Source organism: Trachurus trachurus, assembly GCF_905171665.1.
Source record: "Trachurus trachurus genome assembly, chromosome: 3".
Lineage (NCBI taxonomy): Eukaryota > Metazoa > Chordata > Actinopteri > Carangiformes > Carangidae > Trachurus > Trachurus trachurus.
Genome location: NC_139893.1, coordinates 13,145,639 through 13,203,808, shown reverse-complemented (window position 1 = coordinate 13,203,808; position 58,170 = coordinate 13,145,639). Strand labels below are relative to the sequence as shown.

The following is a 58,170-nucleotide window of genomic DNA, read 5'->3' as shown; positions in this document are numbered from 1 at the left end:
GTAGTTGGAGTCCACTTTGTCCTTATCTGCATGTGATGATTTCAGATTTCAAGAAAGTTTATATTGCAATGTGTACCATAGTTAGGGGTTTATTTTAGTTTACCAAAAAAATGTAGGTCTGTGAAAATTGTTTTGTAAAACTCGAAGAAGATATTTGTGCTTTTTTTTTTTTTTTTTGCAGTTGTGCACATGCAGTAAAGAATAATATATAGATAAAGTAGACTGTTTTGTGTAACTAATTGCATGTAATATACTGTACATATGTGTGTTGCCTGTCTGAGTACCTTGTACTTCAGGGTATGTTTTGTACCAGCATTGTAAGTATTGTTAGAAATGTTGCAGTTTATTTTTGTATTTATTTGAGATAACTGTGTGGATGTGCAGTGCCATGTGGTTTGTTTTGCTCTGGAGGCACCCCGTCTATCCTAATCAGCCTTTCTAAATTATCCCATAGCAGCTCTGATGAATGAAATGGGTCAGGAGCAGATAATTTATACACTTTTTTTTTTCAGAACCAAAGTGTTTAAACACTGCTGTCACTTGAATGTTTACATTCTCATTTGACATTATCAGATTATGTACATTGTTGTAAATTGTGAAAAGCCTGTCAGGTAATTTAACATCTAATGTTGGTTTACTGAGCTATATAAGTATAAGATGATTGATTGAAAATTACTTTTATTGTCATGCAGCTTTGTCAGTTTCATGCATAATGGGGTCTATGAGGTTTTTTGGTGATTTTCAGTTTTAGTTCTGGCCGTCGCAATTTGATTTCAAGGAATAATCAATGGCTTGATAAAGCATTTGTTGACATTTTCAAGCCATTCAACATTCACTCCAACTCTTTCCATTTATCCCATCTTACCAGATGTATAATCATCTGCAGTGATTCAGCTCTCAGAATCAAAGCTGTCATACTCTCACAGACAGCTTGGCAGGTTTATAACCAAAATCTCCGTTAAGAAACATTTGATTTTTTTTTTCTAATAAAAGGGGTCCCTACATTAACTTCGACAAATTCCTTGTCTGTCGGTAAATAACATTTAACATACCCATGCTTGCTTGGCTCTAGGCTCCCAAGAAGAGATGAGAGGGACCTGTGTGATGTGGCTACTGGATTATGAAAACAAATACTCAGGTTCGCTGAGTGTTAATCACGCTGATCCTTAAAGACAGGGATCATTATGTATTTATTCATTTATTTATTGTAATGGTAAGACGCTGTAAAAAAAATTTAAGTGCATCAGCTGAGATAACCAACACATTTTCGGTTTCTCTCTAAGGCACCAAATCTAAATTTCCACCTCAATGTATATGTAACTTGTTCTTTATCATAAAATTTGATGTCAGTCAGTTATTACTTAAACACATAAAACCTACTATTTGCTTCATTATTTATTACAAATGACAACATTTTTGACAGGTTTATATGTTTTTGTCTTTTATAACCACAACATCTCACATTGTCTCAAAGCACATCTTGGGGTGCCTTACAATCTAAATATCTGTCAAATATCGATCCATACTTTGTGATGGGTAGAGTGAGCTGCTTCAAATAAAGAAACAGTACTTTCACGTTGTCTTTGGCTGAGTGTTACTGGTGTTACAGATCTGCTAAATCAGTTTTTGGTGTAGTGGCCTTTCATAAATTAAAAAAAAATTAAAATTAAAGAACAAGGATGACCTTTGGAAATGATAATGACTGGAGAAGATAATCCTGCCCTGAAGGTTCACGTTGTGATAATTCAGAGCTCAGTCTTCAGTAAGCAAAAGGAACACAAAGTTATCAACCGAGAGCTAAAGTGTATCCTTCTATGACCTCCAGTTAAAATTAACACTTTTGAACCCCTCATAGAACAGAATGAAATAAAGGTTTAATTTTTTCTTACTTCCAATTTCATACTGTATCAACCAAAGAATGAAGAGGGGACTTTGCAGGACTTAAAAGACTAGCAGATACCCTCTGTGATTCTTAGTTGTGTTTCACATTTACTACATGTCAACTTAACTGATTATTTCACTTTATTTGGAATCAAACGTTTCAAGAACCAATAATTATTAATTAAAAAAAAACAAAAAAACATTCAAACAACAATGTTCAGTGTACATGTACTGTGTACTGACACTGGATCTCCTGCTGGGTCTTTTTTTTATATGCATCTCTTACACCATGAAATGAATTCTCTGTGTTTTTATGAATCACTTTCCAGGTACGATAACATTCCTGAGGTGTCCTGTCAACTAAAAAAAATGTTTGGATGAAAGGGTTCTGCCACCAGCTACACTGATCTCTTCAATGTGAGAGCAAATTGCTAATACAGGGGGGAAAAGTTGAGGATAAGCTCTCAGCAATTTTTGATCTGACGGTAGTGGATGTTATTGTTTTAATGATGACCTAAAATGTTTTGGCAGCACTTCAAGCTTTAGTTGAGGGGGTTCATTACACAGTACACCATGTGACAAGCCAGTACAGCTTAAACAGGTTTGTCATTGCTGGTATACGACCCTGTCCTTTAAATTGCCTGTGGTTGTGCGTGTGTCTCTCAAGTGATATCAAAACAATAGTATAGCAATAATAACAGCATCTCCAAATAGTTGATGCACATTATCTCATCTCCTTAGACCTGTCAATGCTGAAATGATCGACACTCCTCAGAATTCACAAAGAGTTACTACTTTTCCTCTGCCTTCACACAAAAGCAGCAGGGGAGGCCTGTTACACAGTGCCATGCTTCAAGAAATGTCCCAAAACCTGAAAACTTCTAAATTACAGTGCCAGTGGCAAAGTTGCTGTAAAAAGTCTTTCAGATTTGCTCCTTGGACTTTTCTTTCAGCCTCCGTTTCATCTCTTGTGCATGCTGCTTGCTGCGCTCCCGTTTTTCCAGTCTCTGTTGAATGGTAAGAAAAGAAAGACATCATCATCATCATTATCACATATACACATAATAACGGTCAGTAGTCATGGTGCTCATTGTGTCTTTTTCATAAAAAATAATTGACAGACCTCTTTCTTCAGGCACTGACGCATAGCACGGTCCACGTCGTTACACGTACCAAAGAACTTCAGGACGTTGTGCTGAGGATGACATGAAACGAGAATAGTTTTGTTTTCTGTGCATGTGAAGCACCCAGCAGTAGCCTAGTCGAATTCAGGGAATAACCTACCTCTGTGTGGCACTGCTTCAGCTGATTTATTAGTTCATTGCACTCATCCGTGTGCAGGTGAGGTGACAGATCAGGGTGCATTCTGAGTTAAGGTTTTACTGCACTGCCGCAATACTGAAAAGTCACAAACAAGAGGACCACTGAGTTGACAATAATTAGACTATTACAATACATATGACATATTGGGGATAGATCAGCTATGTTTGCCTTTAAAGACAGTTTTGCCTGGCTTACAATGTGGTAAAAGGAAGAAAAAAATTATATCTTAACATCTGAGAATCTTGAGCTGGTACTATTTTTGTTTTAGCTTTAGCAAATGATCAGTTTAAACATCACAGACTTATGCTGATAAATGCTACATTAAAACCCACTAAAACTCCACAGGTTGTTTAAACACATTGTTCTACACACTGTCAACTCAGCACTGTAGCATAATTAGTTAGATCCAAAGGCCAATCACACCCCAAGGATACTCATGCCTCCCCATCCCTCTCCTTCCTGAGCTGTCATTGTGATGCTGGAGTTTATTCTTCCAGTGGACACTTACCTGCAGACACACAGAAGCAGAGAGAGACGACAATGAGACCACAATGGTATTGTTACAACACAATACCATTGTGGCTTTGTAAATGACCTGCATTCACTGAATCTAGTAGATTCATGTAAACAGTAAAGCCCCCTGACCAGAGGACTCTGGATGAGGGTATACATGGCGACTTCAATAACATTTAGCACAGAGCTCAGGTTTGACATAGAATTGGGGAACAGGATAGCTTGGTTTATACATAGAGTATATCTAATAATAATAACAGCATGTTACCGTTCTCAGTTGAAAGGCTGCGTCACCTGAGAAGTTTCCCTGAACGACTCAGTGTAATGTCACACCAGCTGACCGCTAGCAACTTGCAGCTAGCAATAACTACATAAATCCATTGAACCACGGGAGACACATGAAGGAAGTCGTCTTCTTTCTAACCTTTCCTAACCTTTCTAACATTCAACGAAGGTTACTGTAATGTCATCACAGTGTTGAATAAATCTGTTGTACTTCTACTAACAGCAATACAAGCTACAAATACAACAAGGTCTCGTAGGACATGCTGCCTGTTACATTACTGCCGCTTTCGTAACTAGTTTCAGCTTCAAGTGACAGTATTCGTCAACGAATCAGCGGAGGCTATTTTTCTCAACCCACCAATGGCGTGCGTTGTTCTCACAAAAGGCGGGACTTCTGGTGGCGGAAGTTTACAGGCGCTACAAGAGGTTTCCGGGTAACGCACTTCCGTGTTTGTTTCTAGCTGCAGCCTTGATTTTTCTTTCCTTTCATCTCTTTTCATTTCTTTTAGATTAAGATTGTCCAGAAATTGTTTCCCTTTCTGGTCTCCCCTTTCTTAAAATTTCACTGCAGCTCATTCAACCTCTGCCATGGAAGTTATGTTTTCAATCAAATTGCTTGTCTTTCACCAGGATTGAGGGGAAAATACTTTGCACTTCACTCTTTGTATGAATGGAATTTTATTTTAAATCAATTTTCTAAACACTGCAATAGTTACCCAGGAAAAATCGATCTCGGTGTAATCAGGCCTCTTTTATACAGTCTATGAATCAGACATATAGTGTAAAACATTGCAATATAAGTCAGACAATAAGGATCTGCCACTACAAATATTTGGCCCTCACAAGGGTACTGTGCACTCTTCTGAATGCCATACTTTCTATCAGAGTCTCTCTTTATCAGTGTAGTGGGGCGGATTAGCTAAACAATCGTTCACTTTGTGATAAAAGCATGAAATTTGGTGGATGTGTTGGTGAATATGTTTCAAACAAATCTGGATATTGGGCCACCTCAAAAGCGCCCCCTAGTGGCCGTGGCAGCCATTTGTTATGCGAATAAATGAATGATTAATATAAACTGCCCTTTTAATAATACCAACTGGTGATGTATTGTATATTGTTGGAAAGCCTGATTAGTTACCTTTACAACGAGGTACAGCTTGTAAGGATCGTGCATTCATGGAATGAGTAACGGGGCTAAACGTGTGGGTAGCGCACCCCAAAAATGTGCATCCCCTGTGGGGCAGATTAGCTCAATAAATCACAAGAATTGTTTATTTTGTGGTAGAAGCACAACATTTGGTGGATGTGTTGGTGGATATGTTTCAAACAATTTTGGTTTTTAAGGACCCTTAAGATGTCTACTTAAGATTTTTGCTTGTTGCCTGGGTCAACTGATGTTCCATGGGGGTTTTTTGCCGGCCATTTTGAATTTATGTCCGCACGAATGGCGAAAACGCCAATTTTCATAACCCCTAAACCAGACATCATACAAAGACAAGTGAACACACTTTTCCCGATAATTATGACACCAGGAATCAAATGGAAAGGTCGCTGAGATGGTAAAACCATTCTTTATCAGAGAAAAACGAACTCTCGTGTAGTATTTTAGTATAAATTAGTCAAAAAAAAGTTCGGAAATGTTTTTTCAGTCCATAATTTCTCCCTTTTAATAATTCCGGTTGGTGCTGTCTTTTAGACCGATGGAAAGCCTGATTAGTCACCTTTCCAACGAGGTACAACTTGTAAGGGTTGTGCATTCATGGAATGAGCAACAAAACTATATGGGTCATTCCATGAAATTTTTGGTAATATTAATTATTATAAATATTTACCAATTTATCGGTGTCCCCTGATTTTATGTCAACCCTGTTACCCTAACCAAAAAACCCTCGAAAAACAATGGTACATCCCAGATTTGACATGATTGACAGGAGTTTGCATCATCTCTTACCCAGGATGCTAACATCTCAGTAATAAGTAGCTTTCTCTCATCTCTTATGTGCTATTTTTGATGTTTTTTCAAGGTTGGACCGGGGGGGACAAGCATACAACGTCAACCCTGTTACCACTTTTTAACATATAAATCTAAACAATTTTCTATTTCTCATAATATAATCGATATCTACAGGTAATTACCTTTCAAAGTACACAGTTTGCCCTTTAGCTAGCATTTATTTCAGCTAGCAATGGGCAAATTAGCTTGAAATAGTCAACCCTGTTACTGTCAACCCTGTTGCCTTTGCAGTGTAGATAATAGAATGTGTGTCCTGTCATCTATTACTCTTGTCAACCCTGTTACCATAACTTCAACCCTGTTGTTGTCATTGATTTGATAAAAATGTTTAAAAGAAAAATTGAATTTCAACTGTTACCATTATAATTAAAACTATATAGACTATATATAGAAAATATTCTCAATAATCTCTAATTAGAAATACTGTATATTGTAAAGTTTATGTCGGTAACAGGGTTGACAAGATTAGGAAAACATTAAAACTATAATAAAATATTAAATTCCACAGCCTGAGATGGCACAACATAATTTATTGTCATTTTAAACTTTCTTTGATGGCTACTTAAAAAATAGCAATTAAATATAGTTTAAATTTTAACTTTTCAAAGTTGAAAAGTCACCAATTTCATGGAATGACCCATATGTGTTTGAGCGACCAATTGATTTATACAAAAACAGTACTGGAGAGTTCATTTTTCTCTGATAAAGAATGTCTTAAGTAGACATCTTAAGGGTCCTTAAAAACCAAAATTGTTTGAAACATATCCACCAACACATCCACCAAATGTTGTGCTTCTACCACAAAATAAACAATTCTTGTGATTTATTGAGCTAATCTGCCCCACAGGGGATGCACATTTTTGGGGTGCGCTACCCACACGTTTAGCCCCGTTACTCATTCCATGAATGCACGATCCTTACAAGCTGTACCTCGTTGTAAAGGTAACTAATCAGGCTTTCCAACAATATACAATACATCACCAGTTGGTATTATTAAAAGGGCAGTTTATATTAATCATTCATTTATTCGCATAACAAATGGCTGCCACGGCCACTAGGGGGCGCTTTTGAGGTGGCCCAATATCCAGATTTGTTTGAAACATATTCACCAACACATCCACCAAATTTCATGCTTTTATCACAAAGTGAACGATTGGTGTAAAATATTGAGCTAATCCGCCCCACTAGTGTAGGACTAGTAAGCAAAACAAATGAATAGAATATTATCCTTTTTTTTTCTTCTTTTTTTTAAATCATGTTGTATAATTGTTCTATCAATCGCTCTGACTGTAACTATCAGCAGCTGCAGTACTGAAACACTACCACTCCGGCTCAGCGGGGGGCGCTAGAGGACGAGCGTCAGGACTTCATGTTGGTATCTGATTGGTCGATTCGTGTGCTCTTTTGTTGGCGGTTTGTTTGGATCTCCCAAAATCTTTGGATCTCCTCAACTGTTACGAGCGTGTTGGACGGAGCAAATTGTTTTTAAATAACCAACCAAAAACATCACAGCATACAATTAGCTTTCGATTACGGTCTGAGTAAGAATGGACGACTCTGCTAAACGCTTACTGCAGCGACTTATGAGACGGATACCGACTCAACTGTTACAAACAACGCTCGACAAATGGAGTCGTTTGACGGTGGCTCAGCGGCAGTCCATGGACTTTACTGAGCCAAAATGGGCGTTAACGGAGAGACTGCTCGCCATCTGTGAGGTACGTGGCCTGTCTGAAATGTTGTGTGAACTGTACAGTGACAAAAATATCGACCTGCTAGTTATCTATCTGATGGTGTTTCTTTAGCAAACTGTTTTCTGAAGTGGGTCTGTCTACTGACAGTCAACGTTGAGCACAACCAACAATTTGAATAAGTTATACAGTTTCTTCTGGATCAACCACTGAGTTCCTTAACTCTAAAATCACCTATTTCACATTTTGTCTACACAGGAAAGTGGCCTGACAGCCAAACACATAGCAGAACTCGACATGATATGTAAGTCAAGTGAAATTACTTCGACATTTGGACTCAAGACCGGTGTCACTAACCCACTAACGCTGAATGTGTGACTTTGTTTCATTGTCTTAGATATGATTGACAATCCAAACCAGGGGATGTGGTATGCTTTCCAACTCACGGACCCTGAAGGTATGTTGAAACAAAAAATATGCATCTCGTACAATGGAGGCCCTAGATTCATACTTGCACCTGGTGAATCAGTAGTTTTCCCTTGTAGTTTGCACACTTTAATCAGTTTAAATACCAGACAGAGCTGGACCATCATGTATTTTACAGTAATGAAGCATATTTTTCCCAGGGAATTTACAGTTACCTTATGATTTGAGTTGATTTTACTATTCAAACCCATATTGCTACATTGTAATGTCTGACAGGTGCTTGGCATGTGGACCAGGTGGAGTTCAGCATAAATAAAGATATTTTTATATGGGTTGTCAATGCAAGTATCAAATACTATAATCCCATATGCAGAATGGGTGTGGAATAGATTTAACCTCTGTTTCTTTTGATTTGCATTTAATATTTTCAATTTTTTTCCAGATGATGCACACTCTGTTGAGCTGATGCAGTTCAAGGAGCAATTTAAATCTCACCTCACTGAGCTCGTTAGACATGTAAGCCACAAAATCCTAAAGTTGATACCATAAGTATATATTTAATGGGTTCTTCTGTGTTTAAATTCCCAAATTAATCTTTTGACATTGCATTCAAGGTCTCTCTCAAAATAAAGAAGCACACAGATGAAGCTGTATGGATTCGGATTGCGTGGGGAGACGGCTTCTCTCAGCCCAACCACATGAAACCAACATATGTTGTCCACCACCTTCAAACCCCTTATGTCTTTGTGACAAACTTGACTTCAAAGCAAAAGCCACTTCTGTCCCAGGTGAGGAGCAACTTTTAGACGTTGTCTCTCCAGTTTTTCCTGTCTTTTATTGTATTCCCCTCTAAAAGAGTGATGTACATTGCAGGCACTGGTTCTGTCCACCAGACACCATGCTATTAAGGATGCTAACCTCAGTGGGAGGAAGCTTACAGCTGTCAGGGATCTGCTGATGAGACAGTATCAACAGGTAAGCTTGCTGTGAGGAAGGATGGCTGCCCAAAACTGAGCCTGAACATTTCAGTACTCCACTTTGCCACTGAATTGTCTTCATGTTCAAATTCAAGTAAAGCTTTGTTGTGTAACTATCTGAAAAAAGGCATTGATCACGATGACCACATGTTGAGGACAATTATTAGCAGTGTCTACACATAATTTTATGCAATATTGAATGTTAAATCCACACAGTGCTTACATATTTGTAATTATGGCAAAATGTAGAGTGCTGTATAATCAATTTGAAACGTCGGTGGTGTTGCAGAAATACTTACTGGTTCAAGTTCGACATTTGCTTAATCGGTCGGGCCCTACTTGGTATAACATTATAAAACATAAGAATTTTTGACATCAAGTCATAGTTAATGTCAACTGGGGTATTGTACATTGGACAACTCTTTGCTAATTGTTTAATAATTGATGAAGGATTTTTTTAATGGAAAGATCATCTGAGAAATCTGGATGCTTACATTTAGAAAACACTTAGCTGATCTATATTTTGCGGACTCCTGCTGCCCACCAGCACCTGAGGAACTGTGGCTGTGCAGGGAGATTCGTCTCACTTCAATTCACTTAGCTGATCTACAGTATATTCTGAATTTTGATTTTGAGTTGATTCTCACTTTTTCCTTGTTTGTTTCTAGGTGTTTCCCACTAAGTATCCCAGCCCTCTTAAAGAGAGGAATCAAACTGTCTCAAGTATGTTTATCAAATCATTCGACCAAGACAAAACTACTTTAATATTTTTGTAGGAAATTGCTTTTCCATTTAATTTATTTATTTGTCTTATTAATTTTATTTTATCTGTATTTATAGATCCACACATAAATAGAGAACAAGCTGGGTCTGAAGCAAACAGACTTCAGAAGGCCTGTGAAGCCTTTGGTGATGGGATGTTACCTCAACTACAGTCTGCTGTTTACAAGGTACCCTTGAGCATTCTTGTGTTTAAAGTATAAACATTATAATGTGTTAAGTAAAAGTAGGATAGTATTGAAATATCAGAACCAAAAAAAGAACTCGCTGTCTCAGTGCAAACATGTATTGCTCTGTCGTTTAATCTTCTAACATTTTTGTTTCCTCAGCTGGAGACTAAATTCAAAGACCACACTAACAGAACCATGATGGAGCGGGAGGAGCCTTTCAAATGTGTCGTCAAATTTGCAAGCACCAACCTCCTGGAGTCACTCAAACATTGTGCATCTTCAGGTACAGGCCATGTGCTAGTTTGGCTGGTTTTACACTGCTTGTAATTCCAAATTTCACCACATGAGGGTGCATACACAAGGGAAAGTATCTGCTGTGTACTGTGGTGCTCTTAAAATATTCCTTATAAATATGTCATGGTCAGTTATTATTTATTTGTGTTATTTTCATGAAAAAATGTTTCCTACATTTGTCCATTCACCAGTGAAGGTGGAAACCGGTAGTAACAGTAGAGACTGGGATATTGTGTCAAAGGTTTTGGATCCAAATTTCCTTAAATACCCCAAAACATTTTTCAGTGGCTTACTGTTTCTCAAGTGATATTTTTTCACATCCAGGAAAGATATATGACATTTTGTATATGATGCTCTTTTGCTTCTGTCACTAGTAACTATCTTTGGCAAGAGAGACCTCTGCCCTTCATGCTAAGGATTTCTCCCTGTATTATTGTTGTCCATACAAAAAGTCAAACAAACAGTCAGTTTGACTAATTGAATGTGCTTTCATATTTTACAGGGATTGCCTCCACTCCTGTTACCCCCCTTCTCTCATCTATTCCTCTAAAGGGAAGGAATTATTTTGTCATCACAGACAATGGCCCTGCTCCCCCCTCACAAAGACATGCATCGCCAAACTGATGGGTGACTGGCCCTCAGTGTAAAGGACTCACAGTATTGCATGAATTTTCTTCTGTTATGTACAGTCCACCATCCATCCATGATTTACATATACTGTTGTATCATTGATCTTTTTTAACACAGCTCTTGAAACATTGTGGCTCCCCGGATGTAAAAATGTGCGTCCTTTTTTTTTTGTCTTTATGTACCTGTATTTGTAAATATATGAAGTTTAGTAATAGATCATTTCCATTTGACTATCTTTTTTTGCTGTTCAAGTGGTAGAATGTTTCTCTTACACCAAACATTACATACAGTATGTTCAAACTGAATAGAAGTAGGACTTTAAACCCCTCTGACACTTTGTAACTTGTCTCTTCTAAAAGTAATTTCACCCCACACCCTACTTATCAGTCCATCTCTAGTATTTTCCCTCTCCTATTGACCAATGTAATGTCAATTTGGAGTGAGTGTTCTTGAGCAACATATAGAACCTCAAATTTCTCAAGATGTAAAATTGGTTTGTGGACATGTATGGGATCAGAACCTGATTGCTTTGGTCAAACCCCAGTGAAAATACTTTTTGTCAGAGCTAGACAACAGGATTGCTGAACTATTTTACTATAACCAGTATTGGGCAAGTTACTATGGAAAAGTAATTAAATTACTGATTACTTACTTACCTTTTTAAAGTAATCATGTTATTGTTCTAATTACTTTGTTTCATTCCGTTACTAGTTACTCCATTCCCTCTTTAGTAACGTGTTAGTACTAAATAATGCGTTACTGCCCAACACTGACTATAACATATTAAATCCGTTTAGGTCAGACACAGCAATATTTTTTCAAGTACAGTCAACCCTTGCATACACATGCATACTAAACAGACAGTGCTTTACAAAAGTGTTCATACCCCTTTAACTTTTTGTGTCATGTTACAACCACAAACCTAAATGTATTTTATGGGGATAGAACAACACAAAGTAGCACATAATTGTGAAGTGGAAGGAAAATGATACGTGGTGTTCCAAGATTTTTTACAAATCAAAGACCAAATTTGAACTTTTGACCTACATGCAAAATGCTATGTGTGACGGAAACCTAACACTGCACATGAACCTGAACACACCATCCCCATCGTGAATCGTGGTAGTAAGATCATGCTGTGGGGGTGCTTTTCTTTAGCAGGGACAGGGAAGCCTGTCAGAGTTGATGGGAAGATGGATGGAGCTAAATACAGGGCAATCCTGGAGGAAAACCTGTTAGGCTGGGACGGAAGTTCACCTTCCAGCAGGACAGCACCCTAAACATAAAGCCAGAGCTACGACTGGTTTAGATCAAAGCATATCCATGTGTAAGAATGGCGCAGTCAAGGTCCAGACCTAGATTCTGTGGTAAACTAACTTTAAAATTGCTATTCACAGACGCTCTCCTTCCAATCTGACTGAACTGAAGCTATTTTGCAAAGAAGAATGGGCAAAAATTGCAGTCTGTAGATGTGCAAAGCTGCTAGAGACAACCCAAAAGACTTGGTTCAACAAAGTATTGACTCAGTGGGGCTGAATCCTATGCACACCACACTTCTCAGATTTTTATTTGTAAAAAACAAACAAAGAAAACAAACACCATGTATCATTTTCCTTCCACCTTACAATTATGTGCTACTTTGTGTTGGTCTACCACATAAAATCCCAATAAAATACATTTTAAGTTTGTGGTTGTAACGTGACAAAATGTGGAAATGTCTAAGGGATATGAAGAATACTTTGCAAAGCACTAAAATGAATGTTACAATAAACTGCGGGTCTCTTATTTTGTAAAACGGAAGTATAGCACTTATACCGGATGTGCCTCAGTTGCCCTCTCGAGAGGAAGGTGGCAAAACAGCCTTTCAGACAAAACTGAGGGACGGACGGCATGCTGCCGTTCATTCAATGCTGCTGCTGCTGCTGCTGCTGGGGCGATCATCATCCAAACACAGGATGGACTGTCAACACAGAAACATGGCTGCCTCTGCAACGGGCAAAGCGAATAACAACAGGGACAACAACGTCACAACAGACAGCACGAAATGCCACGAAGAGTCTCTGTCGCAGCAGTCACGGGAAATCATAAAACCCACCATCACGGAGCTGACCAAAGAAGTGAGGACGAACATCCTGTGCACCGTGGAGGGATGTGGCAAGATCCTCCCCAACACACCTGCCCTCAACATGCACCTGGTGAAGTCGCACAGAGTGAAGGTAAAGGCTGACAAACAAAAAGCTGCTCACTGACCAAACGGTCCACGAGTGTGTGCGTAACTGCAATGCTAACTTGGCTAACTCACTGTCGAGTAAACACTGGAAAACGCAAGTCATCCGTGACAACTTCGTCTAAGCTAACTATTAACACCGTGGTGGGGGGGGGGGATGCGTATCTAACATTACAACCAACGTTAGCTAAAAGTTTGTTTAGCTACTGTAAATGGGCGATGATGCGCCACCATTAGCGAGCTAGCTGCTGCAGTGGGACTAACGTTAACTAGCTATGTTATCAGTTATTGATTCGAATCACACGTGGAAATCGATGATTTTGCGTTTTTTTTGCTTTTGTTCTTTTTGTTTGATATCAGATCTCCACCTCCTCTGTAGAGATTTTTGTGTGGTGGACTATTTGTGAGGACAGGAATCTGGCGAGTATCTGATTTGGCTCTGATAGTGTGTTTGTGTGTGAAAGAAGGGATCTGTTTATCATTGTGTGGTAAGAGTCTCTTCACCTTTCAGATACTGTGCGACCACAGGGGCATTATTGAGTGTACTACTACTACTTCTAATAATAATATTATTATTATTATTATTATAGTCAAAATGGGAGCTGTCCAGCCATTTGGACCAAAGTTTACCTCTGACCTCAGTTCAGATATCCACACTGGACTGGGCTTTCTCGTGGGAGGCAGTAACTCACTGTTTCCTCTCCATGAATGAAGTTCTTTGCTGGGAAAGGCTGCCTTTTGTCCCGCAATAGACTAAGCTCTTTGTCTAAAATAGGTGAATGTGAGAATTTGAATGAGTTCTTAGACGTAGTCCATTTAGTGCAGCCAGAACTGTGTTTAAAGGCCCAGTCTGTGGTCTGAACATCCTGTTTCAAAGCTTATATCTATTACTGAAGCGGTCCCAATTCAAATATACATCTGTACTAAACATTTTTGGATTACAAACAAACCACTGAAAGATATAGGGAGCTTTTAAATGCCAATATTTATTTGCTGTTCAGTGTTAAAACATCATTTAAACGTTTGAGTGTGAGTTTTGCAACAGTCCAGCTCTGTTACTGATGTGCATTTGGTGTACAGTGGGGAAAGAAAGCTAGTGACAGTCCCTCAGTGATGGTATTTGATTTTGTGTCTTTGATTGCAAGTCATTTTTAATGCACACACAGTTTTGTGAACAGTGTTAACAGTGGCGATGATGCTCTCGCAGACATGATTACAACATGCTTAAATGCTATACTTTGCTCACTCTCTGCGCTTCCTTTATGCATTATGCATGAGGACAGACTGCAGGACTGAGGCATGATGTGAAACACTGTATTAGTTTGTATTATGTCCACTTAAACACCGCTGTGCTGCATCATTGCGCAGCAGTTATGTTTTTGCTGATCAGTGACTGTTCATGTATCTTAACAGAGTAGCTGTTTCCCTTGTGAATACTGATGCATTTCATTTAAGCTTGTGCACTCATCCCAAATCAGACTCCCTTCCTAAGCCTATTGTGACTGTGTTTGCTATTTAGCAGCAAGAAAAGAACAGCGATAATAAAACTAGTACTTTGATTTATCATGTTTTCATACAGTCTCCTCAGCAAGAGCTGATTAAAAGGCTGTGGACAGGCTGGTGTAGCGAAAACCGCAAATCCTTGACCCCCTCTGTCTTTTGAGCTGCAGCCAAATACAGAAAGATGACAAATAATGTCATGACATGAGTCAGGATTCAGCCCACAGCAATATGATGTAGCTGAAGCAAACAGCAAGAGCATTTATTGTTTGCAGAAAGTGTCTCTTTATGCTAATTTGTTATCATAAACCAGGAGGGTATTTGTCAGCGTCAGTTGTTCAGCTGCCTCCAGTGCTACAGCAGATGGAGGTGACCTTGACCACTGGAAGACTGTAAGCATTAATGACTGTTATGGAGGCCGATGGTTTTTTTTTTCGTCATCTGCTTTCACCATGTACCGTACATTTAGTGATGCATCATGCTATTCATTTAATGATATAGTGTGCTGACAGCTGTTTTAGCAAGTCTGGCACGGGACAGTGAAGGGAGGGGTTGTACAGCAAACTGTTAAATTCCAATAGCTGCCAAGAACATTTGTTTCTTTTTCAGTTTTGTAAAGTAGAGCCTCCTGTTCGTTTCTGTTGTATCTTCTTCAATATACACACATTTGCTTTCACAGGGGAAAGACAGTTAGACAGCCTGAAAGCATCACATTTATTTTTTTGTAGTCCTGAATAAAATAGTATAAAGAGATAGGCTAATGTTTTTGATGTGCGGCACCGAAGCCATCTAGTGACAGCGCTACATGTCTTTGTAATGGCTGCTCGTACTGTATTTGTGGTAATACCAGAATTTGTGTTCGCCTTTAACACTCACAGTAAGCTATGCTGAAAAAAATATCTTAACATCTAAAGCTTCTCTTTGTCCTCTCTCTCCTTGTCTTTTTCTGTCATTGTCACCCTCAGGATGGTATCGTCAATCCCACGGTCAGAAAGGACATGAAGGGCTCTCAGAAGCTTTACTGCTGTCCCATTGAGGGCTGTCCCAGGGGGCCGAACAGACCCTTCTCTCAGTTCTCCCTGGTCAAACAAGTAAGCCTGTCCTCCAGTGTAAGCCTATGCATGCAATCAGTGGATACAAATGATGAGATGTCAGCTCTGTTAAAAAGACAAACTCAGCACCAACAACATTGTCAGGAAAGATGGTAGTTTATTGATGATTACTTGACTTGAATCCTGAAATAAATCAGAAGAAAACATACACTGTGTATAAACATGTGTGTATATGTTTGTTCTTTCCAACATACCTGTTTACCCTCTGATGCTTTGACATCAAATGCTTTTTATGTTAAATACTATGTACTTTTTCTGATAAAAGTAATAGCAAAGGTTGCTGTTGCGAGGTTGCATGTAATCATTGATGTAGGCCAGGATTTCTTTACTAGGAGATAGATTATTTCTTCCTGTCTACTCCCTAAGAGAAATTGACTAGGTGATTAAAACTGATAAACAAGCAAGCCAAGCTGCTGCTCAGATTGTTTCTCTGATAACTTATGATCCTGGAGTACAGGATGCTTCACAGGGGAGCTGAATTACCCTCAGAGGTCTCCTCTCCCTGAAAACAAATGGGCCGATGATTTAATTTGGTAACATCACAAAATGACACAGTTTGGTGGATGCAAGCTAATTCATGTAGAAAATGTATACATTATAGCTTTAAAAAAGTTTATAAAAATAAATTTCATATGCAATATTGCTCTTTGTTCTTTTTTTATTGTAGCACTTTATGAAGATGCATGCAGAGAAGAAACACAAATGCTCCAAGTGCAACAATGGTTACAGCACAGAGTGGGACCTAAAGAGGCACATAGAGGACTGTGGGAAGACCTACCACTGCACTTGTGGCTGCCCTTATGCCAGCAGGGCTGCTCTACTCTCACACATCTACAGGACTGGACATGAGATTCCCACAGAACACAGGCATGTACATTCATCGCAACTGCTTTTATTAAAACTTTGTGTTAGATTTGGCAAAAAATGTAGATGCTGACTTTTTCTGTACCTGTTTTTTTTTTCTTCACAGAATTCCTCCTGTAAAAAAGCGAAAGATGGAGAAACTGTTGATTGGTTCTGAAAAGGTCAAGAGCATTGAGTCAACCTGTCAGATCATTCCTACGACTAAAGAGCTGACAGAGTCTGCTCTCCCTTCTCAGACAACTGTTCACATCCCAGACTCACTGAGTCAGAACTCCTACCCCAGTAAGAGCCTCCAGAAGCTGCTTCTACCAAAGCCCAAGATGGCATTAGTCAGTGTTCCTGTGATGCAGCTAGCGCACCTACCCATCCTCCTTTCATCCACAGAGGGCGGGGCTTTGAGGTCTGTAGTGCTGGCAGTCGACAGCCAAGGCTCTGTCAGCACTCTGCAGCTCCTGCCACAAGCCACAGGCGCAGTGGTGCCCCAACTGGATGCAAAGAGTTTAGGTTTCAAGGACAGCATGCCCACTTCCCGTTCTAGCCTGGGACTGATAAGCACGGGGGTCCAGGTCAGTCTGGAGGCAGAAGACCCGTCTAGCAACCTGGCAGGACAGCCAACATTCACCTCCACCAACATTCAGACAGACAAGTCATACTTGTCTAAAATGCCCACAGGGTTGGGTGTTGGGGAGGGAATGGGCTTGTGCTCTGTGGGTGAGTCCTCAGTATCATCCTGCTCCCAAACAGACATCAGCGTGAGTGCCCAAGTCCTCCTCCCTGTCAGTGTTGAAACTCAGACATTCTCCTCCCGAGCCAAAGCCACATCTTCTATTGGAGCTCAGACGGACAGCCAGTGCCTGAGCCAAATTCCTTGCTCCTCCTCCTCCTCCTCCTCCTCCTCCTCCTCCTCCTCATCCATAGCACCGTACAAAACAAGGCAGACGCAGACACACTTTGTCATGCCACAATCGGAGGAGAAGGCTCAGGACCAGGCTATCATGTGCACTGACATATTTGGCAATGACTCGCTGAGTGTCTCCACCCAGACAGCTCTGGACCTGGATGACACCCTCGCTGCTGCTGCAGGAAGCCACATATACGAGGACTCAAAGTCAGCGAGTGGCATGTGCTTTGGGGTGCAGACAGATGAGCTCAACTCGAACAACGTGGCAGACAACCAGACCCAAACGATGACCCTGTTAAACGACTTGGAGAACATTCTGTCGGACAGCATGTCAGGCCACCAGGTGCTCACTGGGGCGTCCGCAGGCTGCGAGGCAGGTCTGGGCTCTGTTCAGGAGCAACACAACGGCATAGACTTTGACTTTGAGGAGTTCCTCAACGCTGTGCACATCCAAACCCAGACAGAGGAGAGCGAGTTGGGAGGACTGGGTACAGACACACCTTTGGAGTCTCTGGACATCCAGACCCAGACAGACTTCCTACTTATTGATGAACTGGACCAAAGCGAAGGACCGAGTCGAACCCAAGCCAGCGACCTGGAGCTATTTGATACTCAAACTCAAACTGACCTCAATTTCCTACTGAACGCTGGAAGCCACATGCCCCTGAGCAGCATCCTGAGACATTCAAGCTTTTCTATGAGCACCGAGTCCTCGGATACAGAAACGCAGACTGATCTTCCTTCATTTCCCACCGGCCTCTCTGCTCAGACCCCCGTGAGTCAGGGCGAGCAGGCAAGGCTGCTGAACAGCACAGAGACCCAGACTGTGACCAGCCACGCCGAAGGCCTGGGACACCTCTTCCTGACCAGCAACGAAACACAAACCGTCATGGATGATTTCTTGTCGGCAGATCTCGCGTGGAACATGGAGTCCCATTTCAGCTCTGTGGAAACGCAGACATGTGAGGAGCTTTGTGCCCTCTTTCAGCACCCTGAGAAACCCAACAGCTGAAGCTGTCTCAGTGAAGCTGCCCAAGCTTTCACAGTACAGGTTTCTGATATCTTCCTCTTCCCATAAGAGGAGGTCCATGGGTCCATGCTGTATTCTGGTGGACCATAGTCTTCGCAGTAAGAAGTCTGACAATGTCTTTGAACATTCCCCTGAGGTTGTCATGTCCACAGCCTTCCCCAGGTGTAGATCCTGACTGCTGTGCTGCACTTTATTAGCTCAGTGGGCGTGGTTTATCAGCTCCTCTGACCGTTTACATATTTATTTGCACATAAAGTAACATATTATACATGTCTTGTCTTAAATGCCAGTTTACGTCTATACTTCAGTGTATAACCACCATAGTCTCCGCTGTTCAGTCTTACTAGCAACGACTTAACATTTCATCAATGTTAGATCTGCATTTAAAAGGGATGAGATCTTCTGCTTCATGTGGCTGTCAAGAAAAGGCTTATAGAATTGTTACCCTGTATTACAGCTTTCAGATATGCATATACAGCATGAACACAATTTCATCTCAATTGTACAGTATACAATATTGTACGTTTAGTTTACGTATGTTCAAAATGTGCATGGAACCTGCACTTGGTCAGCAGCACAAATATAAAGAACAGTTCTCTGCTTTTGTTATCTGATGGATGCCGCTTCGATGTTGCCTCATCAGCAGCGCCACAATGTACTCTCTCAATCCCACAAGCTTTGCAGTCAGTGGAAAACTTGAGCAGTGATAATCAGTTTTAAGTTCTACAGAATTAAATCCCATACAACCTTCAACAACAAGCAAGGCGTTGATCAAAGCTGTTAAGATGTGGCACAAGTATAAATTAAATGTTTGTCTTGTCGGTTGTTGCACACCTTTCACTGAAATGTGATTGTGAAGTTTGATGTTTTGTAAAACACGTTCTTTTGTGTCTGGGTCTCTGTAGCGAAGCAGTCGGCTGGAAGTCAGTTAGCAAAATAAGCTGTCATCGTCTGTGACTTATTCATTAGCTGGGTGTAAGTGTATACAGTAGCAGCGCTCTGAGCTGGAGTGATCCAGTGATGTTAACTGTACAGAAACACATGGTGGATTAGAGCTAGGATTAGCACAGAGTTATTGTGTGTTTTCACTATCTGATTTTGACTGACAGGAGTCCTGTTAATGTTAATATCCTTGTTGAAAATCATTAGACTTTTTCCACAGTTTGGACACAGTATTTTAATTTATTTAAACTGATTTTACTCCATTCTTCAAGCAACTAAACTTAATGTTTTGTTCTTCTGTTGCACTGAGTTACCTCACTATCCCCAGGCACCACATACAGACTGTCTTCTACTAAGGAACTGTACGCCTTCTTCATTTGTTCATTTTGTTATATCGGTGCCTTAACCCAAGTATTAACTTAAGTTCTGTTACAGACCATTGCTTTTGCTGCTTTTGAGGTAAAATATTTATCTGAATTATACAAGAATATGTTTTGGAAAATGATGTTGAATAATCGTCAGAATCCTTTAAGTCTTTGCTTTGCATGTTTAATAACACTCTGTGTTGGTATTTTCATCATGGTTGCATGAAATATTGGAATGTCCCTTATCCTCCATAGTTTCTATGGAAAGATTTGCATTGGATCACATGAATATAATGCTATGCAGCATTTCACTGAGGAGAAATTGTTTGATTGACATTTATATGGAGGGGCAGTTAATGCATAAAGTTAATTTAAAGACATGTTTAGGAATTTAAGAATGTACAGAACTTGACACTGTGCCCAAGTTTAACATGTTCTATTTCTTTTTGCGCCATATACCAACAGTTTAAAGACGATTATTCCATATTAATAAGGATTTTTGACATATCAAATTTCAACATGTCTTGTATTTAGATTTGTATTTCTAGTTTGTGGTTCTTTAATGCAAATACAGCATAGCTGCTCCCTGTCTGGTTTAGTGGCATGGGGAAAATGCCTTGCTTAAAACAGAAATTTGTGTAGAAGCCTTGTCAGTCTTAAGTGTCAGTTACAGTGCTTTATTTTCTCTTCTGTAAGGAGTGCATGCAGATATTTTCCCAGCACAAAATATTGGTTTGAACTATATTTGAGTTTTCTTGCCTGTATGTGTAGAGTTAATGGTTGCCTTGATTCATTGTTGAAGCTACACTACAGATGTTATTAATAAACTGCTGGAAAGTATTCACTGTATTCTTTGTCATTCAGTAGAGAAACTCAAACAAGGAGACGGGGGTGAATGTTTCCAAAATTGGTGTGCAAAAAATGCAAACAAGGGATATTTAATTTGTTAGACTTTATTGTCCCTGAGAGGAAATTATTTTTCACAGCACTGGACATCACACAGAAAATCAGTGTTACACTGTACACACAGCATCACTCAATAATGACCGGAAGAAATGTGTAAAGTAGAGCACAACAGCGACAGGCCAAACAGCATGAGAACAAGAAATGTTGCACCAAACCCATTCTGAATGCAACAGTTTAAAAGCTGCTATAGCTGCAGGCAGCAGGCTTTTATCTCAGTGAGGCCTTCTGCACCTCAGGGGCCTGCACGTTTGCCCAGAGGGCAGTACAGTGATGTGGTGGTTGAGTAGGAGTGCATGATGTGCTGTTGTATTTTCAATGCCTCAGAGTTGAGCTCTGCAAGGTGGGATGTGGGAAGACCTATTGTGTTGGCAGCAGTGATGGTTATGTGAGAGAGTTTGGCCCAGTTTGCAAGAGAGAGCATGTTGTAGAAATAGTTGGAGCAGTAGATCAGGATGGAATGAACAGTGGGAGATGGGGGGCAACACTTGAATTCCACACATCTGAAGTCAGATTTCTGCTTTATTCAGCTCTGAGTTTTTGAAGTTTGGCATTGTGGCTATAAAATCTACAGATTTTGATGATTCCCACTGCAGCCTGCAACGTCTTTTGTTCCTCTGTGCAAATTGCAGGCTTAAAGGAGAGCAACCTGATAGATTTGAGTGAGTGGATCCTTTTTCATACTTATTATAGAACATCTTTTTTTACTTTGATACAGTTAGATAAACACATACCCTTGTGCCAAATGGGTTTTACATAACCATTTTATTTTACATGCACACTCAGAAAAGACAAAAGTTTGGTAGGACTAGGTTAACACTGCAGCTCTTTTGATAATAGAACAATCTTGTGCAATTATTATTTTTAAATTTTTACAATGTACAGTATTATAATGCCAAAGAGGTAGTGTACGTGACAAAATCATCCTAGTTTAAGTAGTATTGCAGTCAGTGGCTAGTCTTTGGAGACCAATATGACAGAGTATACTCGGGGGATCTTGGCATATTAGTGCACAGATAACCCTTCCACACTGTGTAACCCAGACTCCATTCCCAGCCACCAGGAAACACTGATACTAAATGCTGTAAGGCTGAAGGTGCATACTGAGCAGATGCAGTAGTTTGGCCACAGATTATATCATGCATAAACAGAAACTACAGTATGATACTAAAGTTCAGACAAAGCTTTAGTGTAGGTTGTAGTTAAAAAAAAAAAAGCAGATCATGCACCCAGCAGGCACATAGCCAGGCTTCTTATGAGGTAGTTGCGCCGTTGCTAGGTAACTAGGACGGCTCAGAAAGCACTTGTGGGAACTGGTCAGAACCAATTAAAGGCCCAAATGACGTAGGCTATACAGCTTAACATTGCCGACTATACTTACCATAACAATAGTTATGGTAAATTACAAACACCTCTCGTACATCAAATTCGTTCTCCCAACTGACTATTGTAATGGAAATATTGTATGATGGTCAGAGCAGGTTTTACTCGGTTGATCCTGGGGGATAACTGCTGTAAAATACTTCAATATTGTCTTTTCAAGTTTTATTTCACAGGCCTCATACAGCATGAAAGGATACAATCTTGTTCCTTAGGAGAAGAGGCAGCTGGGGTGCATACGGGCTTGTGCACCTGTTGCAGTGCTGCTGTGGAGGACCTTACCCATCAGGTATCTCCTGTGGTGAACTGTGTCAGGTTTGGGGGTGACAGGTATCTGATACCTCTTGGAGATTGAAACACTCAGAGGAGAGTACAAGTGGGGGTTGTGCTGACATGTCCTGTGCTTGGAGGTCAGGGTGGCAGTGTTACTGGGAGGCTCTGTGTTACCAGCAGGGTCCGCCCTTGTTCCTCTTGTCTCACTCTTCTTCTCAAACCTGAAACAGTTTTCCTCAAAGGTTTCTCCCTCTGAAGCCTTCATCCCACCGCTGAGCTGGCCGTAAACCTTGAGATTCAGGTGTGGTGCCTTGATCGGTGGTAAAAATGTGAAGTTTTTAATGGGAACCGCTGCATTACTGGGCCGGTGGCTGTCTCTCTGAGGTTTAGTGGGCTTACTCTCTGACTGTTTTGAGGACAGGTGGTGAGGCTGCAAAGGAGTCCCTCTGACAATGTGTTCCTCCATTTTTCCTTCAAGTAAGAGGTGTGACGTAGTTTTCTGGGCCGGCCATTCTGCGGCATCTGTCTGAAGTGCAGCCACAGCTGTGTTACTCCAGGATCCAACCTGCTGATTTAATGGCGTAGATTTCTTTAAGTTGTTGCGTGGGCCTGCATTTGACTCAGTGCTGTCCGCAGTGGGGAGTGTTGGGTCAACAAACGTGAGCGTGAAGGTCGGATTGTCGGCCTCTTTTTGCTTTGGTTTCTTGTATCTATTCTGAGTCAAAAGTATGCAACTCAGTGGAGCAACTCTGGCCCAGCCTCGAACCTACAATGAAATACATTGTTCAGTGTGAGAACAAGAAACACTTATTGTGCAAAGTTCAAATTAAAACTTAGAAGCTAAAATAGTCCTAACGTTGACATGTGATCAGTTTGATACCAATATCAGACAAATAACAGGTAAGAGTTACAGTATATAAACAGTTGTGAATGTAATTATTACTAGTAGGCCTACACCTACACCTACATTAACAATATAATCATTCACTTACAGCTTCTTCTGCACCAGAGTAACAGTGATACTCATATGGCTCCTGTTCTCTCAGGGAGTCCTCCTCACTAATATCTAGCAGGACATCAACATGTCTCCTCTCTGGTGTCCTGTGAGACTCTTCTTCCCAGACAGCGTCCTCCTGTGTCGGAGCCTCCCCGTCCTCTGCACCACCGACAGCTGTGTGAGCCACTTCTTTTACAGTCGCCATTGCTTTTGCACTAAGTGGTGATACCTAGAAAATCGCACAAACAACAGATAAACAGATAGTTAGCTGTTAAATGTAGCTTTTACGCTTTGTTTAGCCCAGTTTTTACAAACCTGTTTAAACCATACACCTGTTTGTCACTGCCTGTGTGTTAACTCACCATATTGAAGCAGCTTCACTCCCTGTTGCATGTTGAATATGTTTGTATCACCACCTCAGTCTATAAAGAGGCGCTGAGCCGCAGTTTTCTCTCTGGTCGACAGTTTCCCCCAGCAGACAGCAGCAGCAGAGGCGGTGAATGCCTTTAGAGACGACGAGCCGCAACGCCGTCGTCCTGACAACCGGTAAATGCAGCGCAGCGGAAACGTGTGACGTAGAGAAAAGGGGGCGGGGCTAGATGAGCTCGCTCTGCAGCTCTGACAGGACCGTGAGTTATTACGTCTCTGTTATGTAATAGGAGTTTGTACATCACGAAATGCCCCTGAGTTCAGCTGTGTTTTAATTCACTTCCTTTATTGGAGCTATCGAGGTCGTTGTTGATGCTGCTGTGTGAAAAAGGGGGAAGTTCAGCGGTTGAATGGGAGGAAACCATCTTGATTAGCTGCAACGTTCAGTTCTGCACGTAGACGTGAAACTGTCACACACAGGTTCACACCAGCTGTGAGTGACAGGAGCATGATTTTACCACATGGAAACAGAGAGCGAGCGAGCGAGCGATAGGCTTTAGTTGTGGTGCAGACAGACAGAGGTGTTTCTTCGCTGTGAGCGCACGGTGAGATATTTCTTCTCACGCACGCCAAAATTCAAAAGTGACCGATCAGCTGGAGCAAACGCGCACGTTGCACAACAACAGCCGGGATTATTGGTCCAGCCCTGCAGAGTGTCAGCCTCTGACGCAGCCGGAGCACCTATCCGCGGGGGGGACACTGACACCTGACGGCTCCATCTCTGAGCTCCCCGGTCTTTTTCCTCACGACCACTTCGGCTCTGCAGTGCGGGGACTGCTGCGTCTTATGGAAGCGGAGTCTGTGCGTTCAGTCGTGGTCATGCTGCCCCCAAAGAACTGCCTGCCCAGGAACTACAGCTGCATCGCCGGACTGTTCGGAAGCCTGGCAGAGGCAAACCCTCGACTTGAAGACGGGGAAGACTTTGACTTGGTGAACGGCACGACATGTGAGCCCGCCGAGAGCCCCGTGGTGGATGAGAGACCACGGGGTAGAGAGGTTTCCCTGAAGCCACAGCAAAGTCCAAGCCTGCGTCGGAGATGCAAGTCGCTGCCCACACCCACAGAGAGAGCAAAGTTGGAGATCTCCCGCGTCAGGAGTCCAACCAGTCAAAAGAAAGTCCGCTTCGCAGACAGTCTGGGTCTGGAGCTCATTTCAGTGAAGCATTTCGATGATACAGATGAGCCAGAGGTGCCACAGCGCATACTGGCAAAACTACCCAAAGGACCCATTAACCATATGGACACTAAATTCCCACGCCCCCCCACTCAGTCTGTGTTCATGGAGTTGCAGTTCACCAGCCCCGGCACTCTACCCGGCTTTGAGGAGAAAGTGAGGGAGGTGAATGTCATGTTGGAGAGTATTGAGGCAGACGAATTCAGCCTCTCCGGTTTTGTCAGGGTGTTGAATCTGGCCTTTGAAAAGAGCGTCTATTTGCGGTACTCCTTAAACAACTGGATAACGTTTATGGACAGTTTGGCGTCTTATGTTCCGCACTCAAGCGACGGGGACACCGATAGATTCTGCTTTAAGATCGTGGTGCCTACCTACCTCGAAAACGGAGGCACTTTGCAGTTTGCAATTAAATACTGTGTGGGCGGGCAGGAGTTCTGGGACAATAATAATGGCAACAACTACAAAGTGCGGCGTCACCAGTTCAAGATGTCTCCACCGCGGGAGTGGGAGAACGGATGGATTCACTTCATCTGAGCTTTGTTGTCTGCAGTGGCACACTGCGTGCGTAATTTGCGCGTAATTTGATCCCCACGGGTACCTTAAATACGACAGTAGCCTGTTATAATGATTTTTTTTTCTGCCATTCAGATAGCCAACATACATTCTGTGACACAAAACGATTTCATATTTGAAATACTTGCCCAGACTGAGTGTTAAAGACCTCTGTGTAAGCCCTTGGCGAGTGTCAGGTGTGGGATGCTGTTAGATAATTTGCCTTGATGTCAGGGCTCTGTACCGCTTGGTGCCCTTTGGGAGGGCATGTCCACGTTATGTAATGTAGAAACACGTGCCACGGAAAACGTGCCGGCAATGCTGACTTCAGGCATCACTGTTCATTTCAGGAGATGCCGTAAATTTATTAGATGGCATGGTGTTATCAGAAATATCTTTTTTGGTTTGCATGTGTGCAAAAATATTGACATAATGCGAAGCAGAGAATTGACAGGCAGAAATATGCTAAGTGTATTCTATTTTATTCAAATAATAATTTAATGTATAATTTCCCTCTGTCATGCCATTGGAAATGCCTTATTTTGAGCCATGATGTGGGAGGTTGTGCATTGAATGTCATTCAGTATTTTCCTAAAGGCTCGAATACTCCCGATGTATTAGGCATTGGGAAACAGCCATTACCATTACATTTGTATATTTCAATCCAGGGACACCATACCTAGAGTCACAAACCTGCCTTTTAAACATTTCCTCTGATTCAACAGCCATTGTATAAAAAATAATTAATGTTATGCCGAATTTAGGAATCATGGAGGGAGGCCTAATGAAAGATAAACTGAAAAAAGTTTTTCCCTATACTGAACAGCATCATGCATATTTCACCAAATCACAAAGGTTATGTTTTTTTTTTTAATGGGCTTCAACATTCCTGTCTTATACTTCGGGGGTTTTTTCCCCTGAATGAAACCCCTGAACACAGCTGTTGTTCTTCCAAGGAAAATCTATTTAGTAGCAGTATCAAAGATGAAAATTTACAAATTTACCTCAGATAACGCGTGAACTTTTTCTCTTCTTCTTCAGGTTGATCAATTCAAAGCAGATGTTATTTTCACAGTAATAATTTTCTAATAGATATGTTCAAACACAAAAGTATTGTTGTACAATTTTGCAGATTCCAAACACAATGCATATTCATTTCTAATGTTATCGATCACACTGTGTAACTTTTTCATAGCGCAGTGTGTGTCTGTAGACAAAGTAGCTTCACACTGACGTCTGTGTTGAACCAGCTTCTGCTCCTGTAAAGGTCCACGGTAGCAATCACTGTGCAAGAATAGTGCTGCTCCTTCATCCATCACACATGAGCAAACTGTTATTGATCACCAATGGCCGATAGTTTCACCCATAGATTGCAAACTGTCTGACTGCTTCAGTTTCATAGAACATGTTTGCATGATGTTGTAGTCTTCCGAACCTACTCCCACTTATGCACACAGTCTCTAAGACAAACAAACTTGCTTTGTTTACTTAAATGCAGTTTTCCATTATGGTTTTTTCTTTGTTTGTATCATAATCTCAGTGTTTGTGAGTGTGCAGAGAGTTGAGACTCCAGTTCTGTAAGTAGAGGAACAGGCAGTGTGTTTTTTTTTTAATTTCCATGCTCTGACAGTAATCTCAACATCACTTTGGGCTTTGTTTACATCATCATGGCCTCAGAGGAATGCTCTCCAGTGAATGAGGCCATCAGGTCGGGATACGGATAAAAGACTATTCCTGTAACCACTTAGTTTTTGGAGCAGCTCCACTGTGAATCCATCGGCAATGTTTGTCTGGAAATTTGTCATGGTTTTTGTCATTGCAGCGCCACACTTGATATTGTTAGAATAGCTTTGCTAGAAATAAGAGACAGCCTGTGACTAAGTCATATTTACTACCACTCAGCAAATAGCTTTATCATGTACAGTGTACAGCACTGTACTGCATTTATGTCATCTGTTCATATAAATACACTGGATATAAAAGGTCTAGGCCATAGCAGAGCTTACTGTGTGTTATATTGTTAGATCAGTGTATTTACATATTGTCTGCTTTGGTGTATGTAAATGTTGTTCAAGCATCCATGCAGTGCAAAGCCAAAACGCATTAATTATCCAACATGAGATTGCTGATTAAGGGACAGAAGAGATGCATCAATACCAATGAATCACTCCCAACAGAGGCTGTGATTTCTGATTTGAACGTTTGACTGACATCTGATCAGATTTGCTCTGTTAGTCAACAATATTGGAGCTGACTGAGTATGATTTCTTTTCTAATTTCCACAACATGTAACCATTTAGTTTAAGAAACTGGGAAAACTGTGAGCTATCAGCGCTATCTTCCACTCTGCTCTTGTTATTGGTGCATCCCTATCATCAAGCAAAAGAAGGGCTTCTGGTTTGATTAGATTTTCACTTTTAATGTATACGTAACATTTTGCATCAGAATTCACTGATATATAGATACATAGTAAATGTGTTAATGTTTCATATTGAATGTCTTCCTATTACTGTTCTATGTGGTGTGTATTTTTGAAGCATTGTAAAAGCGGCAGCAGATTGAGAGACATGAATGGTAAAGGTTTGTAACTTGATGATCCTTTGAGGATGGATAAATTATGAAACTAAAGTTAACAAATTACTAAAAGCACACTTACTAATCAAATCTGTCTTCATAGCCTCTTAAATTAAGGCTGGTGATAGAATTGGAGGAACCATGAACTATGATATTGTGTGTGTCAAAATGATGTTTTATATGATGGTAAGATATTGCGAAATCTGCCCTGAAATGTGGACCAAGATGTGAGCAGTGTATATGAATGAAATGAAATATTGGGAACCACATGTGCACAACTCCAGGTGTACATTGCCTTACTAAACCCTAAGTTTACTTAGAGACAGTTCAAAGAGGTGAGAGATGGCAAGTGCTGGTTTGTTCAGGAATAATGTGAGTGCAGAACGTGTGAGCGGTGGACAATGATGAGGACCATATCTGGGAAATGAAGGATAACATGACACACGATGTGGTGTTTGAAGTGTTTGGCTTGAGTGACTTATGATTGTAGCTGATACTGAGCCGACTCAGTCAAAGCAGGTATAATGCACTTTGAGAGAGAACAAGGAAAGGGGCATGGTAGATCAATGAAAGCTTCTCCTGTGAATAGCTACTAACCAAGGTGTTTCCCTTTCTTTCTCATATTTTATTGCACATTTCTCTCACTGTGGAAAACCTAAGAGGTTTTTATTGTTTTCTGTAAATCCTATGCAGACCTTTTTTGTGTTGTAACATCAGCAGTCACCTGGCTGTTTTAATCTGTACTATAAACTGTCCATTTATTTCTTATTTTGCAGTGAATGTTAACCATGTTTGCACGTTCAGCTGAAACATACCTTCATTTTTATGTTCTGTTTTTAATGTAACCTATATTTTGTTAAAACAGTGGTTAATAAAGCATTTGTGATGATAACCACACACTCTGCCAGCGATTTAAGCTCACAATCCCCAATGTAACCTTTATACCATGGCCTTTACTCAGTTTCTCCCAGCTTATGATGGGAACATTAAATGCAGTCTGTTGCATAATAGTGTAATCGTAGCTATTATTCCAAAATCTCATCTCTTAGACTCAGGTAAACCGCCACAGTTTACTGTTAATATAACATAAACTCAGATGTTATGTGATTTATATGCAATGTCTGACTGCAGAGCTGGGTCTGGCTGCTATACAGCAGCTGAGCAATTCATTAGCAAAAGGGGCTGTTGCTAGTTTCCATTCATAAAGTGACACAGTCAGACCACAGTGGGCTACTGCCATCGCCATTGTAGACATGGCTGCGGACATGTCCTTGAATTGATTACAGCCTCACGTCACGCCCCCCTGTGTTTATGAGAGGGAGGGGTCGGAGCCGGAGCTTGGAGCATTAAAAGATGCAGCAGGAGCTGGGCAGAGGCACAATGAGCAGAAGGAGCATGTAACAAGATAATGATATTGTATTATATGGGACTTTGCTTTTGGTTACACCTACGTTGAAATCAGGGATAAGCTTTGCACACTATAAAGCATCCTCATGACTCCATGCTCCACACATTACACCAACTACTCAAAGATTTCCTGATGGCATAGTTCTAGTAGTTGATAGTCTGACTTTCTCTGGACTGACTCTTTTGTGTTTTGGTTTTGATATATTTTTGTTTACCTCCAACAGTCATACCAGGGGCCCGTTGTTCGAAACCTAGATAAGGGATTAAGCCGGGATATGTTGGTTATCCAGGCTGAATTTAGCCTCAAGTCGGTTGTTCAAAAGCTGGATACCTTTATCCTGGTCAAGTTACTATGGTGATTTATTCTCTGCAGCTAGCCTGCTCCAGACCAGGCTAACAGCCAGGCTAAGTTGATTCTGTTGTCTTTATCTGTGAAGTCAGCAGTCACTCTGATCAGAAATCAATGTGTTTAATACAGTTATTCCATGTTCTTATGTACATATTGGCCTAATGTCTAAACAAACAAAATACATTTACAATAATTAAAAAACATGAAACATTTACAATATTTATTAGGCTATTTTTCTTTTCTTTTTTTCATAATTAGGCCTATTCATGTGCTTCACACACTGAATCTTTGCATCTGCCAGCACTGCCTGCTTCTTCAGATGCAGGGCTACAGATGTCTGATGGTTTGTGAAATCTGTAAAACACATTAGCACAGAATTGTGCACACTGTTATTCAGTCAATACTCACTATTTTAGATATCTGTGACCCATCTATGATATTTTCTATGACCACTAGTACTACATGGCTTCTCATAAAAAGCAATGGAGCAAAAATAGCAATAGATTTATTTTTATTTTTATAAAATATGTTACAAAATGCATTGGGCTAAATATTGGTTGAGGGAAGAAAACAAGAATAAAATTGTGTGAGCAGGCACCTTCCAAATAATTTATACACCTCATTTGAACATTGTTATCAGCAATTTATTGAAGCACCAGACTGCATGATGTTCTTATATTTAATTAATTTTCACCTGTTGCACTTTTGGCCACTTGTAGGCTATTTGTGCTGTATGAACTTTACTTTAGATGATAAAGAGATTTGTGCAATGTATCAACTTCCACTGTTCATCATTAAGGCATTAAAGCAACTGTTAATTTGTGAAAGGAAAGTTGTGATTATAGTTTTGGATTAGGCTACTTCCACATTCAATCAGTCCACAGTTGTCCGCTCTCTCTGAGCTTTACGACAGCAGTGGTGCTTTTTTTTTTTTTTTTAAGAGGTGTGTCACCTTGCGTCGAGATCCACTGTTGATTGGAGGAAAGTGGGCACACCTGTCCTCTCATCGGTGAATCTGTGATCAGTTTCTGTGGTCTACTGACGAGAGAATTAGTTACACCTGGCTTGACAAAGCTGCGCCTTCTCAGCCTGGCTCGGCGTTCCAACAACCAATTAAGCCAGGATGGACTTATGAGACTTTGTCCAACCTGGCTTTTCCACTTATCCTGGATATCTTTATTCTACTTTCGAACAACGGGTCCCTGCATGGGCAATTCTTGTTTAATAAATCCTACGCTAACCACCATGTGATTTAATAAAGCTATACAGTCTCTTGAGTCCATCAGCAAATGCAATTTAATCGCTGATAATGGAACTTTAATATAATTCTTGACTAATGAAAAGTAAAGTCTGATAATGGAGGTTTGTCTGAACACTCACACAATACAATTTTACTTTAATACAATAAATAAATTAAACCTGGATTAAAACGTTCTGTGTGTATATGTGTGCTTGTGTATTTGTGTGGTAGGTATACATTGTGTATGTTGTGTGGGGGGTGTCTTAGGGAGCTTTGGTGTCAGATTTGGAACATGATCCTGCTTAATCTTCATGTAAACCCTAAGGCAGTGATGACTGAGCTGTGTTGGCCCACAGTCAGTGAAAATTGAGTTAAACTTTGCTTACTTATGGCTGTGTTGAAGGCAACCTGACAGTCTGTAGCTGCTCTGCATGCCGATATAGCACTCTCAGTGTGAATCCATATGGCTGGTCAATAAAAAAGCCTGCTGTGTGGTTCCAATTTAATATGATTAGAGCTACTCAGAAGCTTGCTTCAGGTGGAAAATCACAAAATTCCCCCAAATACAGAAAAATATAGATTAAAACATTCAGTGTCAGTAAGTGGTGGAGCAAGAAATTAAGACATGCACAGTTTGATTTAACTGCAGTGTGGCACATTTGTCTTGTCTGGATTATATTTGACATTTTGTGAGATATTAGCCATCAACCAATCAATTTACAGCAAATATTCTTGCATGAGCTACCAACTCGATCAGCAAAGAGCATGCGTTGTTGTCTGTGTATACCAAGTAATTGTAATCGGGCAACATTGGCATGCAGTCTAACACCAGCTGCTTATATAACTGCTGTGTTCATGTGACGGTGACATACTGATGGCTCTCTCCCTCAGGCGCCTGGCATTATTAGACCGCAGCCACAGACCCACAGCCACTTTCATCACACCTGCGCAGCGTTTCCCTCCTCATCCAAAATGTGTCCTTCAGCTCCAATAATGTATCCAAGGCGATGCACTCAAATAAGTTTTGTGATTTCAGTTTAAATAATTTATGTGAGACATTCAGAGAAATATTGGGCTATTGATGAGTGCTGACTCAGCAGCAGTGAGGGTTGCAGGCAGCGTAGGGATGAAGCTATAATATTGTCTCAGTGTGAACTGGACCTGAATAATTAATTGGCTAAATGATCTTTTACAACTTTGGAAAAGATCAGTGTGATGTTTTGTCTGCTCACACACAGCTAACCAACACTGTGTCTTCATTCTTCTGGTCACAGCTGTGTCTTTTGCATCCTTTTTCTTTTTGCCCTCCAAGGCTTAATCGGTCATCAAGCTGCTTTCCCCAAAGGTTCTTGTTAACACTGCACAGTCTCCCCTGCCCCAAAATAAAATCTTACACATACAGTGTACACATTCACTTGCTCACAAATCGGATGAGGCAGGAGTCAGACCTCATTTTTGTCAAACAGTCTGCTTGTCCACTATTGTCTTCCTATTGCCCTCCTCTTACATTTCTTCCATCCTCCCTGAACCAGCTCCACTTTTTTTCAGTCTTTAGGTCTAAACCTTTCCTTGTAGTCAAGACTCAAATTGTTTTTTTCTTCATTTGCTCATTTGATGGCATAGTCTAAATGTAATTCAAATGATATGATATAAATGTTTAGTTGTTGCATTTTCAATAACTGAAACATTTCACATGTTAAATGTCCTAAAATCATACGTATCATGTGTCATGTGAAGTGGTCTTAAAAGAAAGTCTATGGTATATGAAATATATCATGTGAAGTTTAGGGTAAGGTGTGATTGAGTCAGTGTTCAATACATGTACATCAGGAAACACTGATGGAGGTTGCAGCACAAGATGCAGACTGAGTAAGATGCAGGTTTAGCTGTTTGCTTGTTGTGAACCCAATCAGGAACCATACATGATTGAACAGGTAGCTCCACTGCATCACTGTTTTGTTATGTAAAACTAGACAAACAGGCTATAATATGCACACACACACATATGCAAAGAGCCCAGAATTAATCATACTGCAGTGAGTTTGTCTGTGTCTGTGGGGAGCTTTCCTGTGTTCCAGCACTCTGTTTTGTTGCACTGCCCTCAGTGGAAGTTTCCACTTTATTGAAAAGGTTTGTTGTCTTGTTTCCACACAGCATTTTTTAGACATGGTGCAGGAACTAGGTTAGAGAGGCTTCACAGGAAATACTTTCCTGACAAAAGAATGGCCATGCGCCATAAGTGCATACCACACTTTACAAAGATAAGCTCATATGTGGTTTATAACACCAGAGAAATAAACAATAGACCTCTGTGTCCGGTGCTGTGTCCGGTCCTTTACTATAAAATGGAAATTCAAAATTATTGTCATGAGTCATAGTCACAGGAAAAAATAACTGAGTTTGAACTTCTGCACTCTTGTCTCTTGTTGCTGCCATTTGGCAAAGCACCCATGGCCCAATGACACACATTGACACTGGAGCTATAATGGTCTGGTTTCACCTGCTATTTAAATACAGCTACCTTGGATTAAAATATGAGCACTAAATACACCAGTCTGCTTTGTGCTTTAATATTATTCCACCAAATGCTTGCATGGGCCTGGTGTAGATATTAAAGAGCACTCATGCTATATACAATGTGAAAGGCTATTTTGTAATAGATGTTATTTCATACACAGTAAATGGAGTATGCCTGACACTGAAAAACTGAAAGTGATTGAGAAGTACCTTGAAAAAAGTAGTCCTATCCATTGTGTGTGAGATGTGAATTCAAAGAGCTCTGCAGGCCGTCCTCTCCGCCATCAGTGACTGTTTAGTATGCTGCTGATCTTATTCTAGACCTCCTAGGTCTGCCAGCCCTTATGTAATAAAACACTGTGGTATGGGTGCAGCAGGAATTGTTGCACAAGGCATGATTACTATGAATAAAACAAAATGTACAACACTACATTTCCTTCATCGTCCTAAATGTTTCATCCATATATTTTGCATCATTACACTCTGGTGATTTTATTAAAGAACTCGGTTTCTTGTTCTATACCTTTCAACAGATTTTATTATGCCCTTCTCCTCCGTCTACCTCCCTCCTAACTTATTTCAGTGTCCTTTTTGACTGTATCTGGTTTTTTAATAATGAAATGAGCATTCAGATCACTGCAGACACAGTAAATTTCTTGCACTGGCACCAGGAAAGAAGTCTGGGCCGAAGGAGCTCTCATAAATAATCCACTGACTTAGACCGTTTCCATGCTCTCTCATCAGCTCTGCATCATTTCAGTCTGACCTACGATGAACAAACAGAGTCAGAAAGCATCACACTGACAAACAGGTGGAAAGATCAAGTGGGTGAGCACTTATATAAAAACACGTTGGTGCGATTTCTCACATGCTCAGAAGGGCAATGTGGTGAGTGGAGATTATCAGTGGAACATTAACCATCAGCAGCTTCCAGCTGACAGGTGCCACCTGACAAATGCAGCACAGTGGTATTAAAAGTGTCTACCTGCAGAAAAATCAGGGACCAATCCAGCGATGTGAGCGTTTATGATAGATAGATAGATAGATAGATAGATAGATAGATAGATAGATAGATAGATAGATAGATAGATAGATAGATAGATAGATAGATAGATAGATAGATAGATAGCACACAACAGCATAAAACAAGATGCTGGCTACCACAGAGTGGTAGAACATCTGCAGTAACTTCCTGCAGATGTTAAAGGAGGCCAACCTTCTCAGAAAGTAGCACCTGCTCTGCCCCTTCCTGTATAGGTGGTCTGTGTTCACAGACCATACAGGAAGTATACGGCATGTGACCAAACGTATACAAGAATGGAGCAAAAAGAACACATGACTGCCTCTGCAATAATGTCCTGGGAAGGCTCTTAATAACATTTTGGAACCTGGTGGCAGGAATTTGTTCCCCTTCATCCACAAGAGTATTAGTGATGTTAGGCACTGATGTTGAGCGACAAGGCCGAGCTCTTATTTGTCCCAAAGGTGTTGGATGGGGTTGAGGTCAGGGATCTGTGCAGGCTAGTAAATCCAGACACACCCAACTCAGAAAACAATTATTTATGAAGCCCATTTTGTTGCAACTCACAATTACGCACAATTCAATGGATTTCCCTTAAAACTAACTTGTGACATACAATAGGTCCCAGACCAAATGTACACAAATGTATGTGGTGTAAGTAGAAAATGGTGGTTGGTTGCTGGATATACTGTAGGTGAAAGGAGCCATACAAGGGACTCACTTGGTATGAAATGCCGAGTTAAGGAAAATAGAAAGAAATCAGGAACAGGATAGTGAATGAACAGACAGGAGCTAAGTGCTGTGGTTGAGATCGCGTCAAGAGTGAAGAAATAGAGCAGAAGACTCTGAATGAAATAGCCTTGACTGAACTTTTGCCAAGTTTTCTCTAGAATATCAAAATGTCTGAGTAGACTGAGCTATATACTAGTTTATCAGGATCCACATTTTTCAGGAAGTGGAAGATGAATCCAGTTTATGCTGTGACAGACTAACCTCCAGGGATCTTTATGGGTAAAGCCATTCTATTAGCTATCTGATTTACATGCCATAAAAGCACAGACTGTGTATGTGTGTATGTGTGTCATTGTAATTGCCTAAGGGAACAAGAGGAAGGGAAAAAGAGAACACACTCAGCAGCAAATGGAGAAGGTCACCCTTAACAATACTCAACGGTGGTAAGAAAAGATGTATCAGCCTGGTGTGCCTCTCTAGTGTGTCTGTAATAGGAGCCAAGGATGTCAGCCTGTCTGTCGCTGTGTGTCCCGGCTCAGTGGAATGACTTAGGAACCCTGTCGCTCTCTTCTCACCATTGTCAACCCTACAGAGGTGCCATGGGCATTGTGTCACAGCGAGTGATGTCACCGACTCCCAGCCCCGCCCTCATTCCTAAATAACTACCCCGTCTGCTGTTTAGGAGCAGGACCTGGCGCGTGAGTGATTCAGCAAAACGTGACTGCTGTCAGTACGAATATTTGTTAACTTGTTTGCGGGCGAATCTCTGTGCAGATGGGGCCAAAGATTTGTGACGTATCAAGCATGAAGCAGTTAGTCATGCAAAAACATCAAAATTCTATTTCTGTACTATTTGTGTATGTATACTGTGTTTCTGTGTGCATGTGCGTGTGCATGTGTGTGTATATTTAGATTGTCCTATCTCTGTCTGCACTATGGTAACCTGAATCAGATCCTTTTCCCCCTGGTGGTTTTCTTCTCTATAAGCCCCGTGGCCTTTGGGTGTGGTGCACTCACAACAGGTCTCATGAAATAATTATGTTGCTGCACTCTCATACACCTCTGTGTGTGTCTGGCTTCTATCCCAAAGCACTCTCTTATGTCTCTCCGAGTTGCTCTCACAGACAGTGGCAAGTCACATGGCGTGAATGTGTGACTTGATGTGCTGTAGTCTTCCTCTGCCTGTGACCCCCAGCTCAGCTGCTGATACCCACTCCATGCTTAACAATACCTACACGTCATCCACATATGTATTGGAAGGATCAACATAATTCCAACTCGTCCATAAGCCCTATTTAAATATTAAAATTTCTAAAAGTTTTTTGTTGTTCTTCACACATTTCAGGTTAATATAACCATTTTTAATATTTCATAGCTTTGATTTATTATGAGCTTCTTCTGCTAAAGTTTTCACTGTCTTACTTCCTTGATCTGCTTGCAGAAAAACAACAACAACAACAAAAAAAAACAAGATCAATTTGTAACAGACAGAGAGAAGGTTCTGGGGTCAGTGCCTGGGGCCAAGACATGGCCAAGGGCAAGACATGCACATTAGGTGTTGCCTGTAAGTGTGAATGTGAGCATCACTGTCTCTATATGTCAGCCCTCTGACAGACCTGTCTAGGGTCTATACCTCACCCTCACCCTTTGGCAGCTAGGACTGAGTTCACCCCGCTCCCTACACAGACAAGCAGTATGGATGGATGGAGGATGGATTTTGGTCTATATAAAACATGTGCAACTTGATTTGACTATATCTACTCTCTCCACGGGGGCATATCTCTTTGATAGCTTAGCTGGAACTTGTGTGTGCAGAGTAGCTCTTAACATGTGCAATTGATGTTTTTTTTATATATAGCACGTGTACACGTGTAGGAAAAAGTATTTCTGTGTGATGTACCACACTGATGCACTTCATGCATGTGTGCACTGATACTCTGCATATGGTGACTTCTTTTACTCCCGGGGTCTGAAACTGACTCTCTGCTGCCCTCTTCTGTGCAAAAAATTTAAAAACACTGCAATTTACTGCGTCTAAGCTCAGAATTTTATGTGACACTGTCTTTTGGGAGACAATTCATAATCTGTTCCCAGACAGATGACAGCCTTATTGTTAAAAACTGTCGTTAATCCTACATCGCTGGTAGAATTACAGAAATATCATGCAACACACACACACACACACACACACACACACACACACACACACACACACACACACACACACACACACACACACACACACACACACACACACACACACACACACACACACACACACACACACACACACACACAGAGAGAGAGAGCCAAAATCCTTTTAAAATGGTGTAAATCCTCAATGAAAGTCAGGTTAATGAATGAGGTTTTGTTGGTGTCCCATCTGAAGGCTTGTGTTGGTGCTCACAACCCTCTAAATGTGTCTCATCTGTCCGACTGCTCCACAGGTTAGCAGATTAAAGAGAACAAAGCCCAGAATATGAGCCTGCTGGCAACAGAGACACAAGCGATTGCCCCTGTCTCTGGGGCTCAGTCATCACAAGCGGCATCACTGCCTCCATCTGTCTGAAGAACTGCTCTCTCTGTCCCCTCTCACACTCCCATCTGGTCTCCTCTCCCCTTTTTTCATGTGTGTGTGTTACCATGACCCTTAACACCATCAAGTGTGAAGGCCAATTGCATTCAGACTGTCAGCACTGCACTCTTGTATGTGTGTAATACATCTACATCTACATTCTTGGTCCTGCATATTAGACATGATCACACACGCGCACACGTAGGCTACACACCAAACACACACACACACACACACACACACACACACACAGCATGCAGACATATTTTTGTGCCAATCAGCACAAGTGAGTGCGCTGCTCCCTTTTCTCACCAGGTGTGCTAATCTCTCTCCTCCTCTCCCTCTTTCTCATTTGCTCTCATCTCTCCAAAGACTGTTACCATGGTGACCTACCACTTCATCATAGGTGAGACCCCAGTCCTCCCAATCTACCAGCAGGCCGTACCAGCAGAGTTACCACACTGTTGTCCCTGTTTCTTCTGGCTACTTCCTGAAATTCAATTCAAACAATGAAGATAAAAAATCTCAGCTAATTCATCACATCGGTCGTCAAACATATCTGACGCTTCCGTGCCACGAGGAAGACGTTTTGGCAGGAGATGAGGGGATGGCTTATGATTTTGGCAGCGCTGTGCAAGTGTGTGAGTGGATGCAGAGCGAGGCTCTTAAGTGTCCTTCACTCGGTGTTGTTTCAGCTGGGATGCCTCAGGGACAGCAGGGAAAGATCCGGAGGGGAAATATTCAGCAACACACAACACAAATAGAGACAGAGAGACAAATACAGACTAATACTTAATTCCTACTGTCACTGATCATTTGTAAGACAATCCAAAAATACAGATATTAAATCATTAATCAATGTGGGGTTTAAGTTATAACATCCTCAGACACTAATAAATTGTTAAAGCTGATGACCTCATTCAAAGTTGACAGACTGAAACATGTGAAATATGGCAGCGAGTAGAAAAGCATCAGTGTGTTTTGTGCCTGTGTTATTCTTCATCACTGTTGGTGCAGATGTGTGTCCGTGCGGGCTCGTGTGGATATCAAATCCCTGCAGTCTGCATGTGAGCTGTGTTGTATTTACGGCCTCAGCATGTGATAACACGCAGAGCTGCATTTATGTTGTACTGGAGTACACAAACAAGAAAAAAATAAAGTGGCTTCAACTTAGTATTAATGTAGAGCCTCAGGTCACAGCAGCTTTCCAATAACAGGTATTATTGTTCATGTTCAGTTGCCACCACTGGGCTGTTTATTATTGATGAATTCTTTCAGTGGAAGCAAAAGCATGAAGCATTTGTAGGATTTATTTCATTCATTTGTAGGCTGTTTAGCTGAAACAATGTGTTCTCTGTTCCCATCACAGTGACGTTTAAAAGACAAAAATATATGTTATTGTTTTGAAGCACAGACATATTTGACAGCTGCACCATATTTCTGGTAAAAAAAAAACAACAACAATTGAGCAAACTGATGTTGTGTAATATTCATTTGCTGAGTACAAAAAGAGCTCCACACTCACAAAAGACTGATTGCAACACAGTGGAAAGTATGCAGTACATATTTATCTACAGTAGGTGACTGCATACCATTACCCTGTAGATTAGAACAGCTGCACTGTGTGTGTGTGTGTGTGTGTGTGTGTGTGTGTGTGTGTGTGTGTGGGGGGGGGGGGGGTTGTGCACTTGTCTGACAGTCAATCATTTGCAGATAAAAGGTCAGACATCTTCATCCCTATCCTGAAATCTATGAAGTCATGATACTAGTATGAGCTCATTTGCTCACAGTAGCTGTGCTTCCCTCTATTGACAAGTCAACGTGTCTCTGATAGGCCATAACCTGTAATCTCACAGGTTTATGGTGTTATCAATCCAATGCATAGAGGGGAGTTCTGTAGTCAAGGTTATGTAAATGAGATTTAAACAATACCATAGCAGAAAAGTTACATATTACATATTCTATGTAAATATATTGTGGTGGTGAGGTTGTTAAATTTCTCTGTTCTTTGTTTTGGTAGTTGACATGGCAGCATACATATTAGTGCCCATGCATATGTGCATGTTTGTGCAGGCGGGCCTATGTCTGTTCAACCCTTGGTCTTTCCTATAGACTGTAGCTTTCGTTTTACCCATGGTCTTACCGCCTAGGCCCATCCACGCCCTCTCCCTCACCTGTGGTGGCAACACTCAGGTGATAGCAACCCTTCAGAGTGTTCTCCATTAAATAAACCGTGTATTTGTCTACAGAGGCCTCTGACAATTAAAGAAATACATAGTCTACACTAAAGTATCTGCTTGTGTCGCACGTGAAGAAGTCAATTACGGCTGTTAATTAATGTCAGTTATGGAGCCAATACGTCTAACTTACCAAGATGGAGAACTAGCTTGAAGAAACTGCAGCTTGAATGGGAACGGGCTCTTCTCCTCCTCAACAGGTAAGTGACGCCATGGTAACTGTGTTATTAGTGTAACGTGCGAACTTGCGGCTGTCGCCGTTATCGTGAATATGTTTGGCAGCTGTTGTTCTATGGCTAGTTGGCTAACTGGAGCCACAAACCACGGCAATGCTAAAATTACGTGGGCTAAAGGTTGTGGCTGTAATTAGGCTTTTCTGGGCTTTCGAGGGCGCAGGGTAACTTTGTTCAGTTAGGCTATGCTTGTGGTTGTGTGTTTAGTGTGGGTTCACTGGGTAAACTTACATGGACAGGGGGCCAGATGTATGACTGATAAAGTAGGCTACCTGACTTGGCCTGAGATGCTGGAGGTTTTGTGCAGCCTGGTGGTGATGGCAGTGATGAGCCTTTGAGCATCATATCTGAATAACTTTCCTGAACAAAACCTGTAACAAGTCTTTGAATCTGAAATGCTGGAAGTCCACAAGGCTCATTAGTCTACACTTCCTATGACTGCTGATGAAAGTTTTTGACATTGTGTCACAGAAAAAAATCTGAATTGTTGTAGTAGGGCCTACTTCTAAAGCCAAATAGACCATTTTCATTACCTAGAAAATGCACAGGAATGTCACAGAACTAAAACATTTTCTTACAATGTCTGTTAATAAATTCCAACAAGATCTCATTTCCACTTTCAATGGCCTCAATTTTAACTACATCTCTCCGGAAGGTTCAAGAGAATCGAGGCCTTTGATTTCCTGCAAACACAAAGACACGCAGCTTGAAAGCAATTATATTTAACACATGGTTAATACGTCCATGATTTAACAGCTCAGCTGCAGAAAATTGTTTCATTCATTACAAAGTCAATGTCAGGTGAAGACATCTGAAAATATCAGACAGGCACATCAGAAAGCTAAAATAATCCACTACTTCTTCTTTTCTCACTTCTTCCTCCTCTCTTATGTTATTAAATGCATTTGTCAGAGGCTATGTACAAAAGCCATTTATGTCAAGCAACAGGATTATCTGTATCTGGGCTGATTAAATGTGACAGAAACATCTCTGAGCTGGAGAATATATCCGGCTGTATAGGCTCGTATATGAAGGGAACATATAAAAGATCACATTATAATTATTTATTGTGACTTTTTTTTTGACGGTTCACACTCCTATCAGGTCGTTTCATAGCCTACTTACTTACAAACATTGACAATGTATATCACACAGTGTCCTCTTTTCAAACTTTCCCGATTACAGAAAAACTTAATCTGCATACATTTTCAAACCACAAAATCACATTTGAAAGCTAGTTATAGTAATGAAGATTGAGGGGAAGATACAGAAATAGTTAACCCCGCTCTCACTTCTTCTTTTTTTTTCTTTTTTTATGTATTTTTAAGAACATCACCTTAAGCATATGCAGGCAAACAAACGTTTTTTTTGTGCAGTCCTTGGATCATGTGTAATGTTTTTATGTTCATGTCATCAGCCTATCACTCTGCATTTAGATTTATGAATGGCAATGGTTTTAGGACTCATTGTATTCTGTATTAAATTGGGTGGCAATCACTGGCCCCAAGAAGGGAATAGCACTGCAGTCAATTTATTTACAAAGCACTTCTTGGGAAACTCCCCGAGTATATCACGGGTCTTTTTAACTTTAGTTCAAAGTCATGTTGCACTACTGTAGGTCCCAAGACCATCTGGTTTTTGAAAATCATCAGACTGAGACTGCAAATTTGTTAGATATTTTGCCCCACACAAAGGGGATAGCCTGCAGAGGCTTTTGAAAACTATAGTGATTCCTTTTAATCAATTTAAATCACTTTTTCTTCACTTAGGGCATAGTGAATGCATATGATCTGTTTTGTTTGTAGTTTAGTTGCATCCAGAGACATCCAGCCCTGCTTGTTTGATTTGGGCTGCAGCTCCATGGGAGGCTGACATCAGAGATGGCATAATGGGTATAAATGAGTTTATCTGACTCAGGATAAACAGGAAAAATAGTAAAATTCCCAAAACTATGCTGACTACACTGTAATAGCCTGTGTGTAGAAAGGAGGCTGGTAGTTGATGTTCTCAGCCTCATGGTGGCAGCAGAGTAACATGACTGGGTTCTCTCCACAGAGCATGGGGAGACTTAACAAGGAAATAAATGAGCCTTTGAGCCCTCTGAGCCTTTGAGGAGTCTGGTAAAATTGCTGTATAAAAACACTCTCATTGGCTTCCCCTACCCTCTCTCTCCCTCTCCCTCTCCCTCCCTCTCTCATGCTCTGTGTGTCTTGAGGGGAGGGATTGTAAGGACTGCTGCCTATTAACGAGAGTCTGTGAGAGAGATGTGTTGAAGCGAGGCCAGCTCAGCTCTCGATCTGAAGAATGTGTTGGCATATACAAGGGGCGCCACTCAAATGGAACTTTAATTCATTTACACAAAAACCAGAACAATCGTAAAAACAGACCTCACTGCCGACAACTAACAGCTTAGGTAATAAAGGCTGGAACATAACTTCCTTTAACCTGAGAATTAACCTTTTATGGGGTTTTTTCTTTCGATATATTTTGCACACACTGAATGGACGGACAACTCGTCTCTCTGAGAGAGTGTGTGTACGCCTGTGTGCGTGGTTGTGTATGTGTGTCAGATGGTAGAGGTGGGCTGTGAATGAGCCTTTGATGCAGCCTGCCAAGTTTCCCCTGTGGACAGCAGCTGTTATGATAAACACGCTGTCTAGTAGCAACAGATCCTCCCAAGATGGTTCTCCACCCCTCCTCTCCTCTCTCCTCTCCTACTTTCCCTCTCTTTTCTCCCAAGGCTGTGTTTAATGGAAGGGAAATGAAAACAATAGCCCTGCCAGTCTGCAGGCCAGCAACAGCCCTGCCAACCTGACAGTAAGTCAGGGAAGACAGAGACTGTGAGACTGAGAGGAGACTGCGATGTACCAAACACAGTCCAGACAGTGTGGGGTTTTTTTTTTTTCAAAGGTGTTTCCACAGTGGGTGAATGAGGGAGATTGATTGTGCATGACCATCTATATTATCTATCCAGCCAACCCAGTGAACACAGAGATGCAGCCTTATGGGTGTCTAAGATGCTCTTTGTACTGTTGATGGAAAAGAACCGTTTATCTTTTACACAAGCCGCCTTTTATCTTTTTATGTGAGCCAACTTTTCACCCGGAATGGCAACAGGGATCACATGACTCACTGGAAATGATTATACTTCCATTAGCTGGTCTATTTTTTGTAGTTTTTCAGTCTAAAACATATTTTTCCCTGCACCCACTCTGATCTCTGATCACTCAGAAAGAGATTTTTTTTAGAACCGATGCTATGATTTCACTTACACCAAACAAGGGATTTTTTTATTTATTTATTTATTTTTACATACGTACCGTAATATTTTTAACTCTTGTAGAGCTTGTACATGTAAACAGTAAATGCATTAATTGATGCATTTACCAGTCTGTACTCACTGCTTTATGCAGAGATTAGCCTAAATGTGGAAGCTATTTCAAATGTTTAAATTTTTAGGCTTCAATCAAACTGTCCAAGGCGTATTGAAGATTTTGGGATTATTTATAAATTAAACCAATATTGGCTTCTGAAATCTGCCATTAGAATATCCAAATACAGTCAGCAAATCCAAGCGGCAAATTCTTCTGATCTGAATCCTGGTTTAAATGCTCTTTACATAACTGGCCAAAACTGGCCTGCTACAGTGCACAAGGAATAGATCATAGATATTTTTTTGTCTCTATAAGAGCAGTCAATAGGTTGACAATTCTTCTTCTAAATCATTTGAGCCTTGTTTAAACATTATATTTTTTCAATATATTTCATACATTAAAGCAGAAGTGAGTGATATATTTGTGTTAATATAAGTCTTAAATAGTTATATGTTCCGACAGCAATCACTTACATAGAGTGTTTGGACTGAAACACGGGTCTCTCAGTCCCTCTGCTCTGCTCCGAGCCGAAGAGAAAACATTTATCGTATCCTACAGTTTTTATCCAATGAGGAGAGAGAACGGCATGCAGGGCTGTGTGTGCAGCCAAGGAACGCCGTGAATGTGGTGACGTAGCGACGAGGACTGTTATGGTGCGTTCAAGGAAACTCGTATTTTTCCGACCGTGAAGTGGTACCAGTTCGATCTGGTACGAGTTCACCGGTCAGAAGTTACGAGTGGCCGTTATAGTGACTTTCACCGGTAAAACAGGTCGGAAAAACACGAGTGGGTTGCCTGGAACGCTACAAAGTCGTAAGTTGTGACTTGAAGCTGTAATTTACGATTTCAAAAGCCTGCCTGGAACGCAGCATTAGCGAAAACGACCGGATCACTCACTTCTGCTTTAAGATCACTAATCACTATCATGTAAAACCACATAAGAATAGTTCAAATGAAAAGTAAATCTGCGATGCAGTATAGGCTAGTTCTTTGCGTTTTGATGACCACCCATACCATGCATAGGAGGAAAAGGGTTCTTAAATGCACCAAACTACAGTATAGGCCTCCACAGAAAAACAAACAAAAATCAATAACACAATTACTGCACAAAAATGAACTAGTACTTAAGGATTTTTAAGTGTTAATTGCTGATGAGGAGAGGTTTATGGCTGATGACATGCTCAGGTGGTCGCAGTGCACCCACACAGGGAATGCAAAGAAACTAGTCAAAGCTGTCTTTTACTAATTCTCAGCCGCCCGTGTTTACTCATCAAAGTGCTGTCAGGTCTTGTAAAATGATGTAATTGAGCGTTGGTTTCCATGATCTTTGGCACTCCACAGTCATGTCCATGTTGTTGAGTGTTGGTGAGTGATGGCGCAGGAAGAGTTTGAAGACACACACACACATAGTGTGGACACGACAGGCCCAAACCACAGGCATTCATGTGGAACGAGTGAGTGAACAGACCTTTATTCGTGCACTGAGCTGCTGTGAGTAAACTACCAAAACTCTCTCAAACTTTATGTATCCATTCTTTCTACCCACTCATTCAGTTACATGTCCATTCCCAGCTCTGTCTCTGTGAACTGAACATGTTTCCCCTCTTACCTGGAGAGTTTTATTTATCTGCTCTGTGACCTCGGAGTGAACTCTCTCAGGCTGGCTTGTTGCCCAGTGAGGGACAGGCAGCCCATTTGGCCCTTCGCTACCTGTCCGACACACTGATTGGGTTACTGAGTGTGTATCGGAGTAAACAAGTACCTGCCCAACCTACCCATGGAGTCCTGGCGCAGCAGGCATGTGTAGAGGTACACAAAGATCCTTTTACAGTTTCCACTTTCCTGGAAGCACGAGTCGCAGGCACCCTGTGTTTAAGTAGCGTTCTGCATGCACACACAGTTATATGTGTGTAACTGTGTCTGCATTTGTGTGTGTGTATAAAACACTTGGAAATCTCAGGGGAGTTTTTTTCAGTAAGGGGAAGTTGAAGAGCACTCTCCTCTCAGAGCTCCCTGCTGATTTTTTCCATCCTGAAATCCAGTCTCTCTGTTTGTGTGTGTGTGTGTGTGTGTGTGTGTGTGTGTGTGTGTGTGTGTGTGTGTGTGTGTGTGTGTGTGTGTGTGTGTGTGTGTGTGCATGTTTAAGAATGTATGAGGTGTGATTGGAGTGGTTAATTCTATAAAGACTTATCTTTCCCCTGTGAAGCCGTCCCACGCAAACTACTGGGATATCATGTCGCATGTTCTCCCCTCTCTCTCTGCTGTTGCACCCCGCAACATATACCCCAATGCACACACAACGCTTAAGCACCCCCCCCCCCCCCCCCCCCCCTCAGGCTTCAGTCAGTTAGCCAATCCATCATGAGAAGTTTGTGCTGATGAGAAGAGGAAGAAAAAAATCAGTGGATGTAAAAGTAAATGGAGGGAGAGAGCGAGAGATGCAGGGCTAGAGAGGGAAAAGAGGGGAAGGGGAGAAGATGTAGAGCCCCTGATCACAGTGATGGATGAGGGAGAGGATGCTGGCTGATGGCTGCTCTCCCCTTCGAGTCCCACATGGATGTGAACCAGCAGGGGAAAAAACCCTGCATCCTGATAGGATGGTTGGTGTTGAGGCATCAGAAACCAGGAGAGAAATATGGAGGGAGAAAGGCGAGTGAAAATGGGCATGGGGGAAATCTTGGTGCACGTTTAATTTTTTGTTTTGTTTTGTTTTGTTTTATTTAATTTTTTTCCCCCCTATAAATAAGTCCTGTCTTGGTTAGTGCGAATACACGTGAGAAACCCTGTACAGTTTTCAAGAGAGAAAAAACAGACAAGAAGACTGAAGGATTTATACTGCTCAGAAATCAGTAAAACTCAGACAGGGAGAAACCACAGCACTGTCATGATCTGAGTCCAACAATGGAAGATTGGATAAATGCAGATGCTGGACTGCTGGGAAATACAACAATATATGACAGGCCTCACCACAACTAGGCTATTATGTTACTGCAGGATGAACATCAGAGTTGGAGAGAGAAAATAACATATGATCCAGACAGTCATTGTGAACATTTGTGTGTGTGTGTTTTACTGTGTGAGTGGTTGACTATGGACACTAATGCGAGTAGCAACAGTTACATCCCTAAACAAACAAACAAACAAACCACATCAGTAAGCAAACCAAAGGATTTCTGACTTATTGATCACCATTGTTGTCTAATGACTTCTGTAACATCCTGTAAAGGTTCCATCTGCCTGGAGGGATAATGAAAAACTCGGAGGGAGAGGGGCAAAGGGTGGAGAGAGGCGAGTGAGGAGATGGAGCCAAAGGAGTTTAAAGGAGTGGAAAAAGAGGGAGTGAGCGAGAGAGAGAGAGAAGAGGTTTCCCCTGCAGGGCTGTGTGGCTGGCTGTGTGCTCCTGTTCTGCTAGGCGGCCGTGGCTGGCTAAATAAACAATCCTAATTGGCTGTGGAGCCCCACTAGTCTGGGGTTTCACTCGCTTTCATCCTCGGGAAGCTGCCCGGGAAGCTGTGGGAGAGCTGAGGTGAGGCATCATGATAAACACACATGTGCTCAATCATTCGCACGCATGAGAACTCGCAGACGTACACGCACGAATAGAGTGAAACTTGATTCAGTTCACAGAGGCTGCTTTTTTGATTCTGCTCCCCTTCTGTCATCAGGTAGATGGTGATACATGAGAATATGTGTGTGAGCTGTTGTGAGTGACCTCCCCTGCCTGCAGTTTAGCTCAGAGGAGACTAATGTGGCCACCTGCTCAGCACATCTGGGGATGAGCAATTTACCGCACACACACATGCACACACACACATTTCTTTGTGCGTACATAAATAGATGCAGTCTGAGACACATGCACATGCACAATCACACATGATTCATATCCACTACACACACACACTAACACAACAACACATTCCTGAGTATGGCAGGAAATAACCAGAGCCCAAATGACTAACTAAACTAACTTACACTCACACTATTACAACACATACTCTGAGACAAACACAGCACAGCAGACTTTATCCATCATGGGCCATTTAGATTCATCTGCTGAGACAACTTCTTCTAACAACACAGTGAGAGACATCTAGTGGCGTGCAGGAGAGAAGTCTCCATGTTTGACTTCTCAATACATTAACAGCCAAACAATTACATGTATATAGCTCAGGAGAGAGGGGAGGATGTTTGCACATAGAAGTGGGTTTGATGAGAGAGAGATGAATACGTTGGATTTGATATTTTGGTAAGTCTCCTGGAAATTTATACTCTCAGAGCTGGGATGATGCTCTGACTGGCTGTCATCCCTCTGAAAATGGCTTTGAACCAACAAAAGAGAAGCATTGTCAAGCTTTTATTCTTTTGTTTCTTCACTTCCACAGCCACCCTGTAGCTACGCTGTCTAATGCATATACGGTGTGACCCTACCTGCAGAGAGCAACTCAAGAAAGGAGCAGCCCCATAATTATAAAAGACTGCATTTTCAAAGACACAGAAATGCATTTTCTGAGAGGGAAAAGGGAAGAAAGAGAGGCTCTTTTCTCTCAAGAACGACTCTGGCCCTTGGCCCGGCATGGCTCGGGAAGAGGGATTGTGAAAGCGGTTGTCATGGAGGAGAGCAGGAGAATAGAGAGAAGGAGAGGAGGATGGGAGAGGAACAGATTTGCTCTCTAGAGATACATACTATTGGTCACTTGATTTTTCTGCTTTGAACACATAGTTTTATAGACTAGGAGACATTTTTTTTTTTTAACTGAGGGAGGAAGTGAAATTTGGAAGCTGTAACATTTCATTGACTTTTGTTTTGCTGGTATTAAGTATTCACCAAATTGCATCAGTCCAAAAGCTGTTTAGACATTTCATTCAAAGCTGCAAACATCAGTTTCATTGTTGGAACTTGAGGGAAAATAAGGGGATCACCAAAGTCATTATAGGATTCATTGTCTGGAAACCACTAATGTCAAGAGTGAAACACCAAAACAATGCAGTGATATCTGGAAAGAAAAACAAACAATATTACAACATTTACCACATTAAAGACTGTGCAGTTCTGTATGTAAGAGTGAGCACATGGGTCGTCGCAAAATTCTTTTCATTGTTACTTTAATTATAAACAGTTCCGCAATGAAGATGTGCTTCCTTCCATTTAGTGAATAAGACACCCGATTGTTTCCTCACTGTCTTCCAAGACATCCTCTGGAAATTCAGAGTTCATAGTGGTTTAAAGCGTCTGGCAACAGAAACTAAGCTGGGAGTCAAAGGGCTGAATGTAAAGATGGCTCTGACCCAAACGCAGCAGCCCTGTCTGCCTCCATCCGTCCTCCCTACTGAACCTTTCCTCCCCCTCTGACTACTGGCTCACACTCGGCACTTACTCTGCATGACCAACACACCCCAGGAATCCAGACAAGCCAAGAGAGGAGATTGTGTGTAATGTTGATGTGTGTGTATGCGTGTGTGCAGGGCATTAAAGACTCCTTACACTAGTTGTGTGTATGTCAGGCACCTCATGTATCAGACAGCACCTCTGTTCACTGAAGCAAAATGAACACGAGACAAGGGGCTTTCCTACCTGGCTCGAATACAACGCTCTCACATAGCACACACTCATACACACACACACACACATGCGCGCGTGGTTGCATGGGTTAAAGGGCAGAACCTTAGAAGAAAACGCTGCCTCTTGACAGCTGGGGCTTCAAGTGTGGAAATGTGTTTGCCAGGGGTTGAGAATAAAGGCTCCTCTCTGGGGGCAAAGGACAAGTGATCTAGCTGCTAATTCCAAGAGAAATACATGCGCGCACAGCACACCCATGCCTGAACACATGCGCTGCCATGCTCACACAGAACGGCGATAGAGGGAGATAGAGGGATGGATATTGAGCACTGAATGGACTGGAAGGCAGGGTTGTTGAGGGGGGGGAATAGGATTATTTGATAGGGACGAGGGTGGGTGGTAATCACTTTTTCCAGGGACCTCTGTAGATGTCATGTCATCAGCATTTCCCTGGCAGCTTGCTCTCAGTAAGAGAGGGAGAAGGAAGGAGGGAGTGAAGAGAGGGAAAGGAGGGAGAGGCTGAGGGCGCGCTTCTTCCGAAGGTGGCAGGCAGCCAACAACAACAGCCGACTCCAGTAGGTCGGCACAGGAAGGGGGGTGGGGGGTGAGGGGGTGCGCGTGTGTTTGTGTGGATCTATGTGTGTATGTGGGGGGGGGGGGTGTGAGTGTGTGTGAGTATGTGTGTGTATTTGAGGAGAGGGGAGGTGGTGGTGGTGGTGGTGGTGGTGGGGTGCTGTTAAAGCCCTTATGTGTGCACCCTGTGCTCCTCGAGCTTTCCCGTTTGTTGTTGCTGAGCCAGAGGGCCTTCGGCTGGGCCAGTCCCAGGGGAGTCATTACACCACATTCCTTTCCCATTATTCCAGGCGTCTCTTTACGAGCAGCACCATCACCAGATTCGGCTGGCCTTTCCTCTCGCCCCTGATGTCCTGTGTTTTCATCCTCGTCATTATTTTTTTGGTTATTAGCTGCTGCCGCTGAGGCGATAGATGGTGATGTGTCAGAGAGCAGGAGCAGAGAGAGAGGGCCCAGGAGGGACGGAGGGGCTTCTGCTACTACAAAGCCTGCCTGCAAGTGTGTATTGTGTGTGTGTGTGTGTGTGTGTGTGTGTGTGTGTGTGTGTGTGTGTGTGTGTATGCTTGTTGTCTAGATCTTCACAAAATTCAAATCACCAGAGCCCCTAGTTTATACAGGGTCAAGTAAAACTTTATTCAGATTTATGTCTCTAAGTCACTGCATGCATTTCCAGCCAGGGATCATAGTGTAACCACGAGAAGGACGACAGAGTGAGAGATAATTTGCAAACATCTGCTACAGGGAACAGGTGTCCCAGGATCTCCAGTTCCACGTGGATCGCAGAGCAGCCCCATTAGGGCCTTTTATCACTTGTCCTCCTCCACACATTTGCTCTTTCTGTCTCTCCGGTCTCTTGGACTCTCCTCATCGCTTCCTTCGTTCCCCTCCTAAATGTTCTCTTCCTCTTTCCCCAACGGAGTCTTCCTCCTGTGGGTCTCAGTGACCTGAGAAGGGAGGAACGTTCATCATAAGTATGTCGGGACTTTTCAAGGTCTCAGATGAGGCGGGGGGGGGGGGTGTGGAGCCTCGGGGGTGGGAGGGGCTCACGACCGTCTGACTGACAACTACAGGTGAAAGTGGATTGGGTCAACCTTGTGTCACTGAGGACACACACACTCACAGGCTCCAGTCAGGCTATGCCTCTATGGGAAAAGGGGGAGAGGTCAACTACAGCTGTTAGCTACAGTAGCTAGCTACATGGAAAGTATCTCCCTGATGCCACATCTTGGTATATTTGCCTGCAATAGGCCTACAGTTATCTTGTACTTCCTTTTGTAACATCAGTTTCAGGTGGACTGAGAAATGTAATAAGGATCACGTTCACCAATTTTAGTTTGAGGTGACTCAAGCAAACTTCAGCCAAGGTGCATAAAAGGCCAGATTTTTGCCTTATGGAATAATGTAAGTTATTTTAGTTTATGCCTTAAGATAGAGGTCACAGTTCACCCTCCTTGAAGAATAGGATAATTTAAAAGTATTTAACTTCTGGACAGTCCAAAACACTGAATGAACTGTGGCCCAGTCTACACTGTATGAGCTGGACGTGTTAGTTTTTCCGTGTTCGGAGGAAACACATTCCTTAGTTGCACCTCTGACCTCGGAGAGAGAGAAGAGAGAGATCCTGCAGAAATAAATGAATAAATAAACAACAAGGAGAGAGTACAGACTTCTGCTCTGAGCTTTTATCTTTTCTTCTATCTCCATATGTATCACACTGCTCACAACACCAGATATTGATTTCTTTTTTTGTACTTCAAAGATGCATCTTGTTACAGTCAACTTACATCCAAATTTAGAGAACTCGGCCTTGATGTACTTAACACCCTTGAAAAGCTGCGGGGTCATTTTGTGTTTCTCTGTTTAACAGTGTGCACAATGTGGAACCTGTTCCTCAGCTGCTGTGATGACTCTCCATCAAGGAACTGAACTGCTGACTCCCTGGCTCATGCTTTACTTCCTGTGTCACCTCCCTGTGATGGCATGTGCACCCTGACTTCCTGCCTGGCAGGATGCAGAGCCGTAGTTGGCAGTAAAGCATGGCTGTTATTTCTGGCTTCAAAAGGTATCACATGTATTCAAACATTAGTAAACATCAAGCCTTAACAAAAACAGTAAGAACTCACCACTGCTCCTCCTCTCACTGCTTTCCTGTCCTGCCAGGACCATAATTTCTGTCTCACTGTTGTGTTTTTTCTTGGAGCCTTTATATATTTGATTCTTTTACAAACATTAATTAATTGAATTAATGTTTCCTACTGGTTTGTTTGACACTTGCAAGTGAGAGTCTTCTCTCTGCAGATGTAATGCATGCTTGACAATAGGCCTTTTTTCATGGCAGACATTTAGGAAAGAAAACTTCTCCAAACGTCTTCAAAGTTACGTGCTATGTTACTTAAGTTTATCAGATTAAACGTATGAACATAGTGGCTTTTCTTCTGTATAGCTCTTACTGCTCTTGTTATTATATATGAGTTATATGATGGCATACTGGTGTTGAGCTGAGGTCTCACCACTGACTCGGTGGTAAACTCAACAGCGATCACAGCAGAGACCCCTTCATCATGTGTAGACCATGTGTTGAGGGGCTGTGAAAAACTTGGAGAATCTGTGTTGAAGTCAATAACAATTTCCTGAATATTGCGACCTCCCTCTCCTAGTCAACATCCATCAGAGTAAAAGTGAGTGAAAATATTAAAATACAGGTACCACACAGTTTTATATGTCTCGCTTTATATGTAGGACTTGCACATCCACAGAATACAGAATTCCTGTGCGTCCACAAACACAGGAAAATGTACATGCAGCCACCAGTCATGTGACTACTACATCATCAACAGGCTCAAGAGCAGAGAACCAGGGAGGTAGTTAGGAGAAAAAGACGAGGGGTAAAAAGATGACAGAAACGCGTAGGAAGGCGCTGAGTGACTAAAATAACAGAAGAGTCAACAGAGCTGTCAGTCAAGTCTGGTGTGTACAAGTCAGCTCAGTCCTGGGGGAGAGGTCTAATCAGACAAAATGAGAGAAAACATCTGTGTTGGATGTACTTGGCCTTTTTTTAAAGAATAAGCTGTGACAGAAACAGCAGGTCAAGCAGCATTAACAGTATGAAGAGAGGAAGTCTGTTGTGAGCTGTAAGGGGACGTGCTTTGTTCAACAGCTGTGTGAGGTGAGCCAGAACTCGCTCATGTAATGAACCAGTGGTCAGAGGGGCTCTGGAAACAAACAGTGTTGTGCGTCACTATCATACCTGTCTCTGTGAGATCTCAATCAGACTAAGCGAGAAACTGAATGAAATCCTCATAGCTGTTCTGAATTGCTCCTCAGGGATGTCATTTTAACATATACAATCCTAGGAATTTTACAGTTTCAGTCATTCAGTACTAGTTCTTCCAGTACATGTGTGTATTGTCTCTCACTCTTCTTGACATGTCCTGGTCAGAGCAGATCTTGCAGGTCTGTGATGTAAAATAATCCCTCCCATATGACACTGCAAGAACAGACACATACAGGACATCATAATTCATGTATACAAACAGACATCCTGTATTCTTGCACTGCATACAAACACATTTATTGTGTGTTACTGGCTGGATCTGCAACAACCATGTACTCCTCAACTACACACACACACACACACACACACACACACACACACACACACACACACACACACACACACACACACACACACACACACACACACACACACACACACACACACAGTGTCTGCGCCCTCCGCCTGCCCCTGTCATCACCTCCCTCTACCAAAACTCCTGGAGGCCCTGCACCACTCAACAAGAGGATTTTATTCAAATCAGTCTCCTGCTGAATTCCCTTTCTCCGCTTGCTGCCCCCATCTCTGTGCACACACACTCTCTCTCTCTCTCACTCACCCACATACACCCTCCCGTTGTCCCGTCTCCCTTTTCACTCTCCTCAGCCTGGAGGGTTTGCCATAGCAGAGTAATTTATACACAACGTACAACAAGATGTACACCAGCTATCTCAACTCACATGGGGTCTGTATACAGCGCTAGTTCAGTCACTCAAAATATGTGCACAGATCATTACACACATTTGAGAGAGTCTGAAAACATATGAAGTCGAGACCTTGTCATTCTCATTATCAGTTACAGTGTTTTGTAACAAAGTGCCTGCACAGCTGCATCTACATTTACTGACAAGTATAATGTACTGTAAGTAAGCAGGCAAACAGAAGGTCAGTCAATCCCATGATACTTGGCCTCTGACCCCTTAAAATTAAGTGGTGTCTTCTTCTGATCCCCTTGTTATTACTGTTGTATGGATATGAGTTCCCCCAAAGAGTGATTTACCCTTCTCAGACAGTTTGTTGCAAAGGGTTTTTAAAAAGCCTGAAGTGATCCGATATTTCACAAAAACAAAAACAAAAAAAGTGTATTTTCCATCAAAATAATCTGAATCCTCTTGTGAACCCACAGATGTGTCCTGACTGAGCACCAGGTTGGAGTCCACTGCATGAAGATGGCAAGAAAAAAAAAGACAGAAAATGAAGAAAGGTACTGAAATCCAATTTTTTCCTACTTCTATTTTTCTCTCATTTCTATACCCTCTGTTTTTCTTCTGGTCATCTGTGATTTGCCTGCATGAGCTTCACCCTGGCTGTGGTGGAGGGGGAGAAAGGGGGGCAGGGGGGGATTTCCCAGATGATGCAGTACCCAGATCTGACACTACAAGGCAGTGTTGTAAATCTATACTGACAGCACATCATTAGTGTTTCTCTCTGCGTCAGGTAGTATGCAATTGGGGGTATACATTGAGAAAAATAAATAAAAAAGGTTTTCACAAATTTCCACTGTGAGTGATCTCGAATCTTAGCCTGCACAGTCTCTGTTTTTCTGTGTTACCCCTCAGCCCCTCCAACAAACTCCCTCCCCCCTCTCTGTGGGAATTGTCAGTAGAAACAGGTCAGCATCACTCAGGAATGCCCTTTTTGTCTGAGATCTCTCTTGGCTGCCATGCTGAAGGAGAAAAAAGAAAGACCTTGGGTGGGCAAGGAGGTATAGAGAGGCTCAGGAATATCCTTAAAAACCTTGTATCCTGGTTGTAGAGCTGAGGGGAAAGGCTAATTTGTTGTCTAGGGCCAGAGGGAGGATGAAAATGATAATGGATGTAGGGGAGGCAATAATGGAGAAGTGCAGAGGTAGAAGGACACAGCCCCTGACTCTCTGACATCAGTGAGTCAGTGGACAGTGGGCAAAGCCAGGGGCAGCACACAGTGGAACGGACAGACATAACTGTTTACGTGTGTTATTGTTAGATGACGTGAGTGTTTAAGGTTTGATTACTGGAGTTGCTGTCTCGTCTTTGTCTTAGATACTGAAGTTTAGAAATGGGAAGGGGACGGTGGTGGGTCAGGGGTGTAAATATTGTGTATGTGTATGTGTATGTGTATGTGTATGTGTGAGGAGGATATCCACTGTGCTGTTGAGATAGATAGATGTACAGTAGTAGATAGAGAGATAGACAAGTTCTTTGCAAAGCTATTTAAGCTTGGTCAAGTTTCATGAAGATAAATTCCAAGTCCTGCCATAAATTCTCGGTTGGATTGAGTTCTGCACTCTGACATCGTTGTTTTGAAACCATTCCTGTGTAGCTTTGGTTTTTATGTTTGGGGTCGTTGCACCGCTGAAAAAATAAATCTCCAGAGTCACAGCTGTCATGCCAACTGGATTCTCTGGATTTGCTTGCATGACCCTTCCAGGGGCTGGTGCAGAGAAGCATCCCTACATCATGATGTTGTCACCACCACACTCAAAGGTGGGAAATGTGCATTTCTGCATATATGCATTGTTTGGCTTGCACATGTTATACTTCTGTGCCAAAAAGTTCAGTTTAGGTGTTATGTAACTAACCAGGGAATCTTGTGGTCAAATTTGAGTTAAAAAAAAAAAAAAGAGTTTTCCACTTTCCCTCTGCAAACACTATCCTATCATGGGGTTTTCTTTTTTCTTCCATGCACATTGCACAAAATTGTGTAAACGAAAAATGTCACAATTACACTGTTCAAAAATCAATGTAAACAAATCATTATTTTCCCAATTATCTGTCAATTCAAAAGGAAGCAGAAAGGAACTGCCTGAGGCATGTTGACATATTTATGACATAAATGCTTTCTAACTATTGTTAATCTGATATAGACAGCCATAAAGAAAAAACGCTTCATGCTCCCAGTGTGTAAAGTTTGGATCGGTCTACGCATCATTCATTTTTCTCTTTTCTTTCTTTCTTTCTTTCTTTCTCTCTCTCTTTCTTTTTTTTTTTTTTTGTTTACAACATTTGCCAGAAATCTGCTGGAAGCTGTTTGAAAACACACACATACACTCACTTTGGGACCATGCAGCCTATTTCGCCCCTCGGCTTATTGGAAAAACTGATAAAAAAAAAAAAAAAGAAAAAAAAGTTTGTAGCTTCACATTTCTCAGGCTATCACCCTAACAGGGGTCTAATATTGATTTGTGTAAAGGGGTTTCGGGAGAAATCTGCATGCAGGTGATGCATGCTGAGAGTCTGCTCATTAGATCTACGCCCCGGTGCACGTTTAACTGTGGATATCCTGTGCATGGTCAGTACGGATGACGCTCGAGCAGCTACTGTGGGGAGTGCGCGCTCATAATCTCTGCAAAATTATTAGTGGGGGGGCTGGAAGGGGGTGGGGGTTGTCTTTTGGGGGTGTCGGAGCGGGTCCCATGAATTGGGGATGGCGCTGTGTACAGTGTGAGCGAGTTAGCAGCCAAAGTTTGGAGAGCGCAGGCAGGAAAGTTTGCCGGAGAGGCGACCCGTGATCTCAGCTCCTCTGTCATATTACCTACGGAGTTTCCAGCGCTAACACGCGGACTACAGACTTCAAACAACAGGGACTTGTGAGCTGTTTCCTGGATATTTCGGTGTTTTTTTTTTTCTTTTCTCCCCGCTGTTGGAAGAGAACAGTTAACGGGCTGTTGCCTTCGCTGCACGCTGTCGTTTCAATGGACTATACCGTCTATCTTATCATTCAGTGAGTAACTTGCTCTCAAATTGATTGCATGATTTCCTGACCTGCAGATAAGTGTGGACCATGAGCGTGACTTCACTGTTGACGTTATGCCATGTAGCCTTGTAGTGGGTGTTTAAAAACAATGAACTCCCCCCGTGACAAGGAACTGACACCCTTATCTCGGAAACACCGTCTCATGGCTGCAGCTATGCCCGGTGAGGACAGCCCATTGCCCGGTAACACTTCCAGGAGTGATCGGAATGGATTGGGGGGACTTGTTCATTGTTTTATATGTGGAAGCGGAGTCACACCAGGGAAGGAATTAAGGTTACAAGTGACATATCAAAAAGAGAGGCTTCCCTTTTTCCCGTTTCTACAAAACCAGGAGCCAGCCCCGGGTGCGTGTGAAGTGAGCCCGGATGGACATGCGCTGGTGTGCGCTGTGTGCCACTGTTTTCTGACGGAGCAGTGGAACTCCTTCGAGCGTAGCCGGACGCCCATTGAGAAGCGCATGTACTGGCTGAAACGGCCCTACCAGTGCGACTCTCGGAGGGTCCCACAGGAGTGGAACATCTCGTATGATCTGGAGAGGAGGATCAGTGTCGGCAGCCAGAACTACGACGGGGGCGCAGACTCGGATTTCTCCTCTTTTTCTGACAACGAGAACATATCAGACCAGGAGATGGATCTAGTCGACAGAGCCGGTATGGGCAAAGACAAGTGCCTGAGAGCATCTGGCAAATCGCCGAGAGACAGTGGCAGGAAAAACAATGTCATCAGTGTTAAAAACAGCCCAGATTCACAGCGGGCGGTCCGCTACCCGGTGGGTGTTTATGGGGCGCTGAGATCGCCAAAAGCAGAGAGTGTTCTGCCGGCGAGGCGCGGTGCTAAATTTATGAATAATGTCTGTCAATCATCAGAATCTCTGGCAAAGCCCCAAGAGAGATTCCCCCAGCGATGCTATGACAGTCCTCTCTCTGACACACCTGTGCAAGACAACGGGGTCATTATGCGCAACAGGCGATGGCTGGAGGACGGGAATGTCAGACACGCGGAGCCGCGTCAGATCCAGCG

The 58,170-nt window shown here is 42.0% G+C and overlaps 4 protein-coding genes across 5 annotated transcripts; 3 read left to right on the top strand and 1 right to left on the bottom strand.

Moving 5' to 3' along the window:
• Positions 1–1,323: 1,323 nt before the first annotated feature.
• cmc2 (C-x(9)-C motif containing 2) lies at positions 1,324–4,299 on the bottom strand. 2 transcript variants are annotated; one of them, XM_083993894.1, is made up of 5 exons: positions 3,986–4,299; positions 3,639–3,712; positions 3,166–3,236; positions 3,005–3,076; positions 2,601–2,888 (listed from the first exon to the last, which is right to left on the bottom strand). In XM_083993894.1, the coding sequence occupies exons 2-5, from the start codon at positions 3,673–3,675 to the stop codon at positions 2,805–2,807; spliced, it is 264 nt and encodes an 87-aa protein (XP_083850020.1). In that variant the 5' UTR covers positions 3,676–3,712; positions 3,986–4,299; the 3' UTR covers positions 2,601–2,804. The 2 variants fall into 2 exon arrangements, with proteins under 2 accessions (XP_083850021.1, XP_083850020.1); XM_083993895.1 differs by lacking the exon at positions 3,639–3,712 and having other exon boundaries at positions 1,324–2,888; positions 3,166–3,279.
• A 3,264-nt stretch (positions 4,300–7,563) lies between these two features.
• cenpn (centromere protein N) lies at positions 7,564–10,978 on the top strand (the record flags this gene model as incomplete). Its single annotated transcript, XM_083993467.1, has 10 exons — positions 7,564–7,734; positions 7,966–8,011; positions 8,105–8,164; positions 8,576–8,649; positions 8,748–8,921; positions 9,007–9,108; positions 9,779–9,833; positions 9,951–10,060; positions 10,220–10,343; positions 10,857–10,978. 10 exons carry the CDS (start codon positions 7,564–7,566, stop codon positions 10,976–10,978), a joined length of 1,038 nt encoding a protein of 345 aa, XP_083849593.1.
• Positions 10,979–12,838: 1,860 nt separating this feature from the next.
• atmin (ATM interactor) lies at positions 12,839–20,387 on the top strand. The gene is made up of 4 exons (XM_084001711.1): positions 12,839–13,200; positions 15,677–15,802; positions 16,491–16,690; positions 16,794–20,387. The coding sequence occupies exons 1-4, from the start codon at positions 12,892–12,894 to the stop codon at positions 18,598–18,600; spliced, it is 2,442 nt and encodes an 813-aa protein (XP_083857837.1). The 5' UTR covers positions 12,839–12,891; the 3' UTR covers positions 18,601–20,387.
• A 4,075-nt stretch (positions 20,388–24,462) lies between these two features.
• LOC310984164 (protein phosphatase 1 regulatory subunit 3E) lies at positions 24,463–28,944 on the top strand. Its single transcript, XM_083969300.1, has one exon. The coding sequence runs from the start codon at positions 24,754–24,756 to the stop codon at positions 25,672–25,674; it is 921 nt and encodes a 306-aa protein (XP_083825426.1). The 5' UTR covers positions 24,463–24,753; the 3' UTR covers positions 25,675–28,944.
• Positions 28,945–58,170: the final 29,226 nt, after the last annotated feature.

What these genes read in the sequence shown, in the direction of transcription:
- atmin (XM_084001711.1), top strand. Translation starts at nt 12,892, where the DNA reads ATGCTGCTGCTGCTGCTGCTGCTGGGGCGATCATCATCCAAACACAGG. An exon ending in TGAAGTCGCACAGAGTGAAG is followed by an intron (nt 13,201 to 15,676) that starts GTAAAGGCTGAC and finishes TGTCACCCTCAG; the next exon opens with GATGGTATCGTCAATCCCAC. An exon ending in GAGATTCCCACAGAACACAG is followed by an intron (nt 16,691 to 16,793) that starts GCATGTACATTC and finishes TTTTCTTCACAG; the next exon opens with AATTCCTCCTGTAAAAAAGC.
- LOC310984164 (XM_083969300.1), top strand. Translation starts at nt 24,754, where the DNA reads ATGGAAGCGGAGTCTGTGCGTTCAGTCGTGGTCATGCTGCCCCCAAAG.
- cmc2 (XM_083993894.1), bottom strand. Translation starts at nt 3,675, where the DNA reads ATGACAGCTCAGGAAGGAGAGGGATGGGGAGGCATGA. An exon ending in AGAGGGATGGGGAGGCATGA is followed by an intron (nt 3,237 to 3,638) that starts GTATCCTTGGGG and finishes GAATGCACCCTG; the next exon opens with ATCTGTCACCTCACCTGCAC. An exon ending in TGAAGCAGTGCCACACAGAG is followed by an intron (nt 3,077 to 3,165) that starts GTAGGTTATTCC and finishes TGTCATCCTCAG; the next exon opens with CACAACGTCCTGAAGTTCTT.